The sequence below is a fragment of the Ochotona curzoniae genome, unplaced genomic scaffold (assembly GCF_017591425.1).
Source record: "Ochotona curzoniae isolate NIBS_2020 unplaced genomic scaffold, NIBS_Ocur_1.0 contig_3819, whole genome shotgun sequence".
Classification (NCBI taxonomy): Eukaryota; Metazoa; Chordata; class Mammalia; order Lagomorpha; family Ochotonidae; genus Ochotona; species Ochotona curzoniae.
In genome coordinates, this window is record NW_024466004.1 from 33462446 (window position 1) to 33527240 (window position 64795).

Genomic DNA, 64795 nt, shown 5'->3' on the forward strand with positions numbered 1-64795 from the left:
AATAACCCTTAGGAGAAGATCTTAACAACAATAATCTGTATCTAAAATCCAAGATAGCAAGTATAAATATGGGAAAGTAGTGAGTAGATGGTATTTTTAGAGAGGGAAAACTTGCTAAACATTCAAATTTTTCTGATTATGAGACTAATTAGCTATACCTCATATTTAAAAACCAAAGATTTGTGCAAATTAAGGGCAAATAATTTTCCAAAATTTGAAATTACTATTGCATCTCAAAACTTTGGGTGCCAAAAAACCCTTATCTTTTATTTCCATTATCCACAAATATATTAAAACATATTCATAGCTAGGTAATCAAAGAATCTGTAAAAGTTGGGGTCAACACTGCAGTGCAGCAAGCTAAGCTGCCTCTTGCAATGTTAGCATCCCATCAAAGTGCCACGGTTCTAGATGTTTTGCTTCCAATCCGGCTTCCTGATTTTCCACCTAGGAAGGCAATAGATAATGGCCCAAGTGCTTGGATCCCTGTCATGAATGTCAAAGATCCACATTGGAGTTCTAGGATCCTGACTTTGGCCTGTTTCAGTCTTGGCCATTGTGGCCTTTGGAGAGTGAGCCAGTAGATGGGACATTTCTTCCTCTCTTTTTCTGTCACTCTGCTTTTAAAATAAACAAATCTTCATGAAGTTTAAATTGGATGTTCAATTTTGTAGTTCTAGAGAAATATATATATAATTTTGAGACATCATGTCAAGTTTATAAAATCTCCCAATGCATAGGAATTGCTCAGACCACATTCACCGATTATAACTAGAAAAATAAGAGAATTAATAATAACCCCACCTGTAGGCAAGTGTTAACACTGCCAGGAGAAAGCATGTATTAACTAAATCAGTATGCCAGCATAGCTGCTTATTCTTTTCTTTCTTTCTTTTTTTAAGATATGCTGGGAAGACAGAGAATATCTTTGCCAGGACATGCCATCCTGTACCCTAGACAGGGGAATAGGGTTCTGCAGATTGCCCAAGGAAGTGGATCTGGAGACATACTAAAGTGGAAGTGGCTGAGGGCATGTTTGAGAGGGAAGTAGTGATTTCTGGAGGCTTCCACAGCCGGGGCCACTGCATTCAGGCAAGGGACTGAGATGAAGTGGCTCACAGAAGGGAAAATAGAGGGCATGTCTGGGTCAGGCCAAAGTACTCATCCATGTGGGAGACTTCAGCTTGGCTAACACCACTCACCACCTGCCGATGCACACAAAAGCTGGAGCTGCGGGGCATGCCTGGCTGGGCTAGGCAACAGTACAGGTCCACGCCTGTTGTCACAGGTGATAGGCCACATCACGCTGGGCCACCGTACCTACCAGATTATATAGGGAACTTATGGGCTAACTTTTGTGGGACTGCAGCACTCAGTGGTTAACACAGAGAGCTGCTGGTGGTGACAGAGGCCAAGCCAGGTTTGGCCATAGAATTCACCCGACAGGTACTCACTTGACACTCAGTAGGATTTGGGATTGGCAGGATGCCAGGCTAGGTCAGGCTGCAGCATTCACTAATAAATGCTAAGGCCAAGACTGAAGGCAGACCATGCCAAGCAGGATCATGTCCCTGTTGGCACTCATGAGATCCAAGGCCTGGTAAGGGAACTTGAAGAACCTCCATACTAGGCTATAGCTCCTCTAGGAAGTATAGGAGGCCCCTCTGGTGGCTGGGGCAGGCAAGACAAGGCTGCAGCACTCATTAGCATTTGTGTGAACCGGGTCTTGGGATAGGTTTGGCCAAGTCAGGCCACAGCACCTGCTGGCATATGTGAGAGCTAGGACAGAGTATAGACTGCACTTGCCTGGGCTAATCTGTAATACCCACCAGTGAGAACTGAGATTGCAGGAGGGCCATATCAGGCTGGGTTGAAGCACTCACCAGCACACAAAAAGACCCAGGGCTGGAAATGGGCCTGATAGGGGAACTCTGGGGATTCTCCTTCTGAGTTGAGGCTCCCATTGGGTAGTGTGAGAGCCAGGGCTGCAGTCAGACTAGGCTGGGCAAGGCTTTAGCACCTGTTAGTATGCCTGTGGGCTGGATCTGGTGGTAGGCTAGACTGGGCTGGGCTCCAGCATCCACTGGTGCTTGTGAGAGGCAGAATGGGTATTAGGCTGGCCAGGCGAGGCCACTGTACTTGCACAGTGATCTGAGAGCTGATACAGTGGTGGGTTAGGCTGGAGTAGGCTGTAGCACCCATTTGTTGTGAGCTGGAATGGGTTTGGCCAGTTGGGCTAGCTTTTAGTACCTGCTGGTGAGTACCAAGACTGGGGATTAGCCATGTCAGACTGAGCCACAGCACCCACAAGCACACACAGGATCCATTTCTGGGGGTAGACTTGGTATGGGAACTTGGAGTGAGAGCCAGGATGGGGTGCAGGCCAGGCCACATTGGACCACAATACCCACCACTTCTTATGAGGGCTTGGGCTGCAAGTGGTCAAGACTGGGCTAGGATGATGCACCCATTAGCGAGACACTAGGGGTGAATTGGACTGAGCTAAGCCACAAAAGAGCTGGATGGGATGTGGGCTTGGCCAGGATAAGCTGCAGAGGAGGCTGGCATGTGCAAAAATTGGGTCTGGGGATGGATCTCAAGAAAGTTATTGCCAGTAGCCCTGTCTAGGCCATGGCACCCCTTGGTATCTGTGAGGACAAGGGCCTGTGGCATGTTGGCTGAGCTGCACTGGAGCACCCATCAGTCTCCATGAGAGATGGGGATGTGGTGGAACTGATCAGACAGCTGTATTTTACCTGTATGTGCATTGGCTAATGCAGGTGACAGACCACACCTGACCCTGCACTCTATCTGGCACACCCAAGAGTCAAGTCTGAGGTCAACCTAGGTGAGGTATCCAGCTAGACCACTGGACTCAAACCCCCAGACACAGGGAAAATCATGAGATACATGGTCTAACCTTGGAGTACATGTACCAGGACTTGACTTCCTCAGTTGCTGATGCTCATGCAGTGGACAGCATGTCTAGACACATATGGGGGACATGACAGCCAGCTCATCTAGGCCAGCAGGGGATGTCAAATGCATCACCAGAGGATGGAAAGCAGAACTGATTGAACTGGATAGCCTCCTGGTCAGGCTATCCATCATGTTCCTGTATCTGCAGATGTACTAAAATGGAGTTGGTCAGCCAATAGACCTTGGAAAGCTTTTTTCAACCCTAGCGTAATAAAGCTGATGACATCTCAGAACTAGCAAAACCACTCAAGTAACACCCTAGAACACTCTTTCTCACATCAGGGTTTCTAAGGTGTCATCAAAAGACTGTCCAACACTCTGAGTGCTAATGAAGTTTGATAGCAAGGAGTGGCGCCCCCTCCTTCTCTCCCTATGCAGACCCAGGAGGAAGAAAAAAAGGAAACATTTGTTTTTGTTTTTTATTAATTACATTGTATTATGTGACACAGTTTTATAGGTACTGGGATTCCCCCCACCCTTCCCCTAACCTTCCCCCCATGGTGGATTCCTCCACCTTGTTGTGTAACCACAGTTCAAGTTCAGTTGAGACTCCTTCATTGCAAGCATATACCAAGCATAGAGTCCAGCATCTTATTGTCCAGATAAGTTTAGTGGCTTCTTTCTTGGGGAGACCGTCTCTGGTCTGAAGGTAGAGCCAACAGAGTAAAATCCCGATCAATTAAAAGCCCCATCAGCAATAATATATAATGTTATGCAATTAATTGACATAGTATTGAGTAAACAATATGTTAAATTTAAATACAAGTTCTTAACAACATCCTGTGACTACTTCAATGACATTTTAACAATTGATCTTCAATACCTTGGTGAGGAGTACTTATTCTTTGTGTCATACCTAGTAAAGTATGTGTGAGTCCATGCTGACCAATCTTTCCTTGTTGTTCTCTGCCTATCTATTCTAATGTGTGTGTGTGTGTGGGGGGGGCTCTGGAGCGACCCTGATGGTCATTGCGGAGGGTGGGGACCCAGAGTTGGAACTAAGTAAGGACCAGAGAAAGCTCCTCTCCCTAGTTCTGAAGGAAGTTTAATGTTCTTCTGATTCTGAGGACCACTCAGGTTTCCTGGCTGTTGTTCCGATGACCTTGGAGCCTATGAGGAAGGATTCGGGCTTCTTCCATCCCGTGTAGTAGGTCCAAAGGGGGAAAGGGGGATGTCCTCTGAGTTCTTGGGCTCTGAAGGCATTCCAGTTTCCCGTGATCTCTTTGACAGTTGGGATGCAGACCTTGGTGCCCGTACTGATAGTCCTTGGTGGGGATCCAGGAGTCTCCAGGGTTGGGATACAAGCCACCTCCTGCCCCACTGCTCCACTCTGGCTCCCCCCCACACACACCCGCTCTGTGCGTGTGACCTCCTGTTAATAGATTGTTAGGATTGCTCTTGATTCCCCTGTATGTCTTTGTAGTTTTTACTATTGTCTGTTGCTGTTTTGAATCTATTGTCTATAAGTTACCTGTCATGTTCATGATAGATTACACTACACGGCTTCCTCACACATTCAAAGGAGATGAAAGAGTTTTCTGCTCTCCCGCCCCATTTCTGAGTAGCACAAGGTTTTGAAAGTATATTAGGTTTTACAATTTTTCAAAACACATGGGTTGAGACCGTATTAATTACAGGTTCATTTGAGGAAGATTTACTGTCATTGGGAATCTTTAGGATAGTTTCACGTCCCCAAAGCACTGAGGGTTCAGAATGAAAAAAAAGAAACATTTGTCCTACCACCTTCCTCCATACTTGATGTTCCCCATCCTAATCGGAGACCACATGGACATGCATCCTTCTTAATTATGTAAACAATATTAAGAAGAAAATTTTTAATCTAAAAAAAAGAAATTAATGGGCCCGGCGTGGTGGCGCAGTGGTTAAGGTCCTCACCTTGCACGCCCGGGATCCCATATGGGCGCCGGTTCTATCCCCGGCAGCCCCACTTCCCTTCCAGCTCCCTGCCTGTGGCCCGGGAAAGCAGTCAAGGACAGCCCAAAGCTTTGGGACCCTGCACCCACGTGGGAGACCCTGGAATGAGGCTCCTGGCTTCGGATCGGCGTAGCATTGGCCATTGCGCTCACTTGGGGAGTGAATCATCAGATGGAAGATCTTCCTCTCTGTCTCTCCTCTCTGTATATCTGCCTTTCCAATAAAAAAAAATAAAAATAAATCTTTAAAAAAAGAAATTAATAACAAAATACTTAACAGTAGAAAAATGTCATTCTTAGAAATTGCAATTCAGTCCAATAAATTTTGAATGAAAATAAATTTCTACTTACTGTTCCTAGTTTAGAAATAGATATAATGGAAAACTTCTAATACTGCCATTTAAAAGACAGTGTGGTAAGTGAGAAAAGAGGAGCCAACATACTCTTAAGAGTTAGTGAAAGGAACTTGGAATATAAATCATTGGTTTAAAGCTATAATAATCAAGATAACAATTCTGTGCCTCACACCAGACACCTGGGTCCACCTAACAACTGGCCCAGGTGACCTCTTTTCTCTTTTTGGTTCATATTCTCAATAGTAACTTTACACTCCCCATTGGACATATGATCCTTGGAACCATAACTGGCCCGGCTTAGAAGACTTGAAAGGTAATCATCGTGATCATCACTTTTGATGAAATGAGCCAGTTCCAAAAGGACTAATATCATATGATCTCTCAAATATATGATAGTCTTCATGCAAAGTACAAAATAAATAGTTAACACAGGTAATCAAATTCATATGTATATTCTCATAGATGAACTGAACAATGGAGACTAACATACAGGAAGTGCAGACTTGTTGCAGTATGCATCTCTTCTCCCGAGTAAAAGAAGGCCTCCCAATGAAACAGTTAAATATACCTTGACAGTATGATAATAGACTTTCTACCTTATACCTACCATGCTGTGATACATTTAAATAGCAGAAAGCTAAACTTGCAGCTATTACTAAAGGACTGCAGTATTGTAATAAATTAGGAAAACATGACAGAAGAGGAAAACAAGGAGGGAAGTAGGGGAGAGGGAGGGAAGAACCCCTATACTAATAAGTATATCATGGAAAATAATAATAATAAGGTAATGGATATAGACAAAATTAAATTTAAAAAAGAAAAGCCATCAGGAAATGACACACTAGAACAGATAATCATGTAAGGATGCATTATAGGGTGGAAATAGACAAAGCTTTAGGTGACAATAAAACTCAAGATTAAGGAAGTGACTCGAGCCTACATCTTCTTAAAGGGTGGTTTGTTGACTAGAACACCGACATCCCCAGGAAGCATCTCATAAATGCACACCATGGGGCCTGTCCACCCATCCTAGTCTCAGAACCTCTGGGAATGAGGCCATCCTCTGTGTTCAACAATCTCTCCAGGTAGTTGTTAACAAACACTTAAGTTGGAGAACCACTGCTCCAATCTGCATCCCCCTGCATAACTCCAGTTTCCCTAATATCTAGCCAGGCTGATTTTCCATTGATTGGGCAAATGCTCCCCTTTAGGTAAGTGACAGGTGTGGGGTATTTTCCAAGAACCACGTACTGGCAGTGGGAAAGGCAGAAGTGGAAGAAGGGGAGGCTGGAGGTCACAAAAGGTAGAATTCATTTTTTCTCCCTAGGAGTAGCATTTTATACTTCTTTGCATATATGAACTGAGACACTTCAACAAGTGTTTGAAACTAAATCCTGACAGGAAGCACGGTGGCAGTGTGGAGAGCAGATTCCCACACTGGCTACAGGTATGCCGAGTCCACAGTGAGTCATGAACATAGCTCCAACTCTGTCTGCTTACCAGCCTGTGGGATCTTCTACTACACATGTGCTTGGGAGACCGTCAAGAAGGGGTCAATCACGGTGGTGTCGAAAGACATTGCTGTTCCCCATGTGAGAGAATTGGGAGTGAATTGGCAGGATGAGCAAAGTTGCAGAGCTACTTTGAGTGACAGGATCTGATTGGCCATTGCAGGCCCAGCACGCACATGAGGATTGCAGCCTAAAGAGTGAGGTGGAGCCTTGGGCTGAGTGAGGAGGTTTCAATTGTGGAGCCACTTCCAAACACAAGCAGCACTGTCCTCACAAAAGTTGGGCGTGGACTAATTAGCTCCATGGTGTCACCGTAGATTTCCAGGTAGTTGGCACCCCAGCTTCACCACCTATGCCTAGAATGCCAATGCCTTAGACCAGAGGCCAAGTCAGTGCCTGAATACCTTGGGAAGAACTGATGACAAAGTCACTGATTATGACACTGGTGATGAGGGCTTCCCTGGAGGTGGTTCAGTCCCACATGGGACTGAAAACATGGGGCTTACTGCTGTGAAAGATCAGCTCTTCAAGGTTTTAAATCCTGAGGAAACTAAGAAATATATTGCTGAAATTGAAAGAAGAAATAGGGCAACAAAAAAATAGCATTGTGAGCTACATTTTTTCAAAGATTTGTTTATATTTTTCTTGAAAGTCAGAGTTAGAAAGGGCTTTCATCCACTGACTCACTCCCCAAGTGGCTGGGCTGATCCGAAGCTAAGAGCCAGGTGCTTCTCCTAGATCTCTCACATCAGTGCAGGAATCCAAGGACTTGAGCCATCCTCTACTGCTTTCCCAGGTCATCAACAGGGAAATGGATCAGAAGTGAAGTAGCCAAGCCTCAAACTGGTGCTTACATGGGTATGCCTGTGCTTCAGGTGAAGGATTAGCCCACTATACCGCACTGCCAGACCTGTAAATAACATTCTGTTTGTAATGATTTTAAACGTATGTCATAGATGTGTCCCATAATGATGTGGAGGCATTTCCATTCTGTTTGCCCTTATCTTGCTTTTACAAAAATTTCTTCAATAAGTCCCCAAACACTTGTAGCAGCCAGGACTGGGCCAATTTGTAGCCAGGAGGCTGGAACCCCATTTGAGTCTGCCAGCCAGAAACAGGTATCCAACTACCTGAGCCATGTATGACCTGATACTTCACAAGGTGCATATAACAAGAAGCTGAAATCAGAAGTTTATCTGGGGACTCCTCTGTGAGATGGCAGTATCCCAAGCAGCTTAATTACTGACCCAAATACCTTGTTTTCCTCACTGTCTTGGGTGACCTTCAATAAAACCTCTCAAATGTGTGTGTGAATTTACATATGGATACATGCATGTACAGATACACATATATGTGCATATCTATGATTAAACCCATCACTGAACTGGGTATGTAAGTGAAGGACAGAATCTCAGGTGATTACCCTCCAATTGCACTTTCTTGGTTTTTCCCTTTGAAAAATTGCTACCATCAATAACACTATATATACATATTGAAGCTTCAATATTTGTTCCACAGAGCTACCGTATCCGTGCTTTAGATTACCAACCTCTGAGAAAAATGTTGCCTATTATGCTAGTCATCTTTTATCATTGGTTTATGGAAACTCCCACATAATGCTACCCTTCTAGAAAGTATAGACCATTAGTATAGTATTGAGTGTTTGTGCTTTCTGCACTTTTTAAAATTTCCGTGTACACCTCTCTTCTTTTTTTTTTTTTAAGATTTATTTTTATTATTTTTTCATTGGAAAGGCGGATATACAGAGAGGAGAGACAGAGAGGAAGATCTTCCGTCCGATGATTCACTCCCCAAGTGAGCGCAACGGGCCGATACTATGCCAATCCGAAGCCAGGAGCCTCTTCCAGGTCTCCCACGCGGGTGCAGGTTCCCAAAGCTTTGGGCTGTCCTCGACTGCTTTCCTGGGCCACAGGCAGGGAGCTGGAAGGGAAGCAGGGCTGCCGGGATTAGAACCGGAGCCCATATGGGATCCCGGGCGTGCAAGGCGAGGACCTTTAACCACTTGCGCCACCGCGCCAGGCCCTACACTTCTCTTCTTTGAAAGTTTGGAAAATCTCTGAGCCATGGCAGTGTATACACAGGAAGCACAGGTCACAATACTTCCCTTGCAGGGGATGGGCGTGGACTGGCCCACCCTTTTCAGGAATGAAGAATAGTGGCTACTCATCTGTGTCACAACAATTCAAATCAGATTCCTGATATTTTCATGAGGAGTAGCCAGGCTTTGGGAAATTTGTTCGTGTGAGGGTGATGTAATTCTGCTGGAGGCTTAGCATAATTATTCTAAGCAAGCCACTAGAATTTTATTTGTCTTTTGGGTGGAGCCCAGCAGAAATAAGCCAAGTGCATATTAGCAACCAAGAGTAGCGAAATAAAATTCAGCAGTGTTATAAATACTTTCAAGGAACAATGAGGTTTTAGGAACAATTTAAGATAGTTTCATTGCTATAAAAACCATTGATCCCATTAGAGATGTGATGTTATTTATCTTTAGTCTTTGCATCTCTCATTTGTACTCTGTGAGACACGACTACTTGGTTCAATATGAGTTCTCTTATGATTAACTTTTTAAAAATTTTGTAGTTGGGCCTGGCACAGTAGCCTGGAGGCTTAAGTTCTCTCCTTGCTCGCACTGGGATTGCATATGGGCACTGGTTCTAGTCCCAGATGCTCTGCTCCCCATTCAGGATCCTGCCTATGGTCTGGGAAAGCAGTGGAGGACAGCCCAAAGTCTTGGGGCCTTGCATCCCCATGGGAGACCCCAGAAGAAGCTCCTGGCTCCTGGCTCCTGGCTTCGGATTGGTTCAGCTCTGGCCATTGCAGCCACTTGGGAGTGAAACAGTGGAAGGAAGATTATTTTCTCTGTTTCTCTCTGTAAATCTGAGCTTTCCAATAAAGATAAATAAATCTTTTTTAAAAGTTAAGTGTTTCTTTTTCCCACATGTTTAACATATCTAACAACCATTAAGTAACAATATCAACAAATGACCAATAGAAAATAACAATAACAAAAGACAGAAAAAATAAATGAAAAATCAAGAAGGCTACTGTTCCTCAGGAGTATAAACAAATGTTGTACACAATCATCAAATCTGTACACAGTAATCAAATTCCAGAGTGCCAGAGTGTGAACCTATAGACTGTGTTTCTTTGTGCTCTGTGTATTAATTATCATAGATCAGGGAAAGCATGATGTTTGTCTTTTTGAGAGTGGCTTATCTCACTAGGCATAATGGCTTCCAATGACAACCATCCCATTGCAAAGGACAAGATTTCATTTTTTTTATGGCTAAGTAGGGTTTCATAGCATTTTTTCTTTATCCAGTCATGCATTGATGGGCATTTGGGTTGATACACTTCAATTTTTTTTCTCGTTTAAGCCTAGCATCAATGAAACTTTCTAACTTGTGCCATTAGTGCTTAAGCAATACTTGTGAACACTATTAATTAGGATGAGTCAGGCTTGACAATTAGGAATTGGGTGGAGCTTAGCAAATTTTTAGTTTTATGAGAATCAAGAAAACAAGGAATTTTTTTTATTACCAGAAAAAGTCTCTTTGCATGTGTTTTTTTCTTTAGTCTCAAATATAAATGATTGTTCTCACCATTTTTGTGTAAATACACTTTTGCAGAAATTATTTATAAGCAATACAACTAATTCTTACTTCACAGTTTGCCCTTTTTCAAATTTGCTTCTTTGTTCAGCTGAGACCTAACAAAACCAGCCACAGGCAAAACCAGCAGGAATTGCAAACCTGGTCTAACTCACTGCTGTTGCCCGCACAGCCACACCTCACCAGGGAAGCCTGGAAATGCCAGTTTTGCTGGTGTCTGTCCAAGTTACCCACACCTCAGGAACAGATCATCTTGATTTCCTGTCTTAGTTCTCCTTCTGCACCCACTAATTTCTACTCTTACGGAGTGGAATCTCTTACAGATGACCTGAATCTCTCCCTTTGTTCTAGAAGAATCTGTCCTGATGCTACTCTGGATCTAATATTTGGGAGATCATAATTCAGCTAAGAGGAAGAGCCCTGGCTCCCCTGACCCAGACCCAAAAATCTTATGCCCTCTGCCATCTGAGACTGCCTGCAGCTGTCTGAGTTTAGGTGAGATGTAGAAATCCTGTCCTGACTTCTCCCACCACCAGAATGAAAAGGCTGGCCGGGTCACGGCTACTTACTGTACTCTGTCCCTGGCTGACTTCTACATAGCTCAACTGTCAGTATTTCTTGAATGTACATACCTTTCCTACCTTTAAGGTTTTAAAAAAACGCCTTTTTGCTCTCTTGATCTCATTGGCTCTTATAGCATTACTGTAGAATACGCAAGACCTAGCTTATTCCCATTGTTTTAAGGGTGAAGAAACAGGTAATAAATGATTTGCAACTTACTCATTAGCTCGTGACTTATTTAAAAATTTTTGTTTTATCACACAGTTTAATAGGCTTTGGGTCTCCACTTCTCTTCCCCAAATCTCCCCCCCCATTCATCTCCCCTCCGGTTTTACAATGTGTGTCTTTCGTGAACTTTCACAAGTCCATCATGCTGCCACTGAGATGTCGCCCAACAATGTAGGCATGGACAATGTCAGAGAGTCAAACATTCAACCATGAGGACATTATCAGCCATTTCACTGTCAGTCCATCCTTGCACTGCATGCTTTGAAAGGGTGAAGCTGGGCCATGAGCCATGCTTCTAAAAAGTGTTCCCTTACTCCATGCAGCCACATTTCACAGTACATAACAGCTTCTACTCCACTTTCCAAGGTTTGAAAACGTAAGCTCCAATCTATCAATTTTTGTTTCTAAACTGTCTTCCTTCATTTCTGAAGTTTTAGAGAGCTAAAAAAAATCATTCAAAGGCTACATTCAAAAAATGTCCAATGTACTTTTATTTAGCAAGGATTGTTTGTTGTTTCAATAGACAGTATTTGGGGAAATTGATATTGTTTCTAAAATTTAAAGCTTTCTCAAAATATAGCACCTATTTTTCTTTCCATTCTCAGATGCAGCCCAAACTATCAGTTTACTCCGAGAATGATTTAAATTTTTATGACTTCAGCTACTACTATGTAATTGACAACCATTTAAAAACTCTTATATTGGCTAAAATCCAAACCTGAAACATCTTTTAAAAGATGAATTAAGCTGTCCTAGTCCTAGAGAACTTGCCATCTAAAGGGAGATTGATTTGGTGAAGAATTTCTGTCCCTCTGGGCTGCTTCATCTCTGCCCCACTACCCCAATACCTAATGTTAACAGTCCTGTTCCGAACTGCTCAAGCTAACAGCAGTGGCTTGCAGCTGGGCAGATTCCTGCCTTCACTCTGATGGTGGCGTCAGCTATAGCACTAGAACTTCACATTACAACTGTGAAAACTCTTTCTTGGAAAAGTAATATTCATTGTACCTGATGGTGAATCCTTAAGTTCCATGGACCCTGTAGGTAGGTCTCAGGTTTGATATTTATAATTAACATTGCTTCAGCTGGAAGGCTGAAGTGAATGGTCAAAGCAATTTAAGACTACAGTTCAGCAATAACTGGGAAACTACCTATAGTGATGTTATAGGCTCACTGTGTAACATCACTATGTGCCTGGGGAACATTCCCATAGCAGAGTTTCAATTGGTAGCAATGACTCCCAACTTGTTTAGCAAAGTAAACTGTCATCCTTCTTTATGGATAACAAACATCTAGTTAGTATTGCATAAATTAATAATTACAATATGTTTTGGTTCAAAGTACTCATATCCAGTTCTTATAACATTTTTTAAGCTTTCCTCAATGTTCATAGACACACACACACACAGTGTTACATGTTCTCTGCTAGTGACATGCTAGATATTTGACCGTTTTATCACAATTCTACATATTAAAGGAATGAATTAAGAGTTAGTACATTCTCTACTCTAGCATTATAGCACTAGCCTTATAGCTACAATCCTCACTTGAAAATTTGTAACTAATACAAAAAAAGTTCACTGTATCAATTTTAAAAGTTCTTTTAAACTTTACCCTGTTTTTATATTAAACCGTAACCTCATCTCCAGTACGTAAAACAGACTGACAAAAGTATGTGTTGTTTTGAATTTGTCGTCTTATTTATCTTTTTGACAAATGCAAACTAGCTTCCACTTGTTAAAGAAGATAGCATAGACTAAAGAAGAGGAAACTTGGGTTCTATTTCAAGCTCTGGTTGCTTAGATTTAGCCAAACTATTACCTGTTCTCGTTCTGAATATTTTAATGTACAGACTCAAAACTGGGTGACATTTTAACTAATTGTCTTTCAAAAGTACTGGTTCCGTAAACACATATTTCAGTCAGTGGTTTCATTAATCAGTTTATAGAGAAGTATGTTCCGTTCACATTATATCAAGTTTCCCATAAAGTGTCAGATGTTCAACACTACTTGGCTACTGTAAATGTCATTTTAAAGATCTATTTATTTTTATTTGGAAGGCGTATTTACAGAGCAAGAAGGAGAGTCAAAGAGAATCTTCCACAATCCCCAGATGACCACAACAGCTGGAACTGGGCCAGTCTGAACTCAGCACCCAGAAGCTTCATTCAGGTCTCCCAAGCAGTTGGGCCATCTTCTGGCACTTTCCCAGGCACTTTAGCAGGAAGCTGGGTCAAAAGTTGTACAGACATCACTTGAACCAGGGTCCATATAGAATGTCAGTGCCTCAGGTGGAGGCTTAGTTTGCTACACCACAGTGCCACCCCTACTACTGCAAATGTTAACTGCAAATCTATGTATGTCTAGGCAAGGACATGCATTGTTTTGAATATATGTCATAATAAATACTACATACAATGTATTATGAAGGTACATATTCATAAAAACTTCACAAGTGAAAGCACAGTCTTCAGGAAGTGATTCTCTCATCTTTGCCTAGGCTTCAGTTCCACCTTTTATAACATAATGATTATTTTCTTTGCCAATCTTCACCATGAGTCATTGGCTTCTTCCAACACTTACAGCATCATCTTCCTGTGGCTAGTGCAATAATTGACAATACAATAATTCACTAAATATTTGTTGGATAAATGTACTCACCAGTTACCTGAGAGTATAAAGAATTTATGTTATAAAATGATAAACAAAGCTTTCTGGAACAGGCACACAACTTCTTGACAAATGTCTTGCTCTCAAAGTAATAGCCTCTGAAATGCTTGCACAAACTCTGATTACAATGAGGAAATTTCCTAAAGTCTGAATACAAAAGGATAATGGCTGTATAAGTTATTATAAATTAATCATCACTGAAGTTGGTGAAAATTAATTTTTGGAAGATGATTAATTTCAGATGGTCATAGAACTCCATTGTATATACTACGTAATTCTACATATCTACATATCCAAAGTAAAAGTTTCCACACAAGATTAAACGAATATATTAACTTACACTGATTACTTAGTGGTTTTTTCAGGAAAATGTTAAATGGCCTGCATGTTTGCTTTTTCCCTTCTCCATGCCAACCTTGAGTCTTTCCGCTTACTAGAAATTAGTTACTATTCCACACCCACAATACAGGCATATCAGTAGAATGGGTGACCCACTTTCTACTATGAAAAGGAAAAATCAGATCTTTTTTAAAGTTACAGATGATATCTGTATCATTAGTTAAATGTTCCTGATTCTCTTGCCTAAATCAGGCTTTTAGTCCAGTGTGAAGGCAATCCCCTTTCCTGAATTGAACAAACAAGAGACACTGGGAAAGCCATAGACAGAAAGCTCTACATTCCATGATTGTCAATAAACAGAACTGAAATGAGACAAATCACATGTCATATAATTATTATTCAGTGTTTCAATGATGTAACACTAATAATATGAAATAATGATTGTCACAGTAATATGGACACCTGGTGATAATATTTACAGTATACTGAACATTTAATATGGGCTAAGTTCTGAGCTTAGTGTTTTTCAGGGAATACATACATGATTCCTCACCATCATATTCAAAGCTGAGACCTACTTGAGTGATGTTGCCTTAGATGAAATAGCTCATAAGCATCAGCATCAGGACCTCAATCACATAGCACACAATAGAGAAATGTTACATATTAACAGAATTTAGGAGGATCCTGTAACCTCATTATTACTTAGCAACAATTCATCAAAAATATTCACATGGATTTTGTTAATAGCTGACTTTTCTCTCTCCCTCTACCCAACTAAAGTAAGCATCTGATTATAGAAAATGGGTTCAGGGTCATTGTGTGGGTGAAGCCAAGAGCCAGACACCACTGGCTGTGACCACCAGGGCTAGGGAATTTTTCTTGATACATCGCCGTTTCTCCTTTAGTCCTCTCACCAGTACCACCTATGGAGGTGAGTGAGTCACAGTAAACCTCATCTATGTAAGACAAAATCAAGGTGTTTGTGTGTCTGTTGAGGTCAGAGATTTGCAAGACTCTCCATTTTACTCTCAATTTTGTTGCAAACACCCTAAGGTGAACTACGTCAGCCAGTGGATTCTAGAGAGATTTCATTGTGCTTGGAATGGCAACATTGGCAGCAATTCAGAACTGTTGAATTATCAAAACCACTTGAGCAGGATCTTCGTAGCATACCCTACGTGGAGAACCTGGGATAGGTGGGAGGCTCGGTGGGGCTTCTTCTCCCTTTATCTCTCCCCTTGCCCCAGATACAGAAAAAAAATGGTATTAGTGTGGAAACAATGGTCTTGCCCACTTTCCTGTAGCCCCTGACCCTTTGTGCCCTTGTCAACTATGTAAAGATTATCAAAATAAAATAATTTTTAAACATTTAAAAAATAGTCCATCTTTTAACATATAACTTACATGTGAAATTTGAAAAGTGATTTCAATAAGTTTTAATGTATCAAAAACACTATCAATTTATATTTACTTATATGATTAATATCATGTAAACCATTAGAAATTTACAAATGTACAGAGGGATGGACATGGTATTAGCAATGTTCCTTAAGCCAGGTATCCATTGCAAGTCCTTCTGGATTTAACGTTATTAATTTCTATTATTGTCACTGTGCAGACGATGAGCCCTTAATCTGATTACAGCTCTTGCTATCCTAAACAGGGCTATTCCAACACCGTCTCATAACCAGTACAAATTAATTCCTTTTACATCTGCTTTTATATCATTTTTAAAATGCTTCAGTATCTGATTTTAAAACTATGCTATTTCCTGTAATGATTTTCTTTGCCTAAGCTCAAATTATTGAACCATAATCAAGGATATCAAGACAACAGAGATAAAATTAATGTCCCAATAACCTCTTAATTGTAATATTTTTCTCTAGAGAGAAAATTTTATTGTTTGAGATTTATTCATGTAATTTGCAAGGGGGCTCCAAATTCAGAGCATGGTTGTGAATAGTCCATGTTAAATCATGATATGCTGACATCCTGTGTAAGTCACGGGGCACTGAATTCTTTACTGAATGGATATGTATAGTGTATATTTAAAATGCTTACTATAATCAATACACAAAAGCTGCAACATTCTCATCATAGCAAAGCTATTTTAGAAGATTTTAAGTTATGAAGCAAAAGTAAGAAGGAAATCATGGCACTGAATTAAATACTGAATCTTTTGCTTCTTGGTGGGGCAAGAAAAGTAATCACTTTTGGAGATTAACAGAAAAATAGATAGCGAATCAGTTACAATTAGAAAATAGTCTAGGGCAGTACCTCTGTTTTATGACTGTGGAAATATTCATAACCCAGCAAACTGCATTCCGTTAATACTATAGATATAAAGATAAAACAAATCCACCCAATAAGAGAACAAATGGACTTTTGAGGATATGCTGAGAAAAATACAAAGAATTCACATTTATTGACTACTCCAGTGAGTTTTGTGGTTCATGTTTAATTCTCAGATATTGTTTGGGTTAGATATTACTATTCTTATTTTGTACACGAAGAAGCAGGCCCAGAAATATTAAGTAGTTTGATTAAGGTTATATTAGTGACAACATTTAGGTTTGAATTCTCATTACTTTAAAAATGCCTGCAAGGAAGTTTTCTTTCTTTTTAAAGATTTTTTAAAAGTATTACAGATAGAGAGAGAGGGAAATACATATGGAAAGGTCCTCCATCAATTGAATCACTCCCCACATGGCTGTAACGGCTAGAGCTGGGTTGGTTCAAAGCCAGAAGCCAAAATTTCTTCCAGGTCTCTAGTATGGAAGGTGGTCTCAAGCCTTCGGATCATCCTCCAAACCTTTCCCAGGCCGTTAACAGGGAGGTAGATCAGAAGTGGAGCATCTGGGGCTCAAATCAACACCCAAATATGATGCCTACTCAGGAGGTATGAATTAGCATGCTGCAGCACCACACCAACCACAGAGAAATTTTCTTTATGAGAAATGCTTGAAAGAGCATTTTGACTCAAGATGATAGAGCAAGTTCACCAATTTATTCTCTATTTTTCTCAAGGTTCTGTTATAAGGATAATAAAGTACTAGCAGAATGTCTAAATTCATACAACGCAGAAACTAGGAAGGGACCACAGCAGGTAAGAGATCCCATTCATATTCTGGAAGATAGAAAACAAGTTGATAAATTATTGAATGATGAGACAGAGTGGAGGAAGTTGTCATTGAGATATACAGAAGCTGCCAGTAAGTACAGAGCTTTCCCCTTATATCACACACACACACAGAGCTATAGCTGTTGATGCCACAAATTAGAGTTTTCCTTAGCCCCACTATAACAGCTAGCTCCTTGTCCTGCTCACACTGAGGTATCACGTAGCAGGCAGCGCATCCTGTCATGAGCACACAACCGAATCAAACATGGTCTTGGGCCATGCTAAAACATGCATGGAAGGTAAAAATTATACAACTTTTAAATAGAAAGAAATGCTGAAAATTTGACTCTAGAGAAAACAGAAAATTCAGGATACAAAATAATTCTGAAAAGTTCAATAATTAAAAATGTTAGAAATATTTGAAAAAATTGCTGCCCTCATAAAGAAAGCAAAAAGAAGACACTATGAAAAAATAACTAGAAAATATTGTTTATAAAATGTAATTGAAAAAACAAGAATTTAATGGAAAGATTTGAATATAGATTTGAAACTTTCTAGAATGTGTAAGAAAAAAGACAGAACTATTATTGATAAGTGACAAATATGTATATTTTCATGCTAAAAAAAATCCAAATAATCGTATTTTAAGAAAAAAAATTGGGGCTGGTACAGTGATTCAATTGGCTAATCCCAGCCTGCAAGCACTGGGATCCATATGGACACCAGTTAATGTCGTGGATGTTCCACTTCCTATCCAGCTCCCTACTTATGGCCTGCAAAAGCAGTATAGGATAGCCCAAAACCTAGGGAACCTGCACTCATGTTAAAGACCTAAAAGGGGTTTGGAGTTGGCTCAGCTCCCACCATTACAGTCATTTGGGGAATGAACCAAAAGATGGAAGATCTCTTTTTGTCTCTTCTTCACTCTATGATTTTACCTCTCCAGTGAAAAATAATAAATAAAAAAAGGAACAAATGAAAGGGAGAAATAATTTTAATAATAAAAATGATTTTGTGGTGGTTGAAAAAAAAGACATATTGCAAATTAAAAGAAACTTCCAGATGTGTAGCAGAATATAAGGAGTCTTCAAAAAATTGTAGTTTCGGGCCTGGCATGGTGGCGCAGTGGTTAAAGGTCCTCGCCTTGCACGCCCGGGATCCCATATGGGCGCCGGTTCTATCCCGGCAGCCCCGCTTCCCTTCCAGCTCCCTGCCTGTGGCCCAGGAAAGCAGTCGAGGACAGCCCAAGGCTTTGGGACCCTGCACCCGCGTGGGAGACCTGGAATGAGGTTCCTGGCTTCGGATCGGCATAGTATCTGCCATTGCGCTCACTTGGGGAGTGAATCATTGGACGGAAGATCTTCCTCTCTGTCTCTCCTCTCTGTATATCCGCCTTTCCAATAAAAAAAATAATAAAAATAAATCTTAAAAAAAATTGTAGTTTCTTTGCCTAAATATTTATCTTTGTTCAAAGGTAAAGACAAAGGATCCGGCACGGTAGTGTAGTGGTTAAAGTCCTTGCTTTGCACATGCTGGGAACCCATATGGTCACCGGTTCTAATCCTGAGAATCCCACTTACCATCCAGCTCCCTGCTTGTGATCTGGAAAAGCAGTCAAAGACAGCCCAAAGTGTTGGGACCCTGTTCCCATGTGGGAGACCCAGAGGAGCTCCTGACTCCTGGCTTCGGATTGGCTCAGCTCCAGCCGTTGTGGTTACTAGGGGAATGAACCACCGAATGGAAGATCTTCCTCTCTGTCTCTCCTCCTCTCTGTATATCTACCTTTCCAATAAAAGTATATAAATCTTTTTTTAAAAAATGTAAAGACAAAGATTTTCCAGCCACTGGTTTACTCCTCAAATGCCTGCAATAGAGAGGGTGGGTCCTAGTCAGATCAGGAGCACAGAAGTCATGAAGATCTCCTGTCATGAAGTCCATGAAGGGTGGTAGGAATCAAAATCTTCATTATTGAAATGATTGAGCTTTTGGCACCTGTGTCTCTGGGATTACTGAGGGCATTCATCAAATTTCATCCTTGGCTGTATAAGTATGAAAGATGAGAATCTGAGCTTTTTGTCTTATATCAACAATTACCCTAGCTGGCTCAGTCATCTTCTTGGATTATTTGCTTCATGATAAAAGAATCTCTAAATTCTAAATGACCATTTCTTTAAGTTCAAGACCAAGACAACCATTACTGTTTCATAAAGTGGGAATCTTTCATCCTTAGGGACTAGAATCGTTGAGCCAGCACAGCACAAAATTGCAAGAGTAAGAACAACGTCTTGCGTGTATGGACCATAGTCGGTAGGGATGGATTTTTGAAACTCTTTCTTGGTTCCCAGACCCAAGCATTCTATCATGTGGAGAAATAGCTCTGTATGTTTATAGTTTGATATTGGGTAGGAAAGCACCTCAACCTTTCAAACCTATGTGAGCCCAGATCAAGCTAGTCTTCAGTACATTTCAGTTATAATTTTTCATGATGCAGGTCCATAAGCACAAATTTCCTCTTCCACAACCCCATCTCCCTCCTCCCACGATTTTCTCCCATGTTATTGTAAAAGTGTAGTCCTTCAGCAACAGTCACAAGTCAATCATTCTGTCATTTAAGTGCATCATGATACTGTAGTTATAGACAATGCTATAAAGTCCAGCTTCCTGTTATCAACAATATGCCTAACACTTTCATTGGCAGTCTTTTTTTTAAAACTTGGGATAGGGATGCGTATTGCAACATATCTTCCCTTGCCAGTAAGGACATATCACTGTTTTAAAGGAACTAGAACACATGATATGTGATAGATACTAGGGGATGCTCACAAATACATTTTTTATCTTCTTGGAAACAAATTCAGACGTTTCTCTATTCCAAACCTGGCTCATTACCAGCCAATGCCTCCACAAAACTGAGAATGTATCTGCAACCTCATGTATACAGTTAAATGTATAAAAACACCTGAAGGAAGGAGCCTTGGAATCGCTGTATGACTGTGGAATGACTGCCTGGCTCCACTGACCCCTATTGTACCTGTGTTGTGAAGTAAACCAAATTTGAGTTTTGAGTTTTTATCATTGTAAATCCCTCCAGTTTTGTTTGTAATAGCAATGACCTATTCTAATACATAAGATGAAAACCAAATCCCTTGAGTGTGAATCCATTGCCTTATTTTACTATGAGAAGCTTTGTTTGAATAAACAGCTTTTGATGCCATAAACATGGTGTTGAATAAAGCAATCAGTAAGTACACAAGTGGATGATCTTGTTGGCAAATCTATTCTGCAATAAGTACTTTTTCTGGTAAGAATAAACTGATGCCCTCTCCAGCGTGGGAGCTAGCAAGTGTCTGGCTATCCCAAAAAGGGATATATATCACACAGGATGGGCTTCCTATGGTGTCATGAGCTAGATCAGCAGTGCTGAGAAGTCTATTCTGTTTCAGCTTGTGTGAAACCTCCTTCCCCTGTATGTATTATTTTTCCTTTGGCTTTTAAAGAAAGGTTTATTTATTTTTATTGGAAATTCAGATATACATGTAGGAGGAGAAACAGAGAGGAAGATCTTCCATTCATTGATTCACTCCCCCAAGTGGCCACAACGGCCAGAGTTATGTGGATCCAAAGCCAGGATCCCAGAGCCTCTTCCAGGTCTCCTATGAGGGTGCAGAATCCCAAGGACTTGGCCCGTCCTCAACTGCTTTCCCAGGGCACAAGCAGGGAGCCACATGGAAAGTGTGACCACTAGGATTAGAACCTGCGCCAATTTGGGATGGCGGCACATGCAAGGCAAGGACTTTAGCTGCTAGGCTGCCACACACAGAGCTCCTTTCCTTTGGCTTTTATAGCTATTTAACACAACATTGTTAATTCTGTCTTAGTTCTGAATGCCAGAAGTGTAAAAGGTGTTGGCAGGTCTGATCATCCTCTGGAGGCAATATGGAGCAAATTCCTAAATCTTCCAGGCTCTGGAAGTTGCCAGGATTTCAGAATCACACCCTCCAATCACTACCACCATCTTCTCATAACCTTCTGTCTGCCATGTGTAACCGCTCTCTCATAAAAACATTTGGTATGGAGTGGCTATTTGCTCAGACGGTAAGATGCTACATGGGGTGCTCACATCTTGTATTGGAGTGCCTTGGTTTGAGTCCTGGCTGCACTAACGATTGTAGCTTTCTGTTAATATACACTCAGGGAGCAGCAGGTACTGGCTCAAGTACAGATCCCTGCCATTCATGAGGGAGACCCAGATTGAGTTCTACACTCCTTGTTTTGCACTAACCCAGCCTCAGCTATTGTGGGTATTTGGGAGCAAAACAAGCAAATGGAAGACTTTCTCCTGAGTCTGGGTCTCTGTTTCTCCATCTCTTAACCTTTTCAGCAAAATTAAATTTTAAAATTTGTTATGGCATTGTAAGGTCAACCTGTAAAATCCATGGTTAACCCTTATCTAAAGATCTTTATTTTAATCACATGTACAGAGACACCCCCCTTTAAAAAATTATTTTTATTGCAAAGACAGATATACAAAGAGGAGGAGAGATAGAGAGGAAGATCTTCCATCTGATGATTCACTCCCCAAGTGATTGCAATGGCCAAAACCAAACTGATCCAAAGCCAGGAGCCAGGAGCCTCTTGCGGTCTCCCACACACGTGCAGGATCCCAAGGCTTTGAGCTATCCTCCACTGTTTTTTCAAGCCACAGGCAGGGAGCTGGATGGGGAGTGGGTCTTCCAGGATTAGAACCAGTGCCCATATGGGATTGTGGCAGTTACAAGGTGAGGACTTAGCTGCTAGGCTACCATACTGGGCCCCAACACACCCCTTTTCAAAATGATGACATTTAATAGATTCCAGAGGTCAAGATCTGGTATCTTTGGGAACACCATTCAGCCCTTTGCATGATATCTATTTATGAATCCATTGAGCGGTCATATGTTGCATAGGAAAAGAGGCTAACATTCATATAATGGTTTATCCCATGCCTCCCTAGTGATTGTCTTGGGTGAGAATGTCCATGCAACCTAAAAGTCATATTCAGAATTTCTCAGAACATCTGTCACCAATCCATAATTTTATTCCTTCCAAGTTCCTTGAACATCTAGCCAAACCACTGCCAACCACCCCAAACCCAACACAAACTCATCATTCTGAGTATTTTTTTGTTTCCATAGAAAATGAGCAATCACTATATACTGCCCATAATCATCTCACTGGAAGAATTTTCCTTCCATACATATTTCAGGGTCACTCCTAGGTGAAGCTATAACGTTGTCAAAGTCCATTTTTATCTAGGACTTGGATGTAGTCTAAAATAACCTGCAGAATGGAATCAGTTATTTTCTATTTCCAATTTTCAACAAGGGTCCTAGTATAAATTAGAAGTTGTTCCAGAAGTTTTACATTGAGAATTGTTACTAAATAAAGACTGCATCCAGAAGCATAGGTAGAGATAAAGGAACACAGAGATGGTGATGTGCCAGGGAACTAGCAAGATTGGAATGCTATTAAAATACCTCAAAATAAGGGAATAAAAAAGACAGTAGTACTCCAAGAGCTCAATGTGCTTAAAACTTTGGGACAAGGGGCTTCCAATCAGGTTATGAGGGGGATGCAGCTGGTGTCAGAGATGCAACATCAAAACAGGGAAAGAGTTTGAACGTGTGTTCAACCAAGTCAAGAACCCTCTAATATCCTGTCGTACTTCCTGTTGATTGGACTGAACCAGAAGCTGACTCTTAAGGGATATTAGTCCTTTTCTTCTGTTGCTATACCTGAATATCACAGACTGTTTTATGCTGTTTAAAAAAGATTTATTTGGATGGAAATGGGATCTTGTTAGCCTCTTGTGAGAGCTTTTCTGCTGCATCATGACATGGCAAAGGACATGACATGGCACAAAAAGCAAGCAAACAAGTCAGAGAGCTCACTTTAATAACAAAACCACACCTGAGAATAACCCATTAATCCATGAATTAATTTATTTATTCATGAGAGCAAAGCTCCCATGACTCAATTACCACCCACAGGACCAAAATACCACGAACTAAACATTGGGCATGAAGTTTCCAATGCATGAATTACACACAAACCATAGCAGGACCTGAGATGAGATGCTCCATGTGGGTCAATTAAGTCCAATAGTACTAAGCTATAATTCTAAATGAAGGCTTGTCAGAGGGTCCCTACAGTGTTGCTTATGTAAGCACTTCAAGCTCCACTTAATCTGTTGGATCTCAAGTCTCAAATAGCAGAGTAGCTTGCACTGCAATTCACTGAAGATATATCCTTGTCTTACTCTGGATCCCACTCAGAACTTTAAGTCTAATGGTTTACTTAAAAAAAAAAAAAACACCTTCAAGTATGCCCAAGAATTCACTTGAAAAACCCAGTGAGATGCTATCAGGAGTGTGATGTACCATTATTAGTGAAAGGTGAAAAACTTTAGAAATTTTCTTTCACTAAGGATTAAATATGTTGACCTGCTATAGATCAGTGGACTGACATACATTTTGTTAATATCATGGTTCTTGAATCTGCACCATTTTTTTCTCTCCCAAGGAATCTATGATATTTGCTACTTTCCAATCTTTTCATCCAATCAGCATGATTCTACCTATACAGTTGGTCCAACTGATATTATGGCATGATGAGACAAACAAGGTTCCTATGGGCTGATTACAGAAAATTGTAATTAGTTACAACTTCATTATTCTGAACTAAGACAACAAAACCACACAGCTTACCATAACAAGAAATGATGTGTTATCTCTATGCAAAGGGGAAAATACCTAAAGTATTGATATCTGAACATATTATGTTGATTTACTTCAGCTTATTGACTATATCTGGAACACTCAACTTGGAATTACATAGTGAAGTTAAGGATAATATGTTGTTATTCTCTAGGATCTCCAGTTTCTACTTGAGTCAACCACAAGAGTTAATTTGGGATATATCAAAAAATAATTATCCCTGAATCTTTTAGATCTTCCATGGTGGCATGAACTTCAGTCACCCAGAAATGTGGCACTTGCTTTGGTTTACTGTTTCAACATAGTGCAGACATTTTTGGAATTTTAAGTTGGTCCTTCATACTTTGGTGGTTCTCATATCATGAGAAAGGGAGAGAAAGTGAGGATTCAGTCAAATAGTGAGTGAACTTTCCCCAACTGAACATACAGAATCTGGGAAGATTATGTTTGGGGGCCTGGGCCTTTGTAAGATGAACTCAAACCAATACAGTATTTACTTTTCACCTGGCTTCTATAAATTCACATTTTGACTGATAAACCAGGCACTAATTTGGATGCCCAATGATGAACATCAGTTCAGTTTGTGTCCCAATAATTCTCCCTCCTACCCCCAGATTAATTCACTCCCCTTTTTGGTTAACACTATGAAGAGGATTTCAGTATACACTTTATGACATTATCAGTAAACTGTTCCCTTCATTTAAAGAGCTTTGAGTGTTGTCTGTGTAGTGGGCAAAGTATGGGAACTGATGAGCAGCTGTTTCTTCATTGTGTAAATTCAAGTCAGGCCCATGATCACCAGATACACAGTCAGTTATACTAACCAAGTAGGACATTTGTAGGCTGTCCATCAATTTCAATTCTCGGAGCTACAATAACAAATTAACCACCATGTATATGTTAGACCATTCTAACAGGCCACTCTGGCTCTGTTTTCTGTGAATAGAACCAATCCAATTTGTCTCTGGCATTAAAATACTTTACTTAGTTTCTATCAATTTGTTGTACTATTATTCCAATGAAGCTAGGGAGTGCATTTCAGAAACAGCTTCCTCCCTCTCTCATCATCTCCTGACTAAAGAAAATATCCAATACAGCATTTTTCAACATGCGTGTAGTCCTTACCAATGTATTTCCAGAACTGTGGGGAAATACTCAAGTGGGTTGCATATGATAAACCTCCAATATTCCTAGATTCATAAACTTTTGAATTCCATTGTGTGAGCTACTCCAATGAATTTCTAACATATTTCTCTTTAATGTGTGCTAACAATGATTCCAGGTTTTAAACGACTAATACACTATCAATTTCATTTCTTGCTGTTGGCCTGCAGTTAAGAATGTCTAAGAAGTGCACCTACATTCCAATTTCAGTGTATTCTAAAAATGTTTCCTTCTGCTTTGTTTAACCCTGTTAATCTATTCTTACACATTTCTGCAGGTGAAAACTAGCAAAAACTGTCATTCTAAATTAGTTCCTCCCAGAATGGATTCTATGTTGTTCCATTAAGCATGCTGTGATATAATTTTCCCTACAGGTCTGATGGTGTTCAAGATCAAAAAGCAGGTGTAACAAGGATCATCAACCTCTTGAAAGGGTGCCACTGTGGCTGAGGTCATTTAGGACTTCAAGTAAAAAGAGACTGATGTCATACAACAAGGGAAGGAGGACTGTTTCAGCCAAAGACATTTAAAGCAACGTAAGGTTTCCAGATTCATCTAAATCTACCCAAATATTCCCATTCTTTCGACCCCATCTTCTCACAAAGAACACCGCAATTTTTACAAAGGAAGTTTTTGAGGCTGTGACTTAAGGTTTAAGACTTTACAGGTCTGCAGCTCTGATGTATGAGAGTTTCTTAGGGTAAACATAGTTGATCTTTTGCTTTTGCTCTGAACCAAGAATCTAAAAACAAGAACTAATTTTCTGCAGTGTAATCATCAGCAATCTTTACATTCCTCATTCTCATCACAGTAGTGCAAAGTACATGGTATCCACAGGCTTGTCTTCAATACCCATTTTATTCTAGGTAAGTATGGGTGATACTCTATTTGCTTCACACACAAAAAAACCCACACTATTTCATTTCATGAAATTGATCACTGCTTCCAAACTCACTAGATCAGAAAACCAATCATAGTGGCGTTGGTAGTATAGTGGTGAGCATAGCTGCCTTCCAGAAAACCAATCATGCATCATCTTCAGGAATCTATTGATCAAAATTTATGCTGAGTGCGGATATCAGTAAAGTACACTGTAAGAAGTAGATACCACTAAAAGTATTTCACTCAGCAAAATCTTTAAAGGATCTTATATCTATTAAATGATTGGTTATTTGGGGAAAATGAGGTTAGGCTATCCTTCCTTGTTAGCTTGAAATGCTATGATCACAGTTAAAATCACTGCCATCACCATGGACAGTCTGTGATTACAAAACTGACACCAAGATAGTGAAACATGCAGTCCTCCTATTGGCAACTTCGGTTGGTAGGAACTGTTTGTATGAGTGCTTGACCATTGCAAGATGACACCCAATTTCTCCACTTTCAGAGAATTTAACATATGACAAAATCTAAATTTTCGAGTGAATCACTACTTCACAAGGGAATCTAGGGAACCTGTTCGTTCTTTAAACTGTAACACACAAGAGAAAACTCACCAGGAGAAAAGAAATAAATTCATAGTGCTGATAACATTTTTGATAGCTTATCCATAGTGCTGGATGTCTCAAGTACTTAGTACTTAGGATACACTGTTGGATGCCAACTCCAAATCTAATCTCAATTAATAAAATAGGAATTTATTCTCAAAAACCATCTAGCAAATCTTCTGCCTCAGATTCTGTGCTAGTTTTCTTTCTAGAGAAAAGATTAGATGCCACTTTTACAAGGGTGGACAGCAATCCTTGCAGCATAATGAAAACAGATACTGTATAATAAATATACATTTGAAGAGCGACTTTTTTTTGTAATCAGATGCCATTCTATTGAAAAAGAGCCCCTAAGAGAACTAAAATGAGAAAATATTTGAAGCCCAATTGTGTCCAAGCAGTTGATAATCTATGTAATATGACTGTAAAAATGTAAATATTATATACAATCCTTAGATTTATTAAAGAAATTTATTAAGGAAATTAGAATACAAGCCACACTCAGTGGTGAGACATTATTGCTAACATAATACTATCCTATCATGCAAGACTAGTAAGTTACTCAACCCACTCATTACTGAATAGCTAGGTTGTTTTTGTTCTTGAAAGACTGGTTCTTGGGATCACTTCACAGGGAGGAGAGACTTAGCTCAAATATGATGCATCAGGGATGAATCTCAACTGGATGCTCTCCTTGTTCCCCACAGCGAGTGCTAATAACGTGAGACAGGATCAACCTGACTTGTGTAAGAACGCAGAAGAGGGGACAGTGCAGTGGCATGCTAGGCTAAGCCTTTGTGGCACCTGTGTCTCATACTGGTGCCAGTTCATCTGGGTGCTGCAATTTTAGTTCAGTTCTCTGCTTATATCCTGGGAAAGCAGGCTCCAGCACCCATGTTGGAGACCCGGAAGAAGCTCCTGGATCCTGGATCCTGGGTCCTGGCTTTGTATTGGCTCATCTTAGCCTGTTGTGGCCATTTGGGAGTGAACCAGAAGCTGAACAACCTCTTTGTCTATCCATCTCTCTGTAACTCTGCATTTTTAAACATAAAGATTCAGAGATACCTAGAGACTGACAGAGCACATGGGATACACTTAAGGATTAAAGATATTAATTCCTCATAACTCTCAGTTTTGCACTTACATTGAGAATTACTAACTTCAACATCCTGTTCTTTTTAGATATGATCATTATTTAAATCTTCCAAGGTTTTTATACAGGATAGCTTTTAATTTTGGCTTTTTTGATAGATGTTCAAATACAATGCGACGTGATAGATACATTATTATAATTATACAAAGAGATCAGTTTATGTGTTTCAGCACGTATCTAATCTACTTTAAGAACACCTTCCCTGAGAAAGCCGCACACAGATTGGAAAAACAGATCAATAAATCTAGGTTGTGCTTCTATTTAAGATCAGATGAATCTCTCAGGGGCAAAGGTGTGAAAGAACATCTGTTCACACGTGCATTTTACAAACTCGCATTTTTGTGGTAAAATGGAAAAAAATGTTCCTAAGCAGGTAGAAAATTTAATCCCTTATCAGATGCAGCCAAACCTGGCTAGATTAAACCTAAGACAATTGAGGAGTAATCAGATCATCCCTTGTCCACTTAAAATGTTTGTTTGTAACTTAGCCATTTAAAGGCAATTATGGACTGTCTTCATAAAGGACACGGCTGTCTCAGAAATGTACTCTGGAATCTCACAATCCTCATGTGGTAGTGCTTCTATCTGTCAACTATTTCCTATGTAGATCCTCATTCTCCTTCTGCATTCACAGCCTCCTATTAAAACACACACACACACACACACACACACACACACACACACACACACACGGGGCAGGCATTAGGCCTAACAATTGAAGTGCCTAGATAAAACACCTGACACTAGCTTCCTGTTTCTGTGCACTGTGGAGGACAATGGTTATGGCTGAAGTGACTGGGCTCTTCCCACATCACTGAATTTAATTTAATTTTAGAGCACTGAATGTAATTTCCTGGCTTTTGCCCAACCCACTGTAGCCCAATAGCTGCTAGCATTTGGGTAGTGGATCACTGTATAGAAAGTCCGTTCAGAATTTTAAGTGGAAAGGAAGCGGAGGGGAGGGAAGAGTAAGAAAAAGGAAAAGTGAAAGGAAGAGGAGATGAGAGGAGGATTAGGGGAGAGGAGAGGAGAGGAGAGGAGAGGAGAGGAGAGGGGAGGGGAGGGGAGGGGAGGGGAGGGGAGGGAGAGGGGAGGGGAGGGGAGGGGAGGGGAGGGGAGGGGAGAGGAGAGGAGAGGAGAGGAGAGGAGAGGAGAGGAGAGGAGAGGAAAAAATGCTATGCTTTACTTCTGTAATTTGTATTAGGAAAATTAACACCAACACTTGTAATTTGTAGTGTTTTCAAAGAAGGAATCTTGTTTCTTTGTTTTCTCAATGACTTATTATTCAGAAGTCATTTCTCTAAAATGCCAAATTTTAAACCTGGATTCTAAAGTACACTCCCACTGAGGACTTGCTTTCCAAGGTTTGCTTGTCAAATCTCCTTGTATGCTGCATAATAGCAGGAGATGGATTTCCTTCAGTAGGTTTTAGTCACTGCTCAACTACAGCATCACAGTGTCTCTCGACTGCACTGCTTACTGTCCACTACTAAGTCATCCAGGCCTGTGCCGAGTGCAGCAGCCTGCATTCTGAATTTTGATGGTCCTCTTTTCCTCAATAAAGATATTGTTACTAACTCTGCTGGCTGAAGTTAGGGCTATGACAAGGGAACGATACACAGAACGTGAACAGCTCAGGGTGACGTTACACTTCAATGAGGCTGAGATTCAAAAATTCTGCCTCATTTGTCAATATCTAGTGTTTGCTGTGCCATGATCAGATAATGTGGCAAAAATTACTTCTGTCTTCAGTTCTCACTCTCATTTAAAGGGTGACTGAGCTGCAAATATGAAACCAATCTGTAAACAAACATATTGTTAGTAAGATAAAAACACTGCTAGATTCCACATTCTGAAATAAGAACATAGTAATTCATTAAAACATCTAATGTGTGGAAGAAAAAAAATACAGTAACAGACTAAAATGGGGAAGAGAGAAATAGTTAACTGCTGATTACATCAGAAACTTGGTGCTGAGTCTCAGGCCTTTCTTTTCAGCACAAGTCATTAATAACCTCCTTGGTTTCTATGTAAGAGCATGTTAGCAGCAAAGTTGTGCTAAAAGGGAGATAATCCTTATTCACACATGTTTAGACTCAAAGCATGGGACTCATGCATGATAACAGATAAATTACAGAAGCTAATGAAATATAGTAAAGACTGAATGTTTTAAATATAAAACACCAGAACTGTTACGTAAGAATATTTTACAAACACATAAGAACAACATAAAAAAAGATGGTGTTTTATGTTCAAAAGTCTCTGAAAAGGAACTAATTTTTAAAAATAGAAATGTGCTCCCGTATAAGCTTTTCAACAGAAATAATAGACACCCATGTGTTAGTTTCCTTTCTCTTCTGCATAAGGAATGGGCAGCAATAAAGAATTAAGACACTAATAACTAAAACAAATAAATAAACATCTACCGCAAAATTACATGATAATAAACTATTAACAAAAATCACTTTTCCCACAGCAGTAGTGTATTTATTGTGTGGAAATCAGGAAGCAGGGAATGAATAGCTCTCAGGGGCAAGTACAGAATGTTCACAAAGATTTACAAATTTCTAGTCATTACATACTAAGCAGCAAAAACAAAGTTGCTGAATCCTCTTAGACCAAACTACTTTGTGTGTTGCAATTTCTTTGCGATTCTCATAACTGCATGCCTTTGGGGGAAAAGTATGTCACTTTAATGTACAATAAATATAGTTTACAAAATATTCTGAAATAGTTTACCTGTACAGACAGCATACATCCTACACATGCAGTTTTGACATGTTGTTGAAATACCTAGAAATATTCATGCTTTTGGAGGTCACACTTTATAATGATTTCTGTAACATTTCCTAACAAATTAATCTTTGCAATATAACATGGTACAAGTCCTCCTCCTGTTTTATTTCCAGTTGATCATTTCTACGACATAAAATATTTCATCTGTAACCAGCAACTTTATTTTGATAGTTCTGAATACTCTCACTTTTATTCACTGTTTTTTTTTTTTAACAATTAAACACCTTGTAACATCAAATACTGAACTGAGCAATCTTTAGCATCAAGGAGTCAAGAATATTGCACCAAAATGAATTTATACTTCATGATGAATAAATAAATAAAATCTTGCAACTTAGTCACAAGGAAAATATCATTCCAAAGTTTAACACATTGAAAAGAAGCACAGCTTTAATGGAAATCTCTGGTGAATAATATTTGCAAAAAAAAAAGAAGAAGAAACATCAGATTTAAAAGTTTGTATTAAAATTTACATTAGAGGACTCCTTGTTTTTTTAATTAAAATTTATTCAATTTTAAATGTTCTTTCCAACAGAAGAGGTAGGTATATTTCCACAAATGAAAATCAGTAACAGCCATAAATCAAAACAAGGAAAGCCTGATAAAAATCAACAGACTCTCTTCTGACAGCACACAAATGTAACTATGTTATGATGTTACTATGAAAGACATGAGCTGTATCATGTTTCCATCAGACAATAATCTCAATTTTCATAATAGATTTCTGCTAGCAACTGTATTGAAGGCTCCCTTCTCATCACAGGAACTGTTAGCCACAGTGATTGGTGCCGTGCGTCAGAGTGACCTTTGGTCACTAGGCAGGATTTTTACTGTAATTCTTTCTTATTTTCACCAACACCACCATCATCAAGCCTCTAAGATTCTACACAGATCAACAGGTTTTTAAAATTTAATTACAACTGAAAGGGTATATTATGACTAGAGGTGGAGAGATTTGACCCTTTTGGTCATCGAATGAATCCAAATGTGCAAATTTAAATGTGTCTATATTTCTCATTCTTTTCCAGAAAATGTAAGGGAACTGATTTTAATCACCAGATGATTGGTCATTTATCAGAAAAAAAAATTCATAAATGCTTTGATCGTCTGAAATTCAGACTGCAGAATGAGAGGATATAAGATACATGAAAAATCTCCTCCATTAGACAAGCAGATGTGATCAAGGGAGAGAGCCTCCAAAGTCACGTAATGACTGCTTTGGTCTTGACAACATCAAGGTCAATTAAAAAAAATGTTTAAAATAAAAATGTCATAAATAAAGCATCTGGGTATTATAGTTAACACTTTACTCAGCCTAAAGGTTACTAGTACATAGAGCACATTTGTCTCTTCTCCCCACCCCCAAACCCTCCTCTGCTTCTGTTTTCCCTGAAATTTTACAAGACATAGGAGTTTCCTCGCTGTCAACAACAGTTAAGGCCCAGTTCAGTTTACTCTCCTTTTGCTTTTCCATTTTTCTGCTTTTTTCCATTTTCTATCACTAGCTGCTTTTCTGATTTGCTCACACCATTTGCTGAAATACCATTCATGGCTGTTTTTCCAGTTTTTGATTTCTTAGGCTCATTGTATGTCCGAATATAGAAGTTAAGGAAGAGAAATATGAAGCTGATTGCATAGGCAATTAAAGCCCAGTGCATCCATTTGGGGAAGGGACAATCAGTGTACAGTGACAGGGCTGTGTGTCCAATGGTCACATGGAACTGAACCTGAAAAACAAAAACAGCAGTGCTGGCTGTGTTTAATCTCGATACAGTTTAATCACAAACACTTTTTAACATCAAAACCTTCCACCTAGCTATTCTCTGCTCAAACTTGGTACACTTCAAGGTTGGTTTGCTTGTTTATTTATTTATTTTCACTCTGAGTTTTAAGAGTTCTCTGGCTCTTTTCTCAACAAGGTCAAAGTTTTTATACCATCTCTTGAGTTGGGGCTTCTGAATGACTTCAAGTGGCTGGCCTTCTCAATTCCATTGACCCCAGGAAGGTTTGTATGTTTTGTTTTTGGTGGTTTTTTTTTTTTTGTAAAGAATGAATTACAGCTATCTGAATTTTTATTTTGTAATTTGTTGGATTGTTTATGTTTGTATTTCCACTAGAAAAAAATAATTGCAGAAGGCAGGGTTTTGTCTTGCTCATTGGAGAGATACCCGGAGACTCAGTGCATACAGTCTGAATGCTGCGATTGGATAAGGAGGGTTTAGTGGCCAGGGATGGAAGAGTAGTAATATAGTAAGTAGGCTCTTCAATTCTGTTTTCCTTTCACATTTTGGACTGATTTCCTTTCACCAAACTGCCGGCAAGCAGGATAAACTTACTATTAAGTGACTCAGAATCTCTCTTGCAGACATGAGACAGGTAAATTTGTAACAAAGAAACATTATCCTTTAAAGACTTGTGATTTGATTTAAAAAATAGTAGATATCTGAGAAAAACAACAAAACATTACTTGAAACTTTGAGAGTTTTTATAAAGAGAAAAAAACAAAACTGAGATGCTGAAAGTAATGAAACAACTTTAAATTCTAAAACATCAGTAACTGAAAGGCACATGATGTAAGAATTATGGATTCTATGTTGGTAACAAGGGTTTACTTTTCAAGACTAACTAATAAGAAACTATTGTGAAAATTTCCTGCTTGAAAACACAGATTCAACATCCCGTTTTTAATGCAATTCTGGCTTCTTTTTCAAGGATAACATTATTTTTCAACATACTTTTTCAAGGATCACATTAAATGTAATTAAAACAATTCAGTGCATAAAAGTCAGAAACCTATTAGCTTTTTTTTTTTTTTACAAATTTCCATACCAAAAAGAAAAAACTGAATACTTCAGGTTTCATAATGGTTTTTAGGAGCTGCACCAACAAAAAAGGGGTGTATATAGATGTGAATGAGGGCAACATAGCTCAAAAAATGCCAGAGCAAGCTCCTACAAAATGGACCTCATTCATTGATTTTGGCCAATCTTTTCATTTCCTTAAGGCTGTGTACTAATTACCTAGGGAAACAAATTACTCAACTATATAAACAGCTTGTAGAAAAACTGGAGGAAGCTTCTTAGAGCATTTCAGTTACAGATGAATCCTTCATTGCCAGCATTCTCCCAAACTTGTGTTTCCTGTTTGGTTAGCTGGCTGTTGAGCAACTTAATGCAGAGATGGATAGTATTTCCAAGTGTGATTCTACTGATAAACTATGTACACAACATGATTAAAGCAAATTACAATAAATTCTAAAGCTTGAAGATTAGCTGTCAGGTTGGTTTTGGATTTCCAGTTTGATTACAGGGTAGCGTCTAGTTTTGAATATTGCATTCATGCAAATATCTCAGATGCTACAAGATGTCCCAGTATGGCCATGTGCTGAAAACTGAAACTCCCTAGCTCTCCTCTCAGAGGCCAAGGTTTCAGAGAAGCAAGAGTTCCCGCATCCTTATTCTCTTCCTTTATCCCACTCATTCCTTGGCTCTGTGCTTTCTTCTCCACTTCATATACTAAGTTATGAGATCTACTAACAAAGAGGGAAAAAAAAACATAACGAAAGCAGGAAGCAAAGAGCAAGGAAGAATAGGAGAAAGAAGCAACAATGCTTCAAGTTTCAAAAACCACCAGAGGAAAGAGAATTATGTTAATTTTCTAGTCACACAGGAATCCACTTTCTGATGTGCTCAGATCTATCCTTATGCCTTCCATAGGAATATTTTAAAAATGTTTCTCCTTATAGGAGAAGTGCTAGGTCTGGTTTTTTAAAGCGTTATGCTAATCAGTCTATGACAGGTAGGATCAACTATTACAACTACAGTGTGATAACAGTACAGCAGAAAGCTATTTAAAATAACTGCATATTACAATATTAATAAAATTCAAACTTTGTTTAGTATTTCACCAGAAGAAATTTTAGAAGCAGTTAACTCACCAGCTGCAACATTGTCAGGTAACGTTTCCACCAAAGATACTTCTGAATCCATGGGCCAAATGCAGTCAACCCATAATACGAGTACATAATCACATGAATGAAAGAATTCATCTGGGCTCCGAAAAATGCTTTAGAAAACCATAGGTAATTGTAATATTTTAAAAATGCATTAAATAGCAAAACACAGAAATACAAAATAAAGGAACACAGTATTTTCTAATGTTTAATGTTGGTACAGATAAGGAATTCAAGATGTAAACAGTACTAATTTTAACCTTGCAAATAAAATTGTACGAGTTTCAGATGCAAAAGATTTGTAAAGTTTTCAAAGGAAGGCACTCTGTTGAGCTTAAATTAACTAGAACCTAATACAGACTGCTTAGTTATTACTTTACTATTCTGGGCAGGGAGCAGGGGCTGGCTCAGAAGCCTACATAAAAGGATTTAAGTTGATTTGTAAATATTCCATTGTTGTCTTTAGCTGTGCCAATGTACACTTACCAACCCTCCAAAAAGCAGCATTTATTAGTTTTCTAAATATTTTTTAATATAACACACTGCACACACTGAATAAACTACAATGCTAGTCCAATCAATGGCATTCTCGCCTGAATATTAATCAGTAAAGGTATAGATGTAATAATAATTGCGTCATGAATTGTGTCATGATTCACAAGATCAGTTCAGATGTATTAGTTGTCCTTAAAGATTATAGATTGTGACTTTGGCTGCTTTAAATTGGGCCACCAGTAGTTTCTAAGAGTGGTTGCTAGGCTGCCAAGTATTTCATGACAAACCAAAGCAGCAATGTGAACTGCACTTGGTGGCTTGTACTCTTGGTCTTCATCAGAAATGATCCATTTCCAGCTCAGTGATGTGAATCACCTTTAGAACCAGAAGCCTAAGGCCTCACCACTAGAATGGCAAGAATGAGTAGCTTTATCTTGGTAATTCCACCCATGGTCAGAGCTGCTATGGCTGTTCCCCATTAAAAAAAAAAAAAAACCAACTATGTTCTACATTTTGGCTTTGTTTATGCACTTCTTGGAGGGAAATGTTTCCATGTTAATTTCAACACAGTTAAAATGCTAAAAACTTTTGGAAAGATAAAATGAACATGGAAATTATTAACTATGAAAAAGTTAAATAACAAACCAAGACAAATGTCTAGGTTTTCATTGCTTCCCATCCAACACAACTGTGTAATTTCATACAAGCGTTAATATATAACCTTAAACACTCACCTTGTCCCCCTGCAACCCACTTAATTCCAATCCACCACAATGTAAACATCGTACAGTGGTGATACACATGAAGGAAAGAAACTTGATTGTTTTTCTTCCGTAGGATAAAAAATACTGTGTCCAAATATTCAACACCTTTAGATACAAAGTACCACCATAAAGCAGCAGCTATCTATAAAAACAAGTAAAAGCAAGTCAGAAATACCAAATGACAGCTATTACATAGGTTTCTTATTTATTGTAAGCAAGCCTAAAGCAATCTTCATTGTGTAAAAGCTACCAGGCATGGAATCATTTTTCACTAGATGGGTTTGAAACCCAGACATTTATCTATGGGAACAAATAGAAAATAATTGAAAGCTATCTCTACACAGTGGCAATACCTCTGAGAAAAAGTTTCAGCCTGGCAACACTAGTAGGTGGCACAGAGTGTTCAACTGCTAACAGAGCTGTAAATACAATTACACTGGTATACTTTTCAGTTTGTTTGAGAAACAAATTCATTCTGTAAATCCACTTCAGTTGTTCGTGCTCAGGCTACATTACACCTTAGACAAACTTGCAAGACTGAGTGTATGTGGCATCTCCTCCGTCAGGATCTGTCACTCACTTCAATAGGTACACCAAAGTAAGCATCCGATCATAGTGGCTCGTGTTAGGTAGCAAAATAATTAAACTGAGAAACTGAACAAACAAAAACATCAAATATTCCCTGGTACATAAATATAATCCTGCTTACATGAGTAAGTCTTTTCTTTTCCCAGGCTCTAATTAAGACACCAGATGGTGCAGAAAGATTACATGACATACTAAGATTAAGGATCCCAGAAGAGGTGACCTCGGAACATATACCGAGATATATCTGACAGGAATCCCACTATCATGGTAACCAAAAGGTAACTTTGGTATGTGAAGCCTTTTCTATGATAAGTATCTCACAGTCAGATCAGGTGGTCACTAGCTGAAATTGTGTTATGGTCGACTGTGGCAGAGGTCTGAGAGATGCAGAGTCGGGTAGGGCGTTTTCCACCTGACAGAGGCCTCAATTATACTGACATCTGATGTACAACATGGCTTTCTCTTCACTTCATTTTTGCTTTTGAAAAGCAAAATTATAGTTTTAGACTATGGTTAAAGAGAAAGGCCATATCGAAACAAATCTTGTATTTACAGGTTGAGAATTCACTGAATTTGCTTGAATACTGTTGAAAATGATTTAATTGGTTATTAGGCTTAAATAATTACAACCAAGTGTATTTAGTCTTCACTATAAGACAAGTATTTTAAAGTAACTGTAACCACTTTAGCGTAAAAACTTATAGCATATTACATTTAGCCTTTACCATCAGGTTAGCACTCTACAATAAATTAGCTGTACCATTTTAAAACAGTAAACTTTGCCTGAAAAGAAAGAAACTGAGTTCTGTTTTTCCACCAGCCACATTCACACTTCATAATAATTCATCTTTCTCCTTAGTTTGTAAACTATGCTAGATCTGCTTGAAGAGGCTACGCCAAAGCGAAAAGTGATACATCTTGGCAAGCCAACAATGAATACAAAAACCAGCCTCTGAATAAAATATTCATTCCACTGCATCCAATACTCCTAGACAGGACAGAGTGGAAGGAAGATTTTACATGCAATCTGCTGCAAAGCTTATGCTCTGTATCCTTTTAGATTTTTTAAAAAAAAGGAAGAAGTTAATGCGTGTTAGTAGGGTAGGGTCATAATAAGCAGTAGGTGGTTTTTGAACCTTTTCCCTACAAATGTGAATATACTGCCTCGTGCATGGTATTTTCTACGTGTAATCCCAGAAGAAAGTAGGTCAGACACTCTTCCATCACCCTTCTACCCAAACAAGCAACACATCAGTGCCTGCCTCAGTGAATCACAACATGCTTATCAGAAGAAAAATGTTCTCCTAAACCAATGATTTAAGCAAAGCACTCCCACCCCCATTCTCTCTGCAGTAGCATGGGTTTTGTTTTCTTCTTAACCATTTATCTAGATGATGGTGGGCTGTCTCCCACCCTCACAGGAATCCCAGCTTCACGAGGCAGGGTACCTCACAGCAGCTACATGTGGATGATTAATACTCATTTACAGAAAAAAGAGAACCACGTGATCAAGTCAGAGGGTGACTTTCTGGCAGGCTCCTAAGTCTTCTAATAGAGCAACATGAACACAGCAATGATTATTTATAAAAATAAAATGAAAGGAACATTGAACCAGTGTGGTCTTGGGTCTTGAACAATACCTGTATTTTTATTCTCCAACCTCCATTGCCAAAAGCTGTTTTTCTCAAGAGAAGCTACTGTGTATCAAATGCCTATGACATGTACAAGCATACTTGAAAAATGTCCATGGGAGATATAGTTAACGATACTTATTTAGGTGAATAAAAGGTGAAGTTCATGCATAATTTCCTCATAATACACACTTCTGTGAACTTTATAACAATTTCTCATATGCATATACTTTGAAAATTCTGACACAAATATACTTATCTTCTAATTCCATTTCCATAAACTTTAAGTACTCTTTTATTATAAAATATGAAATACACTTAAAACATATGTATGACTTATAATTCTTAGTATGAAAAACAATAATAGAGAAAAATATGTTTTCTCCAATTAAGCTAAATGGTGATCTTGCTAATGCAGGCAACTGGAAAATAAGATATAATACCATTTAATTATTAGTCATTTTTTGCAAATATAATAAAAATTGAATTTGTATCTATGCAAATTGTGCTATGCTTGGCTTTCTAAGTGTTATACAGTTGAATATTTGCTTTTCCTCTGTTTGATTTTTCATTTTTTTCCATGTGAAGAGTAGACACAGAGACAGACAGAGCTCTCCAGTCCTCGGGCTCACTCCCCAGATGCTTACAGCAGCTGAACTAGGCCCTGCCGAAGCTGTGAACCCGGAGCTCCAGCCGGGTCTCCCACCTGGGCAGCAGGAATCCAAGTACCTGAGCCACTGGTGCTTCCCCAGCGTACACATTAGGAAGAAGCCAGATCAGAATGTGAACCAGGACCAGGACCCCAGCACACCAAAATGGGATATGGGTACCCCAGCCAGTAACTTAACTCTATGCCAAATGCCAACCCCTCAGACTTCCTTAGAAAACAAATTACACTTTCATTGTGCGCACCTATTATTGTCCAAAAAGTTCAGCAGAAACATGAAAATATGTTTATATTAAATATGGAACCCCTTTTGTTAATTTTAGAAAATGTATTTACTTGAAAGGCAGAGCAATAGTGTGTGTGTGTGTGTGTGTGTGTGTGTGTGTGTGTGCGTGCGCGCGCGCGTTTAACAGAGAAACATTTCCATCATCTACTAGTTCAGGCCCCAAAGGGGTGCAATATCATCTAGGTTTCCCACTTGGGTTGCAGGAACCCACGCACTTGGGCCAACTTTCACCACCTTCCAGGCACGTTAGCAGGGAGCTACATGGAGGTACAGTAACTGAGACTAGAACCAGTGTTCTAATAATGAGATGGATGTTGGTATCACAAGCGAAGGCTTAACCTGCTTTCCCAGGATGTCAGCCCTATCTTTTTAGAAAATACTGCATCCTGGTAACCTGAGTGAACATTCACTCAGATTGTCACTATCACATCACCAAATAAAAGAACATAACAGAAATAACAATTTTTCAAATATGTACTTGAAAGAAAAGCATAGCTTTACTGACTCAAAACAATCCATAGCAATTTCACTACTACATTCTATTCAAGTGCATTTTTCTACTGAGTAAGCCCTATAAAATCAAGCCACTCTTATTGATTAACAATATTTTTAATATACTTACTCTGACTTCATTAACATTGTTAGAATAATCCACACTCTGGCAAATATAGCTGTATCCTGCATTGTATGATCCCATGAATAACTGAAAAAAGTAGTAATATTTGGGGTAGCTTTAGTAGAGACAACATTATAAACACAGTACTTCAAATTGTTTTAAAAGCAACATTTAAAAATTTCAATTGCAATAAGTACAAATGTGTTGCAATTCCTAACAGTTACTATACCAATTTGTTCTATAATTGAAATTTAAATAAAAAATCACATATAACCTTTGCACCAAGACATCAACTATCTATTCCATAACGTTAAAAGGAACTTTCATTGCCATAACTTCAATCAAAGAGATTATCCTGCATTGACTTACATTGCTGAAATATATATAACAAATATTTTAAATAAAACAGATAAATAAAAAGTTCTATAAAGTTGAGACTGTACAGGCTAGGTTGCCAGTTTAGTTTTTGAAAATTTGAAAGGTGGACAGAAAAGCAAGGAGCAACCTCCCCTGAATGCCCAATGACATTTCAAAATACAGAGCAAAAGTTAGGAGCTAGAAACTCAATCTGGGCCTTCCACACAGAAGAAATTCAATCACCTAAAACATCACTGCTGCCTCTCAAGATGTGCATTAACAAGAAGCTGGAGTCAAAAGCCAGGTGCTCCACAGGCATTGGACCCTGCATCTTAACATCCTGCAAGACTAAACAAACACCCAAAGTTTTTTTCCTTTTCATTTTTGTTTAACAAGAACTACTGTACATTTTGCTAGCATCACTAGTCAATTCTCAGGGATTGTGCAGAATTTTAATGGGTCACTTAAGAAACAAAGTCCTTACACTCTTGCAACTTAAGAGATGGCTGTGTCAATCCAGCCTCTAGGATTTCCTTTCAAAATGTCATGAAGAATGGGCCAGGGCCTAGAAAAGTATGGGATAATAAGCAGTTTACAACTGTAGGACAGCTGACTCATTTTAGTTCCATCTCCAAATACAATGACATTACACAATAGGATTTAGCTTCAAATAACTATTGTATCTGCATATTTTACCAGTTACCAAGCCTGAAACTGCTGAATAAGAATTAGAAATACACATCTAGCAGTGTTAACTGAGGATTTTAATATGCGCCAAACACCACACAAAAATTATTTCATTTAACTCTGATAACTCCAGTACATCTCCATTTTTACAGATGGGGATAATGGGGCTGAAAAAAAGTTAAATGACTTCCAATATCACAATAGCAAATAAGAATTACAATACTGTTCATCTGGTACAAAAATTTCATTTTAAATAGCTCTTGTACACACTGTTTCAGGTTTTTATCCACAAATGAAAAAAATGTCAAAGATTTGCTTTTAGAGTAGTTAACAAGCTTTTTTGAGGTACAATTTTGCAATAATGTTTTTCATGATTTAATTTGCAGTAATGCCAGAGAATGATAGATCAAGTTTAACAAACTTACCTCTCTGAAGATAAAAAGGTTAAGCAAAACCATTCCAAAATTATAAATAATGAGCACCGAGCGCATCTGGAAAGGCTCTCGGTCCTTCATCCACTTTGGGCCCAGCCACACGAACAGGAGGTAAAGAGTGCTTATACTCAGCGTGGGCCATGGAGATTGCATCAGCGGCCAGTTTTCCACACGTTTATCTAGTGAGGGACAAAAATAACACAAATCACTTAGCAGGAAATGCTTCATAAAATGAAAACTTTCAGGAATTAAATGATTTCAACTTAATTTCCTAATTTGCTCCAATACAGATCCATCATTCTAAAAAGTCTCAACAAAAATATGTGGTGCGGAAAACAGACACAAGACTGATTCCTGCAAGTTGCTTTCGAAAATGAAGTTTATCTAGATCTGACATTATGCTGTACACAGAATAAAGGCAAAAATAAAGCTCACTACAAATAGAAAATATGAGCTCAGGAAGAATCATGTGGAAAAAACTTCAGAGGCCGAAAATAAATATGTTAGGAAAACACTTGTGTTCTACATTAGAATTCTGAAATTATTGGTGAAGCGTGGGGGTCTCTCTCCGTGTCCACTTCTCAAGCAGTGAGAGTAGCACTGACAGGGGTGGGGTGGTGGCACTCAGTGGCCAGAATATCTCTACAACAGCAAAACAGCACTCATTACAATTCTACAATTCACACAACAGCATTTATGTTCAGGATATTTTTCTAACTTCTTCCTTGAAAGCACTATCTATTTTATTTCCCAATAATAACAAATTTGCATGCTTTTCCATAAAAACTATAAAAATCTCAGTAAACATGTGTAACGAAATATTTCCTTTCAGATTAAGTGCCTACAATATTAAGACATGTAACCCTAAATCACTTTATAATAAAATGTTGCCACAGTAATACATCTCTAAGAGGAGCTTGATAATGAAACAAAAGACTAACAAAACTTCATCTTTCAATACATTATAAAAAGATTTATGATAATTTTGCATTTCTAAAATCTAAACAACAGGTAAAGGTTGTAAATTTACTATCTAGCTTTATTCTTGGCAATGCAAAATGTTTTTATGCTCTACTTTCATGAACAACACATTTTTAAAGTAGTGAAAGAAAACATACCTTTGTCCTATTCCTAAGAACACAACATAAATACAGTTAATTGCTGGCTACAGCAACTGTACTTAAACAGTCATTTCTATTAAAATTACTTATGCAAAGTGATTCTGGTTTAGATAACTGGTTATTAAAAGTACAGTTTATAGGACTCAGCCATGTGGCTCAGCAGATATACCAATATCCCATATTGGTCTCTGAAACTCCACTTCCAAGCCAGAAAGGAAAATGCTGTTCAATGACTCACTCCTGGAATGACTACAATGGCCAGGACTGGACTGTACCAAAGCCAGGAGCTGGGAAAACTAAGCCTGACTCAAGGGTAGCAGGAACCCAGGTGCTTGAAGTCATCACTGTTGCCTCGCAGAATCAGCAAGAAGTTGGGATCAGGAGCTGGAGCTGGGGACTGAATCCAGGTGCTACAATGTGCCTAGGCTAAATGCCCACAACTGGAGGAAGGTGGTGTCAACTAATCAGGAGACCCATTCTGCTCTACCAAGTGCCTGCAAGAGTCTCCATTCCTTCACAGCCCTCACCACACTGCCCCCGAACTCCCCTTTAATTGCATACTTCTGAAGGGAGGGACTGTGCCTTTCCTTCTTGTACTCTATCCTATCAAGGGCCTTCAACATTTATTTCAGTGAAAAAAAAAAAGAGTGGATAGTGTTTTTGTATTAGTCCTTACTCTCTAACTCTTCTGCCAAATCCAACAGCACATTGACTGGTATCTAGGGTTCCTTTGGTGTCCACCAATCCTTTCCTACAGCTCTTCCTGGCCCTTTTCTGTGTTCATCTGACAACTTCAGCCTAAGTCAACAATACTGCAACCCTGTATTTAGTGAATCGTTGTATACTCTTGAATGCCCTTTACTTCACTGCTCACTACGGTGGAAGAAAGCCATGGCTTCACTTTCTTTATCCAACAGTGTGATTCCTGCATTCACTCAACTACTTCTTTACATTTTTCTTTTTATTTGAAGGGCAAATTACAGGAATAGAAGAGACAGAAAAAAAAGGTCCTCCATCCACTGACCCACTCATCTAAAAGACACAATGGCTGGTGCTGAGCTGATCTGCAGCCAGCAGCAAGGAGCTTTTTCCAGGTCTCCCACACAAGTATAGGGTACCAAGGCTCTGGGCCATCCTCAACTGCTTTCTTAGGCCATTATGAGAGAGCTGGATCACAAGTGGAGCAGCCAGGACATCAACCAGTACCCATATGGGATGCCGGCACCACAGAGCAGAAGATACGTTGGCTGTGCCACAACACTAGCCCCACAGCAATTACTTAATAATTCCTGTTTTCAGCCTGTAAGAGGCAACACTGTATATCACATCATTCTCGATTAGTCCTTCTAGTTCACAAGGGACAGAGAGTTCTCAAAAATAAAACTCTATTGCCTGTAATTATTACAGAAATTGCATTGAACTTCAGCACCTACACCACAGCATAACAATTCCCATGCAAACATTTGCATAAGATTTCCCCATGTCTTCACAGGTATGAAAAATGCATAGGAGGTATGCATTTTTCTTAATTCATTTGCATTAATATTGTCCTTAGTGTTTCTGAAGAGACTCAAATGTCCTACTTCTTTTGTATGTTTCCTTGTCTGATGAAAAGTATGATAATCCCACACAATGATGATGAAAATTCATCACTACTAAGAATCCCAAGTCTTAAAAAAAAGTAACAGCTGAAGAACTAAAATGCTACATAGTAAAAGAAAGTCATGAGTAATCATGAGTACTAAAGCTTGATGTATTTTATGTAAACTATGAAATATCAAAGTAGTATTTTTTTCAATTTTCAAATGCTTAAACATATTTTAAAGATAAATTAAATCCTCTATTCTTTTGGGTTACACCGCATCCAAATGAGATAGGCGCATTAGAGCTACAATCTTACATAAAGTCTTGGATGGAATCCTGTATCATGAACTTATTGAGGGCAAGTAGAAATCCTGAAAAAACTCTATTGAAACTCTACTCCTCTTGTGACCCCAGATACAAAATTCTGTCATCAAAGAGTGCTAAGTTCCAAGTGTACTTCAGGCAAAATTCTTATTTCTCTCTGAAAAACTTCTTTGGAAGTATAACAGTGACACAAATATAATACGACTTTGGCCAACTGTCTTATATTTCAGTTAATATAATTATGTTCATCATAATAAACTGCCTTTTCCTAATGACTTTGCTCTTTTGAGCCTACCTTAAAACAACTTTAAGCCTTCTGTGTTGTCATATAAGCCTTTATTTGAACTAGAATCATGAAATGTGAGATTTAGTAATGACCCCTTTATGTTAGAAACGAGATTCAGAGATGTCAATAGGCTTGTCAGGGCAAGTAAAGCAAGAATGACAGGTGTCTCAGCATCTACTCCAGTACTATTCATTATTCAGACACGTTAATTTTAAGGGAAAAAATTTCCACCAATCTCCTCCTAAATTACAGGCACAAAAAGATGGTTCCTTCAAGGGAAAGAAAATAAAAGTGAGATACAAAAGCTCCCTTGACTAATGACAAGAAATCCAAAAACCAGCCAGGTCTTGCACTGCAGCAGGTGTCACGAGAGGCCTGGCCCAGGCATGCTGTAGAAGCAGGGCACAGGAAGAGAAGGACCATGGATTATCCGGCCTGGCAAAAAAAAAAAAAAAAAGACTCATCAAAAATGAGAGAACCTACTAGAATCAGTCACTCGCCACTTTTACGAGGCAGAACTGGAATTTAAGAAGTCTGAATAAATTTCTAACCACTGGGGTTTTCATCCATCCACATTTGAAAATTAAGTAACTATGACAGCAAATCAAGCTGGAAAGTAAAACACTTTTAAGATGTATTTTATTCATTGACGTTTAATTTAAAAGGCTGAGAGCCTGAGAGAGACAAACAAAGAGATCTTACGCTTGCTGCTTCACTTCCCAAATGCCTGCCATAGCCAGGACCAAGTCAGGATGAGATAATGAGTCTGGAACTCAATCCATGTCTTCCATGTGGATGGCAGGAAACCAAATGTTTTGGCCATCATCTGCTGCTTCCCAAGGTACACATTAGCAGGGACACTACCATGAGCAGAGGCGAGATTTGAACCCAGAGCACCCTGATGTGTGATACAAGAACCCCAAGCAATGTAACCGCATCTGACTGTACACTGACCACAAGATATAAATAATGAGAATTGCCAAAATACTTTTCCTTAATTAATCCTTACAGGAAATAGTTTCCACTGAGAGTATTTTGACTATTTCATAAAGCTCAAGACCAGTGGGACTGATCTGGGTACACTCATTAACTCTGTTGGTAAGCATATAATTATACCTAGTAGGAAAACAATAAAAGACCTCATGACAGTAACAAATGTATTTGTCAATGCTTGCAAGCTGATCACTAAAGGAATCAACTTAGTATGGATAATTATACTTTTATAAAAACTGAGGGAAGTGGTCTATCTGAAAATTGGCTTTTTGAGCACACTCCAACAGGATTTTTAAAAATATTTGTTTATTGTTTTTATTGGAAAATAAGATTTACAGAGAAAAGGAGAGACAGAGAGAAAGATCTTCCATCCACTGGTTCACTCCCCAAGTGTCCACAATGACTAGAGCTAAGCTGATCTGAAACCAGGAGCTAGGAGCTTCTTCCAGGTCTCCCATGTGCACAATGTCCCAAGGCTTTGCACTGTCCATCCTCTACTGCTCTCCCAGGCCACTAGCAGAGAACTGATGGGAAGTGAAACACTCAGGACATGAATTGGCATTCATATGGGATTCGGGCAGATGTAAGATAAAGATTTAGTCACTAGGCAATCATGCCCTCCAACAGGTTTTTATTCTTTATCTGATTTATATAGTAAATTCACACAGCACAATGGGAACAAGTAGAACAGATTTTGAAGTCAGAAACTCCACCTTCTTGGATCTATATGCTTTCAGGCAGGTTTCCCCTCCCTGACCTCTCAAGGCTCATTACCTTCCAGAGAAGGAAACAAATAGGAACATACAAATTGTTGGGTAGTGTGATGGGTGCAGCACCACAGCAAAATCCTACAAGCACTTAGACAGGAAAGGTGGCAAGACAAGCTTCAAGAGCAGACACCTGAACATCTCAAAGAAGAGAAATTTGAGAAACAGAAAGGCAGAGAGAAGGGTATCCTTTTTTCCAGAGAGCAAAAGCAGAGAAATTTGCAGGAGTCCCCTTTGGTGAAATGACAAGTGACAACTCAAATAAGAAACATGAATGCTCTAAGAGACATGAAAATATACACAAAGCAGAAGCAAAAAGAAAAACAAACTGGTCTGAAGCAGATGACAGATCCAAGATGAGAAGAAGAAGACAAGATATTACTGTGGAAAGACCTGGGAGGACGACAATATCTGCTGAGGTGTCTGATGCTGGCTTGGTTTCTTGGTGGAGGCTATGGGGGACAGGCTGAAGAAGCAGGAGACTTGTCAAGAGGCAGGCAAGCAGTCCAATTGGTGTGCTAATAGACTGCTTACATAAAAATTATGTCTTGGTCCCGGCATGATAGTATAGCAGTTAAAGTCCTTGCCTTGAACACCTGGGATCCCATATGGTCGCCAGTTCTAATTTCGGTGGCCCTTTTCCCATCCAGCTCCCTGCCTGTGGCCCGGGGAAAGCAGTGGAGGATGCCCCAAAGCCTTGGGACCCTGCACCCTCGTGGGAGACCCAGAAGAAACTCCTGGCTCCTGGCCTCGGATTGGCTCAGCTCCAGTTGTCGTGGCCGTTTAGGGATTGAACCATCGGACAGAAGATCTTCCTCTCTGTATATCTGAATTTCCAATAAAGAAATAAATCTTTTAAAAAATTATGTTCTTGTTAAAATAAGATTTCCAGGTCCCTCCACCCCCAAATTTACTGAATCAACTATGCGAGTGGGGCCCAGCATCACACTCTCAAAGATACCCTGGTGACTGATGTGCAGCCAAATTCGGCATCCCTATTAAGCAATGTGCTTTGTAAGCCTGGAATACAGCTCCACACCAGTGGGAAAGTAGACCATGAATAGAACAGGTGAATACTCTCCACCTCCTGTCCAAGGCAGCTGTGGGACAGCCAGCTGCAGGCATCAGCAAGCTCTGGAGCTACAGAGATAACGCTGGGGCTACAGACCATAGAGGATCACGGATGACAGAGTCACATCAGAGTTTGTGGTCACAAGACAAGGAGTGCAAGGGGTAGAAGAACAAATGAAAGAGGAGTGCAACTCAGCCAAGAATGGGTGAAATGGCACCCAATCAGCCAGAGGTAGGGAAGGAGAAAATGATAACCCAGACATCAAGAGAACAAGACGTCTCTGAAACGGACGGAGGGGTAGGCTTTCAACATCTACCGCTGGAGATAGCTGTTCTTTCCTTTTTGTCTTTTTCTTAATGAAGAAATAATCGCTTTGTGGGGTTGCGATGTGGGGAATAACTGAACGAAAGCGTGTGAATGCTCCCAGCACATACGAAGGCCACAGAGTTGCGACCCCTCTTCAGCTGCACTTACCACAGCTGCAGCCCACATTGCCACACAATGTGTTTAGCTCAGGAGCCACAGGAACCTCTCCCATCAACAGTCAAGGCCTTTACAAACTCTATACCTGCTCTGCTGACCTGCAGAGTTTGGCAGGGTCTAAATACCCTTTCTCAAATTCACATTGCCAGTTTTGGACTCCTCACTTCCTAGCTGGATAAACTCCCAAACTCTCTTAGCCCCTCCAGCTTTACAGACAACAATAACATGGTTACTGTAAGGAACACAAGCCTGCACAGTGTCTGACACAGAGCAGCACTCAGTAAATGTTGGAGTTGTTGCTGGCAGTACTGATAATAGTCAAATTACTAAATCCTCGTCTCTCCTCCCAAGAGAAGAGTTGAACCAAACTTACAAAACTTAACTGAATTTGGAAAAGAGTTTATGCTAGCAAACAGAATATGTTATAAGTAATATTGAGGGGACAAAGTATTTCCTAACTCAATATTTATTTAGGAGATCAAACATTAAATATCTGAATAACTGAATTTTTAAGTTATGCAGAGAGCTGCTTGTGTAAAAGAAAACTTTAAGAAACAAAACAGATTTTAATACAGAATACTTTTAATCTAGCAGTTTTAAAGTAACCTCTACTTTTTTAAAGCCAGAAGAGGCACCAGGCTCCTGGCTTCAGATCAGCTCAGTGCTGGACATTGTGGCCATTTGGGGATTAGACCAGCAGATGGTAGACCGTTTTTCTCCATCTCTTCTTCTCTTTGTAAATATGCTTTCCAAATAAAAATAAGTAAAACTTAAAAAAAAAGAAGTCTAGCTCTATCATTTTCTAACCTTATCACTATGAACCTGAAACTCTGAGTTACCATTTGTTGATCTGCAAAGTGGAAGTGACAGTAGCACTGGCTAAATCACTGTCTTCTTATTCAGGTAAGATGATCAACAGTAACTAAGGAATACAGGATGGTTCTCAAAGATACACAGTGTTTAGTAATTAGATGAATTTTAAAATTCTTTTCCCAAAATATTACATAGTAGTTGACTGCAAAATAAATTAGGAATATTCCTAGCCCTTGCTGTTCAAACTATGGCCTATGCATCAGTAGGAAAGCATCATACAGAAGAAGGAATATACCAAAAGCTATACTTTAAACCAGAGGCTACAGGGGATTTACATGTTAAAATTGAAAAAAAAAAAAAACCCTGCATGAGTCTACTCAAACGTAAGCCAACTTCATATAACATGTAAATGAATCAAAAAACAAAAGTTTAGCTTGCTCCTAGATCCTGCCTAAACAAACAAGTCATATTTTGCTCTAACAGAATCAGTTTCTGTTTAGTCTACCATAAACAAACAAAACCACACAAGCCTAAAATCACTAAACCTTCAGTAATTCCAGGAATATACTCAGAACATCAAGAAGCATGTTTTGGGCATTATCCTCTACAGGTGTTAGCCCTTCTATAACTCAGAATTAAAACCAAGATACCGGGCCCGGCGCGGTGGCGCAAGTGGTTAAGGTCCTCACCTAGCACGCCCGGGATCCCATATGGGCGCCGGTTCTAATCCTGGCAGCCCCGCTTCCCTTCCAGCTCCCTGCCTGTGGCCTGGGAAAGCAGTCGAGGACGGCCCAAAGCTTTGGGACCATGCACCCGCGTGGGAGACCCGGAAGAGGCTCCTGGCTTCGGATCGGCAAAGTATCGGCCCGTTGCGCTCACTTGGGGAGTGAATCATCGGATGGAAGATCTTCCTCTCTGTCTCTCCTCTCTGTATATCCGCCTTTCCAATCAAAAAATAATAAAAAAATAAATCTTTAAAACCAAGATACCTTTCAATTTCCTCCCACCATCCTTTTTTAACACCTGGCTACTAATCACCATTAAAATAGTAAATGATATGGTTGTCTTTCCTGACTGCATAAAAACAAAAGCTACCCTTTAGTACAATGTCACACTGTGCACTCCAAGAGCCCAGAAAAAAATTGTAGTCTTTTGCTTAAGGAGGTAGGACTGCTTTTATTACACACGTCCTGAGGCTCCAAGGCCACGGCCTGCACTCCTTATTGCACCTCTGTGACAATGCCTGCTACATAAAAGACCTAGAACACGTGTTAGAAGAAATCTTCAATGAAAAATACAGACAACCATTATGGAGAAGAGTCAGGAAAATCTTAAAATCATGTAATATCTTAAGGCTTCTTCTTAGTTATCACCTGCAAAGGTGATGCTTAACCTACCTCTCTAGGCAAGGAAGGGCTGTGTTACAGTGACCTGAACAAGGAAAAGCTGAAGGAAAGCACCCCCATACAACCAGATAACATTTGACAGGTGATAATAGTTGGAGATATTCTACAGACGCAAAGCACAGATGCTAAAGAGAGTCTTGATGTTTCCAACACAGGATGCTTAGAAGGGGGAATTTCGGTTCTACTGCATACCTACTCAAAAAAAGAGGACAAAAGGTTTGAATTTGTAAGAGCATCTTCATGAATGTAAGGAAGGGGCAGCTTTTGCAGCACACAAAGGTAGACAAGGCAGAGAGCAGGCTAACAAATGAGGAAGAGGTGAGGTCCAAGTGTGGTGGGACAAGGCAGGGAATGGAGGACTTCCCCAGTGACAAGGAGATGATGTGCATTGTTTGACAGCATGAGGGAGCAGGTGGCTCCACAGCAGTTCTACACAGATCAAAGACAGCAAAAAGCATTTTCTCTGATATGTGCAAGTATGCCCCTCATTCCCGGCAGCCTGAGAGAATACAGACAGAACTCAAAAGCACAAGGAAAAAAAATGAATTTTGGTTGCAAGTTTGCCTGAATGGAGATCATAATAAAGACAGAAGGTAAAAGATACTACAAAATTTCCCAAAGAAAACAGGCAGGAAATCACTGTGTGCTTAAAATGGGGTGATAGCCACTGAGACTTAATTTGGGCAGACTAGTATTATTAGGTGAATAGGATACAAGGAAAGTCAGTTCACCCACCTGGAAAGAGGAGCTAGGAATATCTAACCCAAGGGAACCCGAGGATGAAATGTGACAGTAATCCTGTACAGACCTGTAATTCAGTCATTGTCCAACACAGGCTCACTAACATTACCGGATAATCAGAAAGAATGCCTATGCCGCATTATGAAAAAATCACTGTAAAGGGGAAGAACTTGATCCTTCCCCAGCTCCACTGTTTCCTAACTACATGGTTTTATGCCAATTTCTTCATCTGTTGATAGTTACGTTCTATCTCACCTACAATGCTATGTGAGTACTATAAATGCATTACTCTCTGCTTATAGCCTGCGAAAACAGTCGAGTACGGCCCAAAGTCTTGGGACCTTGCACCCACGAGAGACCCTGAAGAAGCTCCTGGGTCCTGGCTTCGGATCGGCTCAGCTCCAGCCATTGCAGCCAGTTGGGGAATGAATCAGCAGACAGAAGATCTTTTTTTCTGTATCTCCCTCTCTCTGTAAATTTCTCTTTCCAATAAATAAATATTCTAAGTAGTTTAAAAATAAAAAATTTAAAAATCAAAAACTAAGAGAATCAACCGTTTACCACTGAACACTAAAAAAAGAGAATTTCTAAATGTACTATTATGTTAATTTTATAATATATATAAAATTTTAAATGGTGGCAAAATATTTATGTTACAAACTTTATCATCTTAATCATTTTTAAATATTATTTATTTATTTGAAAGGCAGAAAGAGAAAGAAACAGAAACATCTCTCTCCCATCCATTGGTTCACTCCCCAGATGCCTGGGCCTGGCAAATGCCTTGAAATTCAGCGTGGGTCCTGCATGAAGGTGGCAAGATCTCAGAGTCATTACCTGATGCCGCTCAGGGTGCTGGAACCAGGACCAGTGCCGGAACTCCAACCCAGGCGCTCTCACACAGGATGGGAGTGCTTCATTGACTGCTATGCCAATTGGCTGTCCCCTTTTCAATGCTTTTGTTAAGTGAATAGTCAAGTTATAGGTCTATTCATACTAGTGTGAAATCAAGCTGCAGAACATTTTGAGCTGGCAAAGGTGAGACTTTAAGTATTTAGACAGCCGCACTGCCACCCTTTTGCCATCCCTTGGCAGCCACCTTTCACTTTGTTTCTACGGATTTGACTACTTTGAAGAATCCAAACATTAGCTATCATTTTGTGACTGGCTTATTTCGCTCAGGACAATGTCCTCAAGCTTCATATATGTTGCAGCAAGTATCAGAGCCACCTTCCTTTTCTAAGTAACAGTCCATTACACATATATACACTACATTTTGTTTGCACATTTCACTCATCAGTGGACATGTTAGTTATTTTCACCTCCTGGCTATTATAAGTAATACTGCCGTGAACATGAGCATGCAAAACCATGTTATACCTTAACAATACATATCTGTGCCCAAGGAAAATAAAAACAAGAAAGCACTGCTTCAAGTGATTCTGTTCAAAATCACAAATCACTCCATGTAATTTCACCTGACAGCCACTGATGCTATCAGTAGATTTATGCATGTGTTTTTCCAATCCCAAGACTTAAATTCCAACAAAAACATAGTAAGCAAGCATTTCGAGCAACAGTTAAGATATTGTTTGGAATGTTCACATCCAAACATGTGTATCAGAGTGCCTGGTTCAAATCCTGACTCTATTGCCAACTCTGGCCTGGACCAACTGCGGCTATTACAGGGATGTGGGTAAGTAAACCAGTGGATGAAGACTTCCCTCTCTCTGCCTTTTCAATAAACAACAAATGAATAAAATGAGATGAAATGTAGTCATAAATAAAATGCCACACTAAAGTATTTGTTTAAGAATGACAAAATTCCATGAGAAAATGACAAAAGTAAAATTTTACATATATTTTGACTGGTTAAGGAATATGTTTATATCAAAATCATGTAGTTTTTTCTATTGTTGTTTTCCCTGCACTATAAGACTTACTTTTCTGGCATTTTTATAAAAAAGTTAAGCCATATTTCCAAACTCAAATTTTAAAATGCCTACAAGTGAAAAATCTTTTGTAATAATCCATCAGAAAAATCTACATTTTCTGTTGATAAATGTAAAGAAAGACTGAGTTTAAATGATTTCTAAGCCACTATTTTAGGAGGCAAGACCATTCAATTAAGTGGTCTTAAATATTAGGCAGTTCAACCTTCTCAAGGCATAGGCAAAAATAAGAAACCCAAAGATTCATGAAAAACTCAGCCAAAGCCACAGAAGCCTCATTCCAAAAACTCAGCCAAGGCCTCGTTCCAGAGACTTCATCTTATGCTTAAATAAAATTAACAGATAACTTTATTCTTTAAAGTTACTGCTACTGTATTTATTTTTTAAGATTTATTTTTTTTAAGATTTATTTATTTTTATTTATTTTTAAGATTTATTTATTTTTTTTAAGATTTATTTTTTTTTTTTTTTTTTTTTTTTTTTGGAAAGGCGGATATACAGAGAGGAGAGACAGAGAGAAAGATCTTCCGTCCGATGATTCACTCCCCAAATGAGCACAATGGCCAGTGCTGTGCCGATCCGAAGCCAGGAGCCTCTTCGGGGTCTCCCACGTGGGTGCAGGGTCCAAAAGCCTTGGGCCGGCCTCTACTGCTTTCCCAGGCCACAGGCAGGGAGCTGGAAGGGAAGCGGGGCTGCTGGGATAGAACCGGCGCCCATATGGGATCCTGGGCGTGCAAGGCGAGGACCTTAACCACTGCGCCACCGCGCCGGGCCCACTGCTACTGTTTTTAACAAAGTTAATTCTCAGTTGTTCAAAGAATAGCCAGATAATTAAACAGATATAGTACTATAATGTTAAATAAGAGCGGTATTGACATGCTTATGCTAAAACATACTGTTTCCCCATTCTTCTACTTATTTTCTAGGAAAAAGGACTAAATATGAGTGGGTTTATTATTATTATTATTATTATTATTATTATTATTATTATTATCTGAAAAGTGCTGGTAGCACTTGTCTTTCTGGAAAGAGATTTACATTATTGTATAGAATGAGGGTTTCTCTAGAATTTCCTATTTATTTACTTAAAAGAGACTCAGAGAGCGTGTCCTATCCAGTGGTTCACTCTCCAAATGCTATCAGCTGGGCTAGGAATTTAATTAGGGCTCCCACATGGTGACAGAATGCCAAACATGGAGCCATCAATGCTGTCTCCAGGATGTGGATTAGCAGGAAGATGAAATCAGGACACAGAGTTGGGTTCTTTCATGTGGGATACAAGTGCCTTACCCACTAGGCTAAACAACCATCCCAGAAAAAAGTTTTGAATTACTGATCAATATACACCTATCTGAAATCACTTGACCTATCCCCAGAATGACGTGACAACTAAAGTGAGAATCAAGTAGGAAATTAGTTACAATCCAATTAAATCTTATAATTTGTAGATTATAAAAAGCTGAGAATTGGAAAACAAAAGAAACTTTTCCATAGTCTCAGCAACTGGCATCAGACCCAGGACTATTCCAAGTGACCTAACTCAGTCTTCGCATTCTATTCATTATGTCATGCTGCCTTCCATATGTCACCACGCTTTGATACTCCTGCATACAAAATGAAAACAGAGATTATATTTGATTTTACATGCCTTGATACCTTGATTTGATATTTGTTTTGTGATCCTAAATTGATTCAACCATTTGAATCATTCATTAACTCTAATGATCAACTGAAGATAAAGATTGCTAAAAACTTTCTATAAGACCTGGTGCAGGGCTTGGCGGCGTGGCCTAGCAGCTAAAGTCCTCACCTTGAACGTACCCCGGGATCCCATATGGGCGCAGGTTCTAATCCTAGCAGCTCCACTTCCCATCCAGCTCCCTGCTTATGGCCTGGGAAAGCAGTCGAGGACGGCCCAAAGCTTTGGGACCCTGCACCCGCGTGGGAGACCCGGAAGAAGTTCCTGGATCCTGGCTTCGGGTCGGCATAGCATCGGCCATTGCGCTCACTTGGGGAGTGAATCATCGGATGGAAGAGCTTCCTCTCTGTCTCTCCTTCTCTCTGTATATCTGGCTTTCCAATAAATAAAAAATAAAATCTTAAAAAAAAAAAGAGCTGGTGCAGTGGCAGGTTAAGCCACAGCCAGTGATATCAGCATTCCACAAGGACACCAAGTCATTTCCTGGTGTACAATAAAGAAATACTAATGTGGATGACACTAAATCATTCAGTATTACCATAAGAAGCAAGAAAAGAAAACAATTTTAAAAGAATGGTCCAAGTGCTTTTTCAAAGGTAGGATCACAAAAATATTATCTGATATATTCATCACAATAATTTTTTTAAAGATTCATTTTATATATTTGAAAAGCAGAGTTACAGAGAGAGAGAAAGAGATCTTTCATCTACTTGTTAACTCCTCAAATGGCCACAATAACTGTGGCTGGGTCAGACCAAAACCAAGAGCCAGGAGCTTCTTCTTCCAGTCTCCAGTGTGGGTACAGCAGCCCAAGCTCTTGGGCCAGCCTCAGCTGCATTCCCAGATGCATTAGCAGGGAGCTGGATTGGACGTGAAGCAGCTGTGACTCCAAGCAGTGCCCGTTTGGGAAGCCAGCATTGCAGGCAGCAGCTTAATCTGCTACGTCTCTTAAACCCTATCCCCCTTCAATAATTATTTATTTTATTTTATCTTATTTTATTTTATTTATTTATTTTTATGATACTGTTCCACAGGCTCAGGGATTTACCCTTCCACTCGTCCCATTATCCATCCCCTCAACTTTTTCTCCTTTTATTATTACAACAGTATAGACCTTCAGCAATAGCTGTAAGTCCAACATTCTGCTGTTTAAGTGTATCATGACAACCTGCAATAATTCTTAAAACTTGGTGCTCCTACATCAAAGAATCTAACTGTGAAACTGTGTTGTGATGTCAGTTTTGGGGTCTGCATTGTTCACCCTCCTAGAATTCCACCTGCAGTAGGATGGATGCTTTGCTAGGCAAGGCTGCTGGGGAATGGACAACGGCATAGGCCACAGAAGTCTAAGAGGCTGCTGCCAAAATTCAGACGGTAGCGAAGGAAAACACAACAAAAAGTAAATAAACCAAACCAAAACAAAGCTGTAAAATGCCATGGGCCTTCCAAAGGCTTAGCCAAGCAGTGAGAAAAGAATAATTAGGACCCACTGCATACAGTGGCCATGACAAATTCAGTGTAAGGAGTGGGTAGTGCTTCACAAATGTGTTTTTAATTAGCTTCCTACAACATAGAATGACTTTTTTTTTTAAGATTGAATTTCATTGTAAAGTCTGATAAATGGGGAGGAGAGACAGAGAAAGATCTTCCATCCACTGATTTACCCCCCAAGTGGCCGCAACAACCAGGGCTGAACCAATCTAAAGCCAGGAGTCTGGAGCCTCTTCCAGGTCTCCCACGCGGATGCAGGGTCCTAAGGCTTTGGGCCGTCCTTCACCGCTTTCCCAGGCCACGAGCAGGGAGCTGGATGGGAAGTGGGGCTGCCAGGATTAGAACTGGTGCCCACAAGAGATCCCAGTGTGTGCAAAGTGAAGACTTCAGCTGCTAGGCTACGGTGCTGGGCCTGGAATGACTTTTCTTAAAGAAACATTATAAGTGGTCATTGGGTTTCCACGCTAAGGTGACAGCTACTTCAGGCAATGATACTGTACATTAACTGTGACAAACAATAAAATTAACACAAACCTACTACACAACTTTCAATACACCTGTCACTCCAGGACCAGCAACCCCAAGGACAAAACTGTTTCACCCCTGTTTATTTTAACTGAATAAGGTATCCCCACCCCAAATCTCCCACCCTGGCCAGGTCTCAAGCCCTGGCCTTGAGACCCAGACACTGAGGAAAAGGTAGTGGCCTCCTAGACTTGGTCAGCTGTAGGGACCAAGTGTCATTCTCTCTCCAGAGCCCCCATCTGTGCTTGCAAATGGTGAAGAATGATTACATGAGATAAGCCTAGCTTCCAAATTTCGCCACCATCCTACAAAGATCCCTTCTTCCTACTTTAGAGTAGTCCCATCTTTTCTCTGACCCCCTCCAAAATGATTTCAAGAACGGGATAGGCTGACCTTTCATACTCAATTTTCATCTATCAATGAGAAACAAACTTTTCCACCAAAAGGTGAGTGGAGGGAATTTATCAATGAAGAGTGGAGCAATGCCAACCCTCTTCCCTTTCCGGCCCACCAGCACATAACCCATAAACAAAGGGCTAGACACAACCATCATGAAGTCAAAAAGAAGTAAGGTAGCTCCAGAGACACCTGCCTTTCCTGTGGGCATCCTATCAACTCTCCATGATGTTTCCATATAACATGCTAGGCACACAGAAAGCTATTAAAGATATTTATTTCAAAGTAATAAATGAATTCGTTGGCTAATGTTGGTTTAGGCATTCGGATACTAGGATATATTTAGACATATCAGTTTTGAAAATTTATAGAGGTAGAATAATAATTATGCCTCCAGTTGAGATACTTGCATCTCATAATAAAATATCTGCATTTGACCCCCACTCTGTGCTTGCCATGGCCCTCCAGATTTTGACTCCTGACACCAGCTCCTTGGTAATGTAGACTCAGCGAGCCAGCAGATAACGACTCAAGTAAGTAGGTTCCTCTCACCTATATGAAAGACTTTGCCTGAGTCCCAGCACAGTCCCAGCAATGGTAGGTGTTTGGGGAGTGAACTGAGGCTGCCTCTCAAACAAACAAAAGATAATTTTAATGTGCATAATGACACTGCAACACGTACTTCTTCTATGTCAACAGCTAGTATAAAGTCTCATACCCTTCTACACTTCCTTCTGATATAAACCAATACCGACTTCCACATGCAAAATATCTTTTTTTTTTCATGATGCAATTCCATAAGCACAGGGATTTTTCCCTCCAACCCTCTTCCTCCATGCCACACTGATTCCCTCATATTATTACAATAGCATAGTCCTTGAGCAACAATCACAAGTCCAATATTCTGTTTTTTATGTGTATCACAGCATTGTAGGTACAGACAATGATGGAAAATACAGTATCCTATTGTCAAGGTATATTTAACAGTTTCATTGGGAGTCCTCCTTTTATGTGGCAGTAGAGCTGTACACTGGCATGGATCTTCACTTCCCAGTTCTTTTAAGATTTCAATTCCAATGGCTAAAGTGTCAATGATATAACAGAAGTAATTGTTTTGATGTTAACACACTACGGACTACACTCTGTATCTGCTACATGTATGACGAAAAGTCCCGTTTTCATACATAGCTTTGGATGTGTTTTATCAGGCAGTGCCGCTTAATGTAATAGCACAAAATGACATTTCCCCAGAAACTGGTTGCTCTAGGGTGAAAAATCTCTCAGACCAACCAATATACACAGAAACCAAGAACTATTTCCGTCATGACAGCGCAAAGCACATAGTATATTTATTTTTCGGTAGCAACTCCCAAGAAAGGAAACACGTAATGAATTCACAGAAAAGAAAATAGCACACACGTACGATCCTGAGAGTGCAAGCACTCCAGGGCAAAGACCCCTACTCATTGTTGAGCTTCCTAAATAATCATCCTTACACCACACTCAGCCCTATTTCTCAAGACTGCCTTTCTCTCCTGCCCACTTGATTTCTCCCTCTTCCATAAGTGACTCACCAACCTCTCAATCTCACCTACAAAGCTACTTTCTACTTTGAAGCCCCTGCATCCAGGTTTTCAAAAAAAAATTTTGCTGAGATGCGATGTCCTTGGCAGTGGGAGCAGCGTGAGTAAGAGAACAGAGGGACAGCAGGGGAAACGGCTGCACTGAGGCCAGAGCTGTTCTGCCTGCTCCTGGAAACCAGTCCTTGCACAGCAGCTGGGCAGAGTAGGCCATGGCCATCGAGCCTCCGTGCTAGTTAAGAAACACCTCTGCCCACACAGGGAGCTCATTGCAGAAGGCGAGGAAGCAGTCTCAGGTTTCGTAAGTGGATAGTCCGCTGGGGAGAGTGCCTTCCCTCTGGCCTGCTAGTGAGAGGTCACCTGTGCTCTCCTGCTACGCGGACTCCCCACCATCTGGCGCTCTTTCATAGGACCACTGACACCTGGTGACAATCTTGCTCGTGTGATGGCTACACAACATTTTCTGCCTCACTGATGGCATTTTGAGCGCTCACATCATGAGGGGATCAAGCATCACAACAAGGTATACACCAATTCCACCTTTGCTTCAGTTTATCTTTCTGACTCAAGAAATGGGAAAGCTTGGGGATACGAAGGGAAAGACACATGGAGTGAGAACCCCTGGGTGTAAGCCCAGCTATTAGCTGGGAGGACCTGGATGACGTCAAACTCCAAAACGTGCAGAGCATGATAACCTGCCAAAAAGCTTGTCTAATGTTCAGCTGGCTACAGTTGCGTAATGAGATCCCTGATGCAATATTTAAAGAACCCAAATCACAGAGATAAAGGGATGGATACATCTTCCCAGATATTGCAGGTATAGTGTGTCAGTATGATGGTAGAGGGAAGGCCGACCCACAGAAGAAACGCTTCATTAAAAACCACCTGCTTGTTAAGCATTTCCAGAGGCAGTGGCTCAATTATGAGCTCATTTCACAATCAAGCTTGACCACCCTTCTAAAGAAGTCAATGCAGCATCCAAGAGCCCTTTCACTTGACGCAAAAGCAATTCCAGCAGATACGTTCTCCACAACATATACTGCAAGTGTATTTGGGCTGTAGTCATTGTGTCATTTATTCAAACAACAACAACAAAAAAAAAACAGAAATTTATTTCCACTTCTAGAGAGAAGGCAGGACCATTACACAGAACGCCAATTTCCTCCACTACTGAGATGTCATTTGCTAACGCAAAATAATAAAAATAAATACTTGAGAAAAAGTAAGTCATAAGCTTATTTCTAAAAATCGTTTAAACCTACTCATTTTAGATTTCAAAAAGCTTCTAATGATGGGAAAAGCTGTAATGATATTACATTACAATGGCTCTCTTTGGGATAACCATACAAACCAGCCATATGCCAGGCCTGCCAAATAAGCGGCAACAGCTAAAGAAAAAGTTGGCTGATTTACGGCCACCGATTACCCTTGTAGGCAGGTTTCTGGGGCAACCTCTGGGTGCTGCTGTAGAGACCCCGCCCCCTTTTCCCAAAGCCCTGTTTCCCGGCGTTTGGGCCTGCCCCTCCCGCTGACTGAACTGCAGTGCGCAAAGACATGACAGGCAATCACTACAATCACTTTTCGCCGCCGGAAAAGCCCCATTCTTCAAGGTTCCAGAAGGCACGGAATGTAATCCAACATTTCAATCCAATTTATGTTACGTATGGACGAGCTAGGCAGAAGACAGTGTTAGCGGGTGTGTCGGACAGCAACCAACCAGGAGGCAGAAGCATCAAAGAGACGCTCCCGCTGGAGCTCTCCTCCGGCCCGGCCTCAGCTCTTCCACCACCCAAACGGGCGATTACTAAACGTTAAAACGAAGCCTGCGCATCAGGTGCAACTGAGACGCGCTCCGGTGATGTGGGAGCACAGGGCGGGGCGCACGGCTGCCGCGATGAAACGCTAGGCTGCACCGGCTCCATCCTAACCGCCAGCTCCCCGCATCCGAGGGGCTGAGCGGCCCTGGTGGCAGCTCCGAGCAAATCTCGTGAGCGTTAGGGGGAGGAGAGGGAGGCCTTAACGTTCGGATCAGATTAACCAGTGCTCGGCCGCAGTGCCCGCAGCACCCCAACAGCCAGCCGGAGGGCCGAAATCCCCGGGCTCCAGCCCGCTGCCTCCCCGCGCGGGCAGACATCGAGGGAAAAGGCCTCCGGGCCCAGGCGAAGATGGGAGGCCAGCGCCTTTACCTGCGATGGACCAGGTCCAGCGGTAGAACTCCATGGTGTCGTTGAGCGCCGTGGACACCACGTTCAGGACACTGCCCGGCTCCGAGTCCAGCAGCCCCATCGCGGCGAGGAGCGGGTGCAGGCGGGGGAAAGGGGGTGGCAGGAGAAAAGCGGGGACCCCACGGGAGGGTTTGACCTCGGGGGGTGGGGGACAGCCCAGGGCGGGCGAGAAGCAGCCGGGGGGACCCCTCTTCACAAGAGCGGCCCAGCTGCGTCTTCTCCCCCTCTTCCCGGCCGCGGCGCGGAGGCAGGATGCAGCCGCAGCGACGTCGACCGGCGCGGCCCTGCACAAGGTGGTGCCCAGGCTCCCAGGAGAAGCAGGAGGGAGGAGATGGAGGACGAGGAGGAGGTCCCGCCGCGAGCGCCCCGCGCCGCACCAGTCTGCCTGCTCGCGCCCTCCGCCGCTCCAATCCCCTCCGCCCGCGTCACGTGGCGGCGCGCGGGGGTGGAGGGGCCGGCGCGGCCGTCCTCCCGCCCACGCACCGAGTCTGTTGCGCAGGGATGCTGCGATGGGGACCGCGCTCTCCGCCCCGCCCTGCGGGCCCTCCCGCGTCGGCGCCCCGGCGAGACACCTGCCCGGCTCCCCCACCCCCAGGCTGCCACCTCCCTGCTTGGCTGCCGGGCCTCAGGCCCCTGCGGAGGAGGCGCGCATCGCCTTCCCGCGGGTGACCTCGCATCCGCCCTGGAGACGTCCTGGGAAGCAGGACTGGACAGAATGAGGGGTTTTGTGGGCGAGGATGGCATAGGTGCTTTGGTCCTTACCTGTCGCTCACATCGATTTCACTTGTTTCCAGCATGCCCACCACGTAAGCTTGCCACCCTGACCAGCAACATGACCGCTAAATACCTGAAGAAGAAATACTTGTCTTCACGAAACAGCAATGAAGAGTAACCATTATCCGTCACACACAAGTCGAATGAATGCACTTTTTTTTCCAGAAGAGAAAGCATGATCTTTATTATTATTATTTTATGATAAAATTCCATAGGCTCTGATTTTTCTATAGAATGGTTTGCTATAGAGGGAATGACCAAAGCAAGATAATTATGCTACTTTAAACCAATGAACATTTAGGAAAGAGGGAGAATCGGAGAGAACTGCCTTTGACCTGAAGGAGACTCTAAAAGGAAAACCAGGGAAATCTAATTGAGAGAGAAGTGCAGTGCACCAATCAGGTGGTTGGTTTGTTTGTTTTAAGAAACCAGATTAAAAGGCAGGAGAAGAAATGAGAATCTGGCCCTGAGGAGCCGCATTAAAACACAACATGCATTCATAACTCAATATTCTGACAAAGCAAGAGCTCTGTGAATAATACAAGAACCATTCTGTGTAACTTTTACTTAATAAATGTGCCACTTTTCTAATGTTTTCTCCATTTCTTGATTTAGGATACCACTGGGGGGGAAAGAGTGTGTGATTGACCCTGCCCTTGCATACTGTTGAGGGAATGTCAATAGAATCATATTTTTTACTTGAGTCATTTATTTTCCAGTTGAACTGGTTGCGTATTCATTGTTTCTGTTGTGTATGGGAAGCATCCATGAGACTAGGAATTGTTCTCGGTTGCTTGATGAGGACCTAACTCAGTTCTAGAAGTAGTAATTAATCAATATTTATGATGAAAAAATACAACGCATATTTCTCAAAGTATAACAAGGATTTTGCAGGTGGCAGGAGTTTTAGGGAAAGAATATAAAGCAGCTGACATTGTATAATTCAACTAACCAATTCAAATATATATACTACATTAAAGTTTTCTAGCATAATACTCAAGCTTCAACCCATGTTGTGTGTATGAGAATGATTCTAGTAGCTGTAAAAACAAAATTAAAATACCATATCGTATTTTAACATTAAAAATATTTTATATTAAAAATCAACTCACTTGCTTTGATGATCTAGCAAAGTTCAGATTAACTCTTGACCTAGAAAATTGAATACTACTTTCATATTGTGGAATCCTGTATGTTTTTAAAGAACAAATGGATTCTCTCATTCACCTGCATACACAGAAAACCTCAGCATCTTTTCTATTGAACACTATCCCAGCACTTAAACAGCAGATTCCCTGTCTTCCTTAAGGTGGAAGCCAGCTTAAATCCCTTATTCACTAGGGGGCGCTAGTCACATATAGGAAAATTACTGGTGGTTGATAAATCTAAGTCGTGGTTGTGGTGCCTGTTACCACCTTGTACATACTCCACCTGAGACAGCAATATGCTTATTTGCACTTATGAGCTATACAAATGTGCAACAACAATGGAGCCATAGAAGTTACCCATTCTGTACCCCTAAAATCAGTCAATTACTCAATTCCCAAGCATTTTTCAAATGGGAAAAACTGGCCAGAACCTAAGCCTCTTACTATGGTTTGAACATGTCCCCCCAAAGTTCATGTGTTGGAGACATAATCCGTTGGAAACATAATTATGTGGAGCCTAGTGGAAGGTGTTTAGCTTTTGAGGGCTCCACCCTGACACATGAGTTAATGCCAATTATAAAAACACTTGAGGCTGTAAGCTCAACTGCAAGTGCTCTTTTGTTCTTCCTCTTTCCCCCAAGAGATGCTGCAGGAATATGTCCCTTAACAGACACAGCCCCTTGATCTTGGAGTGCCTCTAGAACTGTAAGAAGTAAATCTTTGTGCTTTAAAATTTTACCATTCTTTGGTATGATTAAATTTATAGAAACAAATTTAGAAAAAAAAAATTGCAGAAAACAAAAAAGGAGACTCAAGGGGAAAAAATTGATGCTGAGGATTGGTACTATTCATTGAAAAAAATGCAGACCACCTTGGAAATGGGTAAAGGCTGGAAAAACTGGGAGGACCAGGCTGGGGAAGGCCTGAACTGCCATGAACAGAACATGAAGAGTTTGGGGGGAAAGCTCAGAAGAGAGGGACTGTAGGACAAGTTCCTAACTTCTTACAGACCACTTACATGTTTGTGAGCAATATACTGGTGTAAATGGGTTTGGTAAAGGCCATTCTGATGAGACAGCATAAGGAAATGAAGAACAAAGTATAGAATGGAGATCTTCCTTCTCTTAAGTTGGCTAATTTAAGTCTGTGCACAACAGTTAAATCAAAGGTTAAAGAGTGGTGGGTTAGGATGTCTGGCAAAAGAAATCCCTAACGAAAATATTGAAGGAGCAGCATGACTGCATTCAGTTACATGTAGTTATATGCGACAAAAGAGATTTAAAAACTATTCTGATTTGAAACTTTTTGTACCCATCAAAACCTACGCATAGCTCCTTTATACCATCTGGAAACTTTTGGAGCCTGTTGGGAAACTTTCTGCGAGGGCTGTGGTCCAGTCCAATATTCCTGGCCCTAAGCAGGATCTCTAGAAACAAAGTGAACACATAACTCTTATTACAATGAGATTTTAATGCTCCAAATGAAACTGAATTTCACCTGCAAAAGAAATGTCTTCTGCCTACAAAGTGAAAAGCAGCAGAGTGACTTCTGGTCCACTTCTGGACCACTGAGCAAAGCCAGAGCAACCTGAGGAGAAGCAGCTCATGTCCATGGAGCAGGTGGCATGACTCCTGCCAGCTTCCACAGCAGCCTTCTATGTCACCGCGAAAGCTGAAAGAAGCAGGAAAAGCTACTGATGAGTAGGAGAGACGTATGAAGGTTTTTGAAAACCAGGATTTAGAAAACAAAGAAAAGATGGAACTCCTGTAAATCCAACTCAAAGAAGCTAAGCACATGGAGAAAGAGACAGACAGGGAGCATAAAGAGGTGACTTGTAATTTAGTGACAATTGAAGCAGTCACAAAACACACAGAGTCCAATCCTGAATCTCAGATTCCATCACAAACACCTGAAGTATATATTTCATACTTCAAAAATATGAGAGCAACTAATAGGCCTTCCTCCCCACCGGGAACCCAGCCCTGTTTGTGAGCTAGTGAGCAGGATGGTATTGCGTTCCAAAGAACTGTGGACCCCCTGACAAGCACCAACTGCTCTCTGGCAACCTGCCTCCTGAGCGGTACAAATTGGAACCAGAAGAATCCTTTCAAAATTATAGGAAACGGGTGCAGTTGCACATTAACAGTGGTGCTGATGATGGCTCTGAGCTTGTTCGGAAGATTCTTAGCAATAGGCCCATCATGTTCAAAGGTGAATCCATCTGAATGTGGACAAGCAGAAGACTG

At 40.3% G+C, this 64795-nt stretch overlaps 1 protein-coding gene across 1 annotated transcript; it reads right to left on the reverse strand.

Moving 5' to 3' along the window:
* Positions 1-31052: 31052 nt before the first annotated feature.
* Positions 31053-60688, reverse strand: ELOVL4 (ELOVL fatty acid elongase 4). Its single transcript, XM_040983054.1, has 6 exons — positions 60589-60688; positions 41161-41348; positions 39698-39778; positions 35874-36045; positions 34630-34757; positions 31053-32419 (listed from the first exon to the last, which is right to left on the reverse strand). The coding sequence occupies exons 1-6, from the start codon at positions 60686-60688 to the stop codon at positions 32144-32146; spliced, it is 945 nt and encodes a 314-aa protein (XP_040838988.1). The 3' UTR covers positions 31053-32143.
* Between the last annotated feature and the right edge of the window lie 4107 nt (positions 60689-64795).

Excerpts from the sequence above, each read along its gene's own strand:
- ELOVL4 (XM_040983054.1), bottom strand. The coding sequence starts at position 60,688 with ATGGGGCTGCTGGACTCGGAGCCGGGCAGTGTCCTGAACGTGGTGTCC. Across the intron at positions 41,349-60,588 it reads CTGGACCTGGTCCATCGCAG|ATAAACGTGTGGAAAACTGG; the intron begins GTAAAGGCGCTG and ends GTCCCTCACTAG. Across the intron at positions 39,779-41,160 it reads ACCTTTTTATCTTCAGAGAG|TTATTCATGGGATCATACAA; the intron begins GTAAGTTTGTTA and ends TACTTTTTTCAG.